This window comes from Nicotiana tomentosiformis, chromosome 7 (genome assembly GCF_000390325.3).
Source record: "Nicotiana tomentosiformis chromosome 7, ASM39032v3, whole genome shotgun sequence".
In the NCBI taxonomy this organism is placed as follows: Eukaryota; Viridiplantae; Streptophyta; class Magnoliopsida; order Solanales; family Solanaceae; genus Nicotiana; species Nicotiana tomentosiformis.
In genome coordinates this window covers 53,887,356-53,949,021 of record NC_090818.1, presented here as the reverse complement: position 1 = coordinate 53,949,021, position 61,666 = coordinate 53,887,356, and the positions used below count along the sequence as shown (strand labels likewise).

Genomic DNA, 61,666 nt, shown 5'->3' with positions numbered 1-61,666 from the left:
GTTCTGAACGGGATTGCGCCATGGAGACGGCTATGCTCAGAGATGAGTGGCTTGATGAGCGGATTTGGGAGTTAGAAAAAGAGGGTGCAGACCTTACTGATCGAGTTGTTGCCCTCGGGGCCGAGAAGGCACAATTATTGGCACAACCTTCCTCATCTTGTATTGTTTTTCCTGATATTCCTTGGGATCTGTATGAGGAATGGATTCAAGATGAGGCCCAGCTGGATATATTTAGGGATCTGATGAGGACGGGGGCTGTTTCGGAAGCCGACATAGAGAATGCTCGTGCTAAGGCACGTGAAGCTCGGTTTGCTTGTGGCTATGACCCCGCTACACCACATGCTGGTGATGCTGAGGAAGATGTGGAAGGGATTGAGCAGGATTCCTGGTACGAGGATGAGTATCCTGGCGCCGACGGCGATGGTGGAGAGACGGGTGGAGATGGTGTTGCTGAGTTAGGTAGCGCGTAGTTGCTTTTTCTTTCTTTTGCTTGTAATTCTTGTACATACTTTTGCTAGCATATGCTTTAGCCTTTGTAAGGGATATATTTGAAGTAAGAAATGTCGTTTTCGTTGTTTCATATCTAATTCTTTTCTTTCTGTTCGGGCTTGCATGCTTCTTTCTTTTGTTTTGTCGTTTTAATCATAAAAATTTAGGTTTGGTCATGGCCAGGGATCAGTAGGTGTTAATTCGAACGAGGTCGAATGTAACCTATATTTAGTTAATTCGAACGAGGTCGAATGTAAGTTAATTCGAATGAGGTCGAATGTGAGTTAATTCGAACGAGGTCGAATGTGATTTACTCAATTGTGGCCCGGGGCTGGGTAGATATTGAGGTGATGTTGTTTTGGCGAAGATATGGGAGAACTTCACACACGTGTTTTGCTCATATACTTGGGGAAATTTGCATGTTTTTCGGGCTGACATTCTAGTCCCAGTCTATCTAGTCCCTTTATTGGGTGACATGGAGACGTGTTAAGAGGTTGGTAAATGAACAAACTGGCCGGTGTCTCTTTCCCTCGTATTTTGACTTGGAAGAGTCCCCCTTGTCGCCTCGTTAAAAAACTCCTCGAGAAAACCCAATTGGGATAAAACTCAAGTGAGGGAAAAAGAGTGCGACTTGGAGGACGCTTTTTCTTAAAAGTTGAAGTACTTGAGGTGGGCGACGTTTCAGTTGTTTGGCAGTAGTTTTCCTTCCATTATTTCTAGTTGAAATGACCTTTTATTTGCTGCCGCCATGATTTTGTATGGGCCGCCCCAATTCGTCCCTAGTTTGCCTTCCCGTGGGTCTTTACTTGCTTGTGTTTTGGACTTGAGCACGTAGTCCCCGACTTTGAGTGGTCTGATCTTGGCCTTTTTGTTATAATAGTGTTCTGCCTGCTGTTTTTGGGCGAGCTCCTGCCTTCTGCTCTCATCGTTCCTTGGCCCGCTCTCATTGGAATATTGCAAACTAGGCTCTTCGACTTCGACCGGTATAACCGTATCACTCACAGACTAAAGAGTAGGGTGTCTCTCATGTGCTCGTCTTTGGAGTTATGTGATAGGACCAAAGCACTTCTGGTAATAGCTCCGACTATAATCCCTTGGCATTCTCAAGCTTTTTCTTCATGATGTTCAGTATTAATTTATTGGAGGATTTTGCTTGCTCGTTGCCCCGGGGGTGGTATAGTGTGGAGAGTATTCTTTTGATATGCCACTTCTCAAAAAATTCGGCGACCTTTTTTCCACTAAATTGTGGTCCGTTGTCGCAACTGATCTCTTTGGGGAGGCTGAAGCGGCACACAATATTTTTCCATATAAAGGCGATCACTTCCTGTTCGCGTATTTGGGCGAATGCTCCTACTTCTACCCATTTAGAGAAACAATGAGTTAAAACAAAAGGAAATCGTATGTTACCTCGCCCCGTAGAGAGGGGACCGATGATTCCTATTCCCCATTTGATGACCGAGTGGAGATGCTCGCCCGCTTGATAGATCATCGAGGCGTATTTTTGGCATTGTTCGCATTTTTTACGAAGTCTGCGGCCTCTTTTTTCATGGTAAGCTAGTAGTAACCTGTCCGTATAAGATATCTGAACAGAGCTCGATTGCCTGAGTGAGCTCCGCAGTGGCCTTCGTGGACTTCTTCTAGGACGCGTCGCGTATGATTCAGGCCTAAGCATTTCTCTAGGGGGCGCCATACATCCTTTTGTATAGGTCGTTGTGAATGATGTTGTACCTGGCCGCTTGCATCCGGAGCTTCTTGGCTTCCTTTTTATCATCTGGGAGTATATCGGCCTGCAAGTATGTAATAATACGGTTGCGCCAGTCCCAGGTTAGATTTATAGTCCTTACCTCAATTTGATCTATCGATGAGTGGAGGAGGGTGACCACGTTTCCTTTTTCGGTTATGCTTTTTAGTTGTTGCCGCTAATTTGGCGAGACCGTCTCCTTCGATGTTTTGTGCTCGAGGGATTTGGTCGAGCTGACACTCGTCGAACTCGGGCAGTAGTTTGCAGATCACGGCCTGGTACTTTTGTAACCTTTGCTCTTCGATCTGGAAAGTCCCTGTGACTTGGTTGATGACGAGTTGAGAGTCGGAGCGTAGGATGACCCGTCTCACCTCGTACTTGAGTGCTAGCCTTAACCTTGTAATCACGGCCTCATACTCGGCCTCGTTGTTAGTCATGTCCGGGCACCTTATGAACTGCGAACCACTTCGCCTGTCGGGACTTCGAGCACAAGTCCCAATTCGGCCTCTGACGTATTGGAAGCACCGTCGGTGTACAAAATCCATAGATCTTGTGTTCGTGGAGAAGCGTGGGTGGCTTCTTTATCGACTTCAGGCATTATTTTTGCACTGAAGTCGGCGACAAAGTCGGCAAGGACTTGTGATTTTATCGCCACCCGCGGTTGATATGTGATATCATGCTCGCTCAGTTTTATGGCCCACTTGGCTAACCTGCCTGATAGATCGGGCTTACGCAAAATACTCCGCAAGGGGAAAGTTGTGACTACCGAGATGGGGTGGCACTGAAAGTAGGGTCTAAGCTTTTGTGAAGCTACGACCAAGGCCAGGGCTAATTTTTTGAGGTAGGGATACCTCGTCTCGGCGTTGATTAAGGTTATGTTAATGTAATAGATGGGGGATTGCGTACCTTTATCTTCTCGGACCAGGACTGCACTCACCTATACTTCAGATACAGTGAGGTAGGCGAGAAGGCGTTCCCCCGGTTCTGCTTTGGAGAGCAACGACGGTGACGACAGATAAGCCTTTAATTCCTTCAGGGCTTGAACGCACTCGGAAGTCCATTGGAGGTCGTTATTTTTCCTGAGTATGCCGAAAAACTTATGGCATTTTTTGGATGATCGTGAGATGAATCTCGACTGGGTGGCGATGCGGTCGGTCAGCCTCTAAACCTATTTTTTGCTGGTTAGGTGCTCTGGTATTCCTTCTATGGCTTTGATTTGGTCGGGGTTGACCTCAATGCCCCTTTGCGATACTAGGAAGTTTAAGAATTTTCCTGAGATCACGTCGAATGCCCACTTTTCGGGATTCAGCTTCATTCCGTACCGCCTGAGTAGATCGAAGGCTTCTTTCAGGTGGTTGATGTGATCTTCTTTCCTTTTGGACTTGACCAAAATATCATCTATGTAGACTTCCAGGGTCTTGCCGAGTTGGTCTTTGAACATTTTGGTTACCAACCTTTGATATGTCGCCCCCGTATTTTTCAGTCCGAAGGGCATCACTCTGTATTAGTACGTTCCTCAGTTGGTGATGAAGGTGGTCTTCTCCTGGTCCTCCTCTTCCATGAGGATCTGATTGTACCCCGAGTAGGCATCCAAGAAGCTCAACAGTTCATACTCGACCGTTGCGTCAATGAGCTGGTCAATGTGAGGTAGCGGGAATGAATCTTTGGGGCATGCTTTGTTTAAATCCATAAAGTCTACGCACATCCGCCACTTTCCGTTCTTCTTTTTCACCATGACCACATTGGCAACCCATTGGGGGTATTTTGATTCCCTGATGAAGCCGTTTTCTAATAATTTTTCGACCTCCTCGCGGACTTTATCGTTTATTATCGAATTGAACTTTTGCCTAACCTGCCTTACCGGGGGGTAGAACGGGTCAACGTTCAACTTGTGTGTGGCGACCTCCTTCGGGATACCTGGCATGTCTGCATGGGAAAAAGCAAACAAATCTGCGTTGGCAGTTAAGAATTGACGAAATTTACCTGGTTCTTGGAGCTTGCGGCCGACGTAGGCTTTCTTGTTGTGGTTGTTATTATCAAATTGGACGGGGTCGAGGTCTTCTACGGGTGATCCCGTGGCGTCTATTATTTCGGGATCTCTGACGACGCCCGCTTTTTCATCCCAGCTCGACCTTGACCCTGTTAATTGCTATGCATCCTATTCTTTGCCCTTCATTTGTTGGGTATATGTACAATCCAAGGCGATGCGACAACATTCTTGAGATGTGTGTTGTTCTCCTCATATGCTGAATACTCCACATGGGGTTGGAAATTTGATAATTTGGTACAAGCTGGAGGGGATAGCCCTCATGGCGTGTATCCAAGGTCAACCTATTACGGTGTTATATGTCGTATCCTGGTCCATGATGTGGAATGTGGTTTCCAGAGTGACGCCTCCGGCCAGGACGGGGAGTGTGATTTCCCCGGACGTTCGTTCAACTGCATTGTTAAAACCTGTTAATGTGATGGAGCGCGGCACTATCTTATCCTCGAGTTTCATTTGTGCAAGCACTCGAGGATGGACAATGCACGCGCTGCTCCTATAGTCCACCATAATGCGTCTTACATCTGTATCCAATATTCGTAATGTAATAACAAGGTCATCGTAGTGAGGGAAAACCAAACCGTGGGTATCTGACTTATCGAAGATGATACTTTCTTCGAGTTTGTCGTACCGTTCATAAGTGATTGACCGTTTGAGCTTGTGGGTTGTGGTGAACTTTACGATGTTGATTGAAATGTCACCGCTGCCCTTGATGATCATTTGAATGGTGCGAGTCGGTGAGGGTAGTTTCGGTGGTCCCTGGTGTTGTTCATGTCCTCGGGCAAAGTTAGTCCTCCCTCAGTCCCTCAATAACTCTTTGAGGTGTCCTTGATGAAGCATGTTCATGACCTCCTGCCTTAGGGTGATGCAGTCCTCGGTTTTGTGACCTCACTCTTGGTGGAACTCGCAGAGGGTGTTTGATTTTCTAGTGCTTGGGTCTGACCTCATCTTTTGTGGCCACTTTACTTTTGGTCTGAGCTTCTCTAATGCGTAGACTATTTCTGAGGGTGACACATAAAAATTGTGAGCGAATAGTAAATGGGGCATACCTCTCTCATTCCGGTGAGTCCCTGTCCTTGGCCAAGATGGACCCTCTTCGTGGCGGGAGGGGGCATGATGGCGCTTTTGACATATGGTTGATGCCTTTCTCGGTTGGATCATGGAGCTGCGAAATCTCTCCTGGCATCATTTCTTCGATCCTTCCTAGTTTCGGCTTGTACCGAGGTCAATCGATGGGTTGGCCCATTCAAGTCGTCTTCGTCGGTACGGACCTCGGCACAGTAGGCGTTGTGTATTTCATCCCAAGTGGTTGGAGGATATTTCATAAGCCTACTTAATAGTTTTTTGGTCGCCCTTGAGCCATTTCTATTCAGCCCATTCTGGAAAGCTGCTACATCCATACCTTCCGATACATTCGGTAAGGTCTTCCTTACTCTATTGAATCGAGCGATGAATTCCCTCAATCCCTCTCCGGGTGATTGTTTGATGGTAAATATATCATTCACTCTTGCCTCCGCCTTCTTAGCCCCAGCACAGGCCGTTACGAACTTGTCGGCCATCTCTTCGAACGTTTCAATGAAGCGCGCGGGCAGTTGTGAATACCAAGTTAATGCTCATCCGGTAAGGGTCTCGCCAAACCTTTTCAACAAGATGGAGGAGACTTGTTCTTTGGCGAGATCATTGCTCTTTACCGCAGTGACATAGTGAGTTACATGATCTTCGGGGTAGGTCATACCGTCATACATTTTTAGCTAAGGCGGCATCTTGAAGGTCTTGGGTATGGCATGTGGGGCGGCTTCATCACTATAGGGTTGCTCAACGAACCGACCAGCGTCTTTTTTTGGCAAGAGTTTTGGGGCACCTGGTATTATGTCGACTCTTTCTTGGTGTTCTCTCATTTGATCCCGAAGCATTTTATTTTCATTTTCCATTTCTTCCATTTTACTCAGAATGGCCGTGAGGGTGTCGTTACCTGCATTATTAATATTGTGAGTGATACCTGTTACTGGAGGGGGAGGGCCGTGCTGCATGGCCGTTGTTGGTGCAATGCAAGTCCTTGCATTTTCTCTGACTGCCTCCTGAGTGGGCTTGTCGAGGATGCCGGTCAGCGTATTTGTCAGCCAAGCCTCGAGTAACTTCTTCACCGCTGGTGGCACCGCTTCCGTTGTGAATGTGGAAGCTTCTTTACCACGGGATGTTATGATACTGCTGTGAGGGAGGGGCAACCAACTTCGCCGGGGAGAGGTGTTAGGTGTTATGTCTTCACCTTCTTTTTCGGAAACTTCGTTGATGGTGTTTAAGAGGTTAGTAGTGACATCGGCCACTACCTTCATTCTTTCTTCTCCATTACCTGCTATGTCAGATCCGTGTGTACAAGGAAGTAGGAGCTCTTTTTTTTTATGGACTGTGCCAGTTATAGATCTAGAAGAAACTAAAAACTTAACTAGATAATCCCCACAAACGGTGCCAAATTGTTTGACCAAAAAATATAGACTTTTGATTAAACTAATTAATTTAGTATGACGAAGGGCTAAACCTAGTTAATGATAATAACTTCAGATCTATAATCGATTAACATAAATAGCGCAAGAACAATGTTGAGAGAAGATTAAATATGATGTACATTCAATGTACATAGGTCATTAATGATGGGGAATATCAAGCAATAAATAATCGATAAATGGCATTAAAATAAATAAGGAGAATGATTCACCCAATATTGAATGAGCTGGATGATTCCTCCTCCTGACAATGATGAATGATAGACAAATACTAGAATGTTGGGATCCTTCTCGGATCTAACGGAAAAAGTATGGAATAGTAGACAATCGAATCTCTTTAGAAAGGTAGTGATTGTCTTTTATCTAGAGAGAGAGTCTGCTTTTCAAAGAATGTTTTTCTCAGAGAATATTACATACCTCTCCCCTATCTCTTTTTCTATTTATATGGGGCATTCCCCGGTCAACCCTAAAAGTACAGACACCAAGAATATTCAATAGAATATTCTCTTGAATATTTTATTACAAAAAACTAGCTATTAGCACTGCCCTTGATACTCGACCTCGGCCGTTATTGACTACTCGGCTAACAACCCCGTTATCTACTAATCGACCTCGATCATATCGCTTTCCACGATACCACTTCAGGCTAAATCCTACTGAGGTAGATTTTGACCCGTACAATGATAATATAAAGATGGAATATACATTTGTTTTACGTTTAAGATGGTATTTCCGTGAGATTTACTTGAATCCTGTTTTTTACTATAATACGGGATTGTTGGATTACATGCATTTTAAGGAGTATGTGATTAAAAGGAGTTCTCATATGCAATCTTAGTTAATGCGTACAAGTTTAATTTTCACTAATCTAATGCTAACCCCATCATAAGCTTTTTGAACCTCTCTTTTTTCCTTTTATTTCCATATTATCATATTATTTAAAATATAATTGTAAGTAATTATTTATAATGAGTAAGCTTATTACTGGAAAGTAAACAAAATCGTTAATTACACCGATAAAGTAAAAGGTATTGACACTATAGAAGTGCACAATCGAAAAGGAAAATTGTGATTTGACTTTTCATTGCTTTGCCACGTCTTCATTGTCCCAAAGTCAGCAATTGACTAACAACGTGTTGGCCTCTTACCTCGACTAATTAGCACCCGATTAATTTTCTCTGAGCTGTGAAAGTTGAACTGAACAAGAAGATAACGAAAACCAACAGACATCCACTTGAAGCTTTCGCTATATTATGGCTGTCTTTTTCTAGAAAGTCTCCTCTAACTCCAAATCCAACAACATTCGACCAATTCTTACATTTTTTTTCGTGATACAAGTTAGAATTTGAGTGACCAGCAAAACCATTCTTTTCGTCCCAAATTCAACAAACTAAAATGATTTTTACATAGTACAATTAAACATATTCTTTTATCGTTTTGATAAAATGGGATCTTACGGTAAGTATCAACCTTTATTGTCTAATATTGTATCACTTAACATGTGATAATCTTACCGGTCCAGGTCGGTTGAATCGACCCTTGATAAGGTAAAAGTAACAACTAAATGAGGAGGAGGAATACAATTAAGATGACACATATACCTCTATACTTTCTTCTGAGCTTTTCCTTTAGGACGTTTTAATACAGTATATTTAACATCTTGCTGTACCATGACTGCAAGTTCTGTAAAGGACATTGTACAAGGAAAAAAAAACAGGAAAACTTTGTCACTACGACTGGAGGCGTATAAGCTGACATCTCCTTTTGTAGCGTAGTTAGCAGTTAAAAACTCTCATCGCATATCTGAATCTCCAACCTTCCAATATTCAACACAAAAAACTCCGCCTCTGCAACAAAACACCGGCAGATCTCAGACTTGGTACATGAAGCACTAATTGAAACCTTATACTATCGGAAAGAAAGCAAGACAGCACTAGTTACAAGAGCACGGAAAATAAGCTAATTATGCAGAAATATGGAAGGGAAGCCTCGGAGCAACAAGTTGCCTCCGTGTGACCTATAGATCACGGGTTCGAACCGCGGAAGAAGTCAATAATGCTTGTATTAGGGTAGTATGTCAACATCACACCCCTTGGGGGTGCGGCCCTTTCCCGGACCTTGCATGTACGCGGGATGCCTTGTGCACCAGACTCCCCCTTTTTTTAATGCAGAAATATGGATACCATAGTCATATTTGATACAGTTCACACGTTTTGTTACGACATTGAAAATGAGTCTTATAGAGATTATCAGATGAACTCCATAAAATGCCCTTTTAGCAGACCTTTACACCCTCCTCTCACCCGCCTTTTTTTCTCTTGTCCCATTCCACCATGATGGCAATGCCGCCAGCAGAAGACACTCTTGGAAGTCTAACTGCCCATCTACTTCCCAGGCCTTCGCGGGAAGGACATTAAAACATGAAAATGAACAACCTTAACAGTAAGAAGCAGACAGTGTGAATTGCCGTCATTTTAGATTTTCAATCGCATCACAGGGCAACAGTCTCCCACCCCCACTCCCTGGTCCTTTCACAAAACATGGGAAGAAAAATAAAACAAAATAGCAGACAGATGCAAACATTATCACATGACAGGATAATACATCACCTAAGCAAGTATATATATACTGATTGGCTGTCTATCTGACCAAATAATGATGACAAACGAGATGCTCAATATGTTAAGTGATGCTTACATGAAATCTCGACTCTTTTAGGTTCTCCAATAACTCTGCAATTTCAAGTTGCTTCAACACTGTAGCATGCAATACCTGTTGACAGTGAAACATAATAAGAGGACACTCCAGGCTCAAAGTTCTACAAGTCTCACTGATGAACCTTACCCTTTTTGTTTTATCTAGGTCAACCTCGACAGACTTGATCCTGTCCATTGATTGCAGAAGCATTTGGTCCTTCTCTGCTGGGATCTCAGCGGGCTTTTTGTTTATTTCTTCCAATAAATTTTCCAATCTATTAAGACGCTGCATGCATGGATGGGCCTCCCTTACTTTTTGAACTGCTTCATCATTAACAGACGAACTGGTCCCTTGCCTTTCTTCCAATGCATTAGTCGGGAAAACATTTGTCTGTTTCCTCCAGTACTCAAAGGGCAGACAACGAATAAATGCACAGAGTTTGAGTATGAAAGGAATCAGTTTCCTTTCCAAACAACGGAAACAACTGCTAAAAATCTTCTCTTGGATTCTTTCACACCAACGAATTGCCCAGGTACCTAAAAAGCACATGAATACTGGACATGAATCCCACAATATACGAATTTACCAATTTAGCATGAGTCTCAGCTTGGAAGAACTCAAAACTCAGTTGACTTGAATGCATAGAGTTTACATATATGTAGCAAAACACGTCATTGCAGAGTATGTGCACAAATGATGAAAACAAGCAGCAAAAGATGGATAAAATATAGGCTTTGTGGAGTCTTCAATAAGGTAAACCTACCAGGAGGATATAAGGTGGATATAAAGTCGCTGAAAATGAAAATAGGTGAGCACATCTACTGGCCAAGAAAGATTTTTAGCAGGCAAACTTAGCTTGTAAAACTTAAAACAAGAAGTCTCCCATTTCACAGTCCTTTCACATCCAAAAGGAAAAGGTTTTGAGCCATGACAAATCCCGCTTCTGAAATTCGCACATAAAGTCCCTCTTTCCTCTCTACCCTTTGGGTTTTCTTTTCCTTGGAGGGCGGAGAAGTGAGGCGAGGCAGCATAACTTCCTGTCTTCCTCTCAAGTTTATCATAACTTCAAACATGACCCAACTACGGAATTCCACTATCTCCCTTGCTAGTATTCACAATAATTTCCTTCTTTTTTTTTGGAACAGAGCTGAGGCTAATACTGTTCTCTAATTAATGCTATGATTTCTACTAGTTATACTCCAGAGAAAAACTTGTGTATGCCTACAACCATTACAATATTTTTCCAGTTGATTCGAAAATCTTAAAAATGCAGATTATCACATTTTAAAAGGAAAGTTCACATGAATAAAATTGAAAAGTGTCCTGGAATAAGTTCAGTGACTTGGTTAGCAAAATTCAGATAAAATAAGTCTGGTTCACAAATTGGAGGTCAGTCCCAAACGTTTACAACAAACTAAAAAGAAATTCCACCTTATATGTTGGAAAAGAAGAGATAATGTAATTGTCAAGGCATACAAATTACTTCTATTCTTCTTATTTTTAAAAACAAGTTGAAAAAGCCAAAGGACCCATGGTAAGCTCAAATTCTTCCAATAAAGGAACTTCACGCGATTTCTATAAGGGAAGATTTACAGTTATTAAGAAACATTGAGGGTTGTAAGAGAAATTAGCTCAAAGGATTAGCTGTTGGAAAAATTGAAATACAAATGAATTAGCCCTATTTCAGAAATTAGAGCCACAGCCAATTAATTGACTTAATTAGTGATCCCTCCAAAGATAAAAGGGGAGGTGAAAAACATAAATTTCACAGCATGACTGAAAATCACATACAAAAAGTAAAAGGGAATATAAGATGGCAACTGTTACCATTAAAACTAGAGGAGAAGTAATATATGAGGAAAATCTGAATCTGATTTTGAATGATGAAATGCAGTTAGCCCTAGGTTAACAATAAACCCTGAGGATCATATCATGAATCGAGAACTGAATTCAACCAATAGCACTTTACAATTCCATGGTGTCTTCATATACCAAGTCACATCGTACATACAAGGCAACTACTGTTTAAAGGTTCTTTTGATGGCATTGATGATTAACAAAGACAAATACCTTCAGAATTAGGTATATTAGTGGAACAAATCATTGGATTTCTCTCAGGAGATTGTCCTTGCCAATGTAGCAATCCATGCTCATCAGCAACACCTCGATCACCTAGGCTGAATTCATCATCACAGCTACAATAGGCTGTTGAATCTGATGACCTAGCCTATGACACCAATTATAACAAGTCAGAAAAAGGAGTGATATATAAATAAGTGCAACTGCACATGCACGTGTTGCAACTACGTACTAGTACAGGAGCATTACTGGAGCTTAAATGAAACAAACAAAAACTATATTATGTTTTGGAAAACTCACTTCTTCATCAACTGGGGCCAGCCTCAAAATTGAGCTACTACTTCCTCTAGTTGGTGAACACGAATCATCAGCATCTGATACTGAATCACTTGTGGATGTGTCGCTACTCCTCCCCTGACCACAAAATAAATTGTCATACAGGGAGAGGCATAAATGAGAAAAAGGAAGCATGTCAAAGTGAAAATTTACCTTTAAAGGGCGTATCTGAATATAGGATTCAATTTTCCTTTGGTCACCAATTTTTCTAGAGATTTCCTTCACTGTTGTTGCTTCTACGTTATATACAAGCTAGAAGCAGAGGAGAAAATAACAAAGGTTATTACAAATTAATTCTCCCCTCCAGGACTAGTTAAAGTATAATGAGAAGAAGAACATGTCATAAAAAGAAGAATATAACTGAACTGGCATAACACACCTTCATTACTTCAGGATCACTCCATGGACCCTTGTTAGACCTGAGGCATCCACCCTCGAAAGAACAGGTACAAGAGCCACCTAAGAAGTCGGGCAATTGACTTTTAAGAGAGACACACAGAGAGAGAAACAATCAGATAAATGTTTGGATAATTTTACTCTTCAAAGGCAAAACATAAAACAAAAGAAATAATGAACCTTTGGTCAATAACTTCAAATAGTTTATCCAAAGATTTGGGTTCCAGCACCTGCAAAAGTAAAGATTGGAACATAGAGATTCAGTCAATAGTAGTTAGAGAGAGTTCCCCCCCCCCCCCCCCCAAAAAAAAAGCCATGGTTTCCTCTACTACCTGTATCTTGGCAATAGTCTTTGCATCCAAAAATTTCTGAGCTGCTGGCCAGAGCATCTTTTTGAAGCCAGGGCCAGCATTGACAATGAACATTCGATGCAGTGTCTACACAAAAGATGTTGGATATTATTAAAGGCAGGCCACGACAACAGAGTCTGGATAAAATACTTGGACAATCTCATTTATAGGTGTTCACAGTTAACAGCTGATACCTCAGGATAATAGCTATTATCAATTTTTGCCATGGCCGCCAAAAGACTAGCAGCAGTCCTTGTGAAGTTTTTAATCCCCTGCATTGACAGCAGACCATATTAAATGTTGAAACTGAGTAATAACTAATACTAGTATTTATGATAAAAAAGATGAACTACAAAATTTTAAGAGGTGTGATAGAGAGAAGATTTCCTTAAGTAGGCATGTTAGGTTAACATGGAAATGGTGAACAAAAAATTGTATTGATGGGAAAATACTTGAATATCTTTACTGGTGCATGAGGGCACAATTAAAAGCAATTTGGAGAAAAGAAATCTGATACTCTTTGCTTTCGATCAAGTTGGGGAAATTGATGAAAGTAATTGATCCAGACCCAATTTGTAAACCACCCATGGAAGTGCTAGCTATTTGTATTACCACTCGAATTTTTCATGCATCCTTAATATGCCCTTGTAACAGAAAAAATGGATGTCTAGTTAATGTGATTAAATCTGTAAGTGTTCAAAATGGTTCACACAGTGTAAAATAGAAAGCCATACAAGTTAGAAACAACATCAATTTGGTAAATTAATCACCAATAGAACAAACGTACTAAGCCTTGCACATCCAAAATTGTAGTTGTTGTGCAGATCCTTTTCTTTGCGGCAATAGAACATGCAGGGAACTTCTCATGTAGTGCCCTTTCAAATTCTTGAACATGATATTTCAAGTAGCGATTAATCGTGGTGATCCGCATAAGTTTGTTGGGATGAGCTTGTCCGAGCCTTTCGATATAAACAGGCCTTCCCTCCCTGTCAACTCCATGATATCCTTGTGGGTAAAACTGCAATACTTCTTCCAACTCTTCAAAGTAAAAATCCTGCACGGTCACAAGTTCCAATAAGAATCCATCAATCAGTATGAACAATACTGAAATTAGCGCTGAGGTAAAGGTATCAAATACCTGCAATATTGTGTCTGCGCCATACTCTTTCCTCCAGTTAAGCATTTCTTCCCACATCGGAATAGTCTTCTCAACATTAAGATCTCTTGCCTTCAAAAATCTACACAGAATTAGTGTTAACAAAATTAGGTTAAACATCTGGCTGCAAGATATAAGGACAAAATATGCAGGTGCGGAAAAAAAACAGCTAAGCAACTGTAAGCAAAGTCTCAGAAGAAAATTAGCATGGAAACTTAAAAGATGTATAAGATCCAGCTTCACCCAATAATACTGCTTCTTTGCCCGCATTTCGAACGAAAACTGCCATTGTTAGATAGATGTTCATACACATAAAAATTTAGTCGAACAATTTTTCAGCAGAAACAGAAACACACCTCAACATCATATGGTAGTCATCATGTCTGGGTGGCAACAAATTCCGTTCAAGGAGCCTTTGACGCAATTCACAGACAGCATTCTCCTCTTTTGCGTCACGTACATCTGCTATTGAAACTGAAGGGAACCTGTAGTCAACTTTCCTTTTTCCTCTTTTCTTCAGAGAGTGAGTGAACTTGTTTGAAGCATTTAATGCCTTTTTCTTGAAAGCACCAATTCTGGAACGCCGTCTTTCATCCTCTGAAACCTCAAAGTCTGATCTTCTTTCTCTTATGTCATCATATGCATCCAACCATTCTAGAATACAAGATACCATCCAGAATATCCATAAGTGAGTATAAAGAAAACATACGAACTAGATCATCCATAGCAGTTCTTGCAGACAATAACTTATTAAATGGGAAGCACAAACCTGACATCCTTCCTTGTGACAAGCAGGAAGTAAACTGATGAAGGAAGCGTGGCCCTTAATGTTCAAAGCAATCTAAGCTGTTCCGCAGCAAAACCCATCCAAGCTCAAGTTGCACTACTTCATATGGAACAAGAAGAATGAATCAATACAAAATCTCAGTTTCTCTTTCCTTGATAAGCAATCAAAATCTCAACTTAGCACAGAGCAACAAGAAATGAAAAATGACACATTAACTAATGTCTGGAAGATAAGAAGAATATTATTTGATGACTGGAACAGGACAAGAACCGATAAATGAGAAAATGAAAATTCATTTCCTGTGAATTCTCTCCCTATTAATTAAATTGACTTCACAGAACTGAAATTCCATAATGAACGACACGCGCATTGTTCAAACACTACTACACCTCCCACGCCCACATCGTCAATCAATCAATCAACTAAGCCTCAATTGCTACCTAGCCCGGGTTTGCTGCATCACAAAACCCAAACCGCATTGGGTTACATGGACATTTCTCAAACTGATCAGTACATTCACTGAAATGCCAAGTTTTCATCCATCATAAATCATTTTAGGTACAAAAATTGCGAAAAGAGAAGTAATTTGAGATTATAAATCCTCAAGCTTGCTTACATACAGCACGGAAAATTGATGATCACATCGAAACTTAACCAAATGTTAAAAGCTAGTAAATTCAGCACAGATCTCACAACCCACATCAAGATTAAGACCAAATAATTACAAGAATCATTTGAAACATACAAACACATAATAAGTCATATCAACAAAAACCCACAAAAGAAGAAGAAAAAGAAACTAAGGTTACCTGAACCCTAATACAAGGGAAGCAAAATCAGCAAGTAACTGAGCTTTTGCACTGATTTTCTGGAATCCAAGGAATTAAAGGAAACCACAAAAAAACCAAAGCTTTAATTGCAAAACATCATAAATTTCAAGAAAAATATGTGCTCAGCTGTGAATTAATAATAATGGAGGAATGAACAAGAAAGATTTCACTATGATCTTTGTAAATGCATATATATATCATACTACTGTGTAAATATACTTAGATATACACATGGCTAATGGCTTGGCTTTTTCTCTCTCCTCTCTTTCTCTCTCTCTCACTCAACCAATTTTCTGAAAGCTTCCAGCGCCACTTTTTATATTCTGCTTTGCTTTTTCTTTTTTCCTTTAATCTTTACGTGTCGTTTATAAACATAAAAATCAAAATTAAGCACTTACAGAATCTTTTGTTTATGATAGAAAAAGGGGGAAAAGTGACAGCGTGCTTAGACTTTTATTTAAAATTAAAATTTTACAACTTTTCATCTTGTACTTTCTCCATACAATCAGAAAAGATGAAATATTAAATAGAATTTACATGTTTCAAAATTTCATGTTGGTAAATAAAAAATTTTAATTACCAAAAATAAATCTTTGACAAATAGGAGTCAAGTAAAAGATTGTCTGACATTTTTAATGGTAAATATGTAAATACAGTATAAGTGGGACAAAACTACCATACTAGATTTTATATGATTGGAAAAAAAGCTAGAATAGTTTACTTTAATTTGTGTAGTATCAATGTAACAAATAGTACTACTACTAAGTACTAATAATAAGGTGAAGTTAATTGAATATATTGGTGTTAATATTTACTTAGATAAATAGATTCGAAATTTTTTTTAAAAAAAAATTATTTGTCAAAGGTAAAAGTTATAGGAGTATATCCAGGTAAAGCAAAGAATGGTTACGTAAAGTGAGGGGGGAACAGTTCTTTTCTGTTGAGCTACTGCTGCCGCTATTTTCTGAATCTCCGCGTTACTTTTTTACAGTACTCTGTTTACCCTAAACTACTTCTATTGAGGAAAGAATATTAAATACTTTATTTGTTTTTTTTATTTTTCTTTTATTACCTATTTCTATTTAGGCGCTAATAATATTAACTACTTAGATGTTTTCCTTGTAATTGTAATTAATTATTGGATAAGTCTAGATTACGTTATCGGAGAACTTTGACTGTTGAGAAATGAAAGTAAGAAACTGTTATTTTAGGATTCGTGTATAATGGGGAAGTTCATTAATGCAGGAGTCTCTTAAATATATTCACATTCTTTGAGCGGTGAGTTTATATCCAAATTAATATACACGTATCTAATTTGGATAAGACTTCAGAGTTTAAGTTTCATGCCGGGTCGTTCTACTACGGAAGCTATCCACTTTATTACGGAATTGGTGAAACAGTACAGGGATAGGAAGAGGTATTTGCACATGGTGTTTATTGACCTAAATAAGACATATGACAAGGTCTCTAGCGCCGTTCTTTGGAGATACCTGGAGGTGAAAGGTGTGTCGGTAGCGTACATTAGAGCGATAAAGGATATGTATAATGGAGCTAAGACTCGGGCAAGGACTCCGGGAGGTGGCTCAGAGCTTGTTTCTGTGGTTATGGGATTACACCAAGGATCTGTGTTCAGCCTGTTCTTATTTGCCCTGGCGATGAACGCCCTAACACACTATATTTAAGGTAATGTGTCATGGTGTATGTTATTCGCTGATGATATAGTTCTGATTGATGAGACGCGAGGCGACGTTAATGAGAGACTAGAGATATGGAGGCAGGCCCTGGAGTCCAAAAGTTTCAAGTTGAGTAGGACTAAGATGGAATATTTGGAGTGTAAGTTCAGCGGCGTGACAGACACTACTAAAAAACAACAAATTTGCGACCATCAAATCGGTCAGAAATCGTGTTTTTCCGACGGATTTTCGATTGAAAAGTGTCAATCGGAAAACACGTGGTCGCAATATATTTGCGACAGAATCAGTCAAAAATTTGCGACGGATTCAGTCGCAAACTGAAAAATACGGGGACATTTGAAATTAGGCCACTTGCGACCGAATCAATCGTAAATTTAGCGACCGATTCAGTCGCTAACCAGAATTAAAAAATAAATATAAATTAAATATTTCGATTGATTCTGTCGGAAAATTTAAAAATAAAATTAATTTTTAATTAATTATTCCGACTGAAATAGTCGTAAATATTGATTATTAATTAATTAAAAATATCGGTATTTCTCCATTTGCAACTGATTCAGTCGCAAATCCTAATTAAATTTTATTTGAAATTTTCAATTTGTGATTGAATAAGTCGCAAATTTGGGTAATTCCTGGTGAAATTTGCGACTGATTCATTCGCAAATCTGGGCATTTTTAAGTAGAATTTTGTTGTATTTCTAATTACACCACCTGCCAAATAAAACAGTTAACCAAACACTTAACAACCAAACAAAAACCTAATATAACAATCCAAATCCAATATTTACTACAAAACAAACAGTAATATTTATAACAATTCAACCAACTAATCAAACAATCAACTATCAAACAATATTAATTACACATGTCTCTAACTTCAACTCTAAAATATTCAAATAGCCTATTCAGAATCAGATTCCTCCTCAGACTTCATTGCAGCTCTTTTCTTGCTTTACTTTTTTAACAATTTTTGGATCAAAGACTGAGTTGCTTTAAATTCTTGCGATATTTGATCCACTTTTTGACACATAGCTTTCATGTCTTCTTGGAAAACCAATGCCCAGTGAATAATGTTGCTGGTGGACGACTAGAGGATGGTTGTACTCCAATCCCGTAGACTCGACCTTTATTCATTATTTTCACGAGAAATAAAGAAAAGAAAGTAAAAGAAGTAAGAAAACAAACACGCAACTTTCAAACTAATATCAAAATAGATAATTGCATGATATTTATACCTTTATTCACACCACCAGTCGCATATGTCCAAACTTGCAGTCATATCCTCCGGGGACGACTGAGTTCCTTCAGGCTGAGTTTGTCGCCATGCATCAAGATCAATATGATACTTGTTCTGAAATAAAAATAATATATGTTATATAAATAAAATAAAGCAAGAGTGAAAAATAATATAGTATTGGTGTTGGGATCGTACAAATGTATCTGAAGCACGCGATTCGACCATCCTTCTCTTGTGCTGTCCTTCTTGTTGTTGTTGTTGTTGTGGGTCTCCGCAAAGACCTCAGCATAAGTCACATCACCCCCACGTTCCTTTTCCTGAAAATTAAGAAGTAATTATATATATGTTCAATTTGCATACTTGTAAAAATAAGAATATTTTACTCGAATAGATCAATGTTACTCGGATTAAGTTAATTCATAAGCCCAATGATAGAATTCATGCCCGATTGAGAAATAGAACTATCTGACTTAATCTAAAGTAATCGAACAACAACAGACAACTTGGAATGCACTGAGCCTTCATACAACGGACAACTAGCTTCCTTTAACTCTTTGAAGAACTTATTAGCCTCATCATTTGGTTCAGATTGAGCCTCTGGGAACATCTCAAAGGCATCCCTAGTCATGTCATTGAATCTAGAATTTTCAACATTATTCTCCATTACGAGACTACCTTCCTCACCACCCAAAGAATTATGAAAATCAACATCATTTATGCTATCAAGATTCTCTCCATGAGCAGTCCACATATAATAATTTTCCATAAATCCCTTTTTAAAGATGACATGTAACAACATCTTCTCCCAATAACTTAACACACTTGCATTTCACACAAGGACACCTAATCGTTCATTCAATACGAAAATCATCAAGTGTCCATGCCTTAGCAATAAATCCAGCAACCCCTTCTATATATTCATCCCTTAGCCCCACACGATTAGGATGATTCATATTATACATCCATGTACGATGCGCAAATGCCATCTACACAGGAAAAAAAAACTAGAAGTTGACATATTTATTTTATTTATACTACTTACTATGTTATATTCTCCCAAAGATTATCTAAATAGTTTAATTATATATTTTACTATAATACTTGGATGGTTTCATTATTAATATGTATATTGAACAATTGTAAGACAAAAAAGTCCTAAAACATAAAAATTAATCTAATTTATTTCAAATTAGCATATGATAGCGCTTTAATACTTAATTGATTGCATTTTCTTCATTTCGTTCCAATAATAAATAATATAATTAATACATAGATATGACATAGAGAATTTTCAAACGAAAAGCCGAAACAGAGAAGTATTAGCACTTAAGTTATTTCTTAACTAACATAACTTGAATGTATAAAAATTCTAACTCTTTAAAATATTGTTCAACTCTAACTATTATAACCTAAATTATACGAAGTATTAGTACTTAAGTTGTTTCTTTAGTTATTTTTTGTATAAATAAAAATTCCATACTTATAGAACATACCCAAATTATTCTAAATTTTTTTCTTAATTTACTATTGGGTACATACAAGTATACTAGCCATTTTTACAAGAACATCTAACTAAAACGAAAAAAATAGCTAATTAATCTAAATAAGTAAATTTTTAACAAGTCACTATATACATATTATATTGCAAAATTTATTGCTAACATATCTGTACTATATTGCAAATTATATAGCTAATTTGTACATACTATTTTGCTAAATTAATGCAAAAAAACCTTGGAAAACGACCAACAGATCTGCCGCCGAACTACCACCGGAGGGGAGATGAGTCGTCGGATTCCTGCACCAAAAACGAGTTAAACAACTGGGGGGAGGGGGGATGAGGGAGAGAGTGAGGGAGTGAGAGAGAGGAAAATCATACCTTATATGGTTAGATTAGAGGAGAAAATCAAGAAACAGAGGGGGTGGGGGCAAAAGATGAGAGGGGAGGAGAGGGAAAAAAGCTAGAGAAGAAAGAAAAAAAAATGGGTTAGGGCTGTATTACAAAAAAAGATTTGCGACTGAATCGGTCGCAAATTCGAAATTTGAATTTTCAAATTGCGACTGATTCGATTGCAAATCCCGTTGACCAGTCAGACCTCGTTTTTATTTTTTTTTAAAAATTTAATTTTTGCGGCTAATTCAGTCGCAAACCATAAAAAATATTTTCGCGGTATTTTCCGCATAATTGAGCGACTCAATCAGTCGCAATTTTGAGCCAAAAATTTAAAAAAATCACATGTATTTTTAATAAAGTTTCCGACTGAATCAGTCGAAAATAGAGACTGAATTAAATCGGTCGGAATTATTCAGTCATGAATTTGTTGTTTTTCAGTAGTGAGGGGAAGCGGACGTGAAAGTGAGGCTCGACTCACAAGTCATCCCCAAAAGAGAAAGTTTCAAGTACATAGGATCAATTATCCAGGGAGATGGGGAGATCGACGAAGATGTCACACACCATATTAGGTGGGGTGGATGAAATAGCGGTTAGCATCTGGAGTCCTGAGTGGCAAGAATATGCCATCAAAAACTTAAAGGTAAGTTCTACAGAGTGGTGGTTAGACCGACTATGTTGTATGGGGTTGAGTGTTGGCCAGTCAAGAATTCACATATCCAGAAGATGAAAGTAGCCAAAATAAGGATGTTGAGATGGATGTGCAGGCACACTAGACTGGATAAGATTAGGAATAAAGATATTTGGGAGAGGGTGGACGTTGCTCCCATGGATGACAAGATGTGGGGAGCGAGGCTTAGATGGTTCGGTCACTTGCGAAGGAGAAGCCTAGATGCCTCAGTTAGGAGGAGTGAGTGGTTGGCTTTGGCATGTACGAGAAGAGGTAGAGGGCGGCATAAGAAGTATTGGGGTGATGTGATCAGGTAGGACATGACGTTACTTCAGATTTATGAGGACATAACTTTTGATAGGAACGTGAGGTCGAGCATTAGGGTTGTAGGCTAGGTGGTAGTTGAGCTTTTTTTCCTATTTGTACCGGATAGCCGGATAGAGTTTTGTCTTGGACTACTAGCGGTTTATGTTGTGTTCACACTATTTTTTTTTGCATAGTATTGTGTTATTACCCTTTCACTTATTTGATGTCTCTTACGATGCTGATATTATTTTTCTAGTTTCTTTTGTTGTTACGGATCTATTCTTTTGTTCTTTTATAATATTATTGCATCCTTTGTTGAGCCGAGGGTCTCCTGAAAACAACCTCTCTACCTTTCTGGGATATGGGTAAAATATGCGTACACTCTATGCTCTCTAGACCCTACTAGTGGATTTTAATGGGTTATGTTGTTGTTATTGTTGTTGGAGAGTTTAAGTTTATGCATTTTTAATATAAAGAATTTCCATTTAAGTCAACTTAGCTATGTTTGTACATCAACGGTGGATGAGTAAGCTAAATGTAAAGTGTGTAAAGTAAATTATTAGAACTAAGTAATGCGTAAGTGTAATCTACCTTCACATTCTTCTAGTAAGATTCACAATTTTTTTTAATTTCGTTCTCAGAAAGATTAGTAATAATACCCCAGGCCTCGGAAATGATTTATCTCAGACTAGGTTAACGGCTTATTATGGGAACCTATGAGGAATATGGCAACAAATTTGTTACATTTCTTAAGTGACTATTTTTTTTATCTTTGTTTTGGTAAAATCTAGTAACGTAGATCCAGTAAAAAAATTGTTATGTGTGGAATGGAATAGAGATAAAAGTACAAATAAGAAGAGTGAGAGAGAAAATGATCGGTCAAAGATATACTTATATCTAAAACTATTTGTATTTTTATTTGAATTAAGAAAAATATCTCAATTTTATCTTCCATTAAATTTTTAGATCATTCATATCCATATTTTTAGCAAATTGTCTCATATTTATTTTTATATTTCCGATATTCCAAGATAGACAAGATGTCCAACATTTTTTAGAGTACGATTTAAAATTATTTCTCTGTTATACTTTAGGATGGGCCTCGTTAGAGTCAAAAGCAAATAAGAAATAGTTTTAAATATCCCGTGTAGTAAAATGGTATTTTTAACCGTTTCGATCAAGTGATGGAAGTTTTGTTGTTCTACTTCACTCCGTGGTATGATGACGTTTGATTTTACTTGAATGAAGCGGACAAAAATCCAATATTGTATTTGTACTATGTAATCGTGGTGGTTTTGTCCACTGCTGTATGTATACAATATTCGTGACACAGCTACTTTTTTTTCTTTTTAGTATGTTTCAAAATAAATGACATATTTTTAAATTTAAAAATAATTTAATTTTAAACTCTTCATTTTACCATTAATGAAAAGTTTTTATAAGCACACAAATATCATGACTCCATAAAGCTTTTACCCCTTAAACTTTTAATACTACATATTTTAAAAATCTTCTTTTTTCCCTTAAATTCTGTACCGAGTCAAACTATTTCATCTAAATTGAAATAGACGGTGTAATAGTATACTCAACAAAATAGCTAGGGAGCAGCAGATAGAGAAATAGGGTGAATTAATGATGTTGGTGGGCTAAAACCTAGTGTTTTTTTCCTAGTTGGAGGAGCTGGAATTTCCATTGAAGATGTCTTCCTTGGTAACATTAGTTGGTTGTTTGGCACATCTCATAATAGACAAAAGCTTTTATTGTAACTTCCAACACAAATGCCATATAACCTCCAAAAATTCCACGAGGAAATAATTATCTAATACTTTTGGGGTCATTTGCGTCGCGGAAAAAGGTCTAGTGAAAAAAAGAGAGGATAATTAATCCCAAGTAATATTTCACATTCAATGCGATGACCAAATACTGAATAAAATTAATCTCAAATCTTATTTCGGAATTAGAATTTTACTCCTGATAATCAGAGACATATCTAGAATAGACACTCATAGTTTTCGCGCGTACCATGTATTTATGCTCCAAAATTATTAAATATGTACAAATAATAAATTTTGAACTTGAATTCATTAAATTAGATGAGATGTGGTAAAATTGTGAATCTGAAATCATAAAGTTTAAATTCTGGATCTGCTCGTGGTCATAAACAAATGAAGTCATTGACTTTTTGGTAACTAGTGGAGGTGCAAAAGAATGTTCTTTCACTAGTTGCTTATAGTAGAAAACAACTAAAATCACCCTTTAACATGAGCACTTGACATTGTTGACCATCCCTAAGCTCCACGCCAAAGCGTAAGATGATGTATATATAGTTAGAGGAATTGGGTCAGCTGATAGTCACCTACTTCCAACCGATTAATAGAAAGTATTAGTCACATATAAAACAAGTGAAAAATAAATATTGATTTCTCGAAGTGAAAGACTCAAAAAAAATGTTGTCACTATATATCTAGTTTGCTTTTTTTCCTTTCCTTTTTGAGTGGCACACTTTTTACTGTAGCAAAATCAAAGGCAAATCACGCCAAACCAGTAGTAAATAGCTTAACCAACAAAATGCACATCGTCTTTGCCCAAGGGGAACGCTTTCCTTTTGTTTATAGTTTCATTTTCAACCGCGCCTTTTGGATGAAAATGCGCTTTTACTATCAAGATATTGTGTATATTTCTACCATTTGCAAAATGAGAACATCATATATAGTTTCTTTTTTTGGTTTAACAATTATTAAGATGCGAAATCTCGTAAATAATTGATCACTTAAAAAGTAAAGTCATTATCTAAGTTGCGGTGATTGTGACATTTATAAAGTTTACAGCTGATCTAAAGAGAATAATGCATCTTATTCAATATGGCTCACATATCTATGCTACAACCAAAGAGAATGACAAAATAAACGGAGAAAGCAAATGTTATATTAATTCTAGAAGCACAAACATAAATGTAATCTGAAATTATAGTGGTCCTCAACATTTAACAAAACAATTATAGATTGGCCTCTGCATAAAACAATCCTTTTAATTTGTGGATAAAAGGAAAATAAATATACCTTAGGCATAGTTGGGATGACATGTAATCACAAAATGATATTAGTGGCACACTCATTAACAGCCAAGTGGTGAATAAAAGAGCATAACGAAAAGGCAAAAGTCAATTAATGGGGGTCAAATCTTCAATAGTGTCATAACCATATCCATCCATTGCGTAAAAGTCACAAATTAAAGTCACTACTAATTCTCATTTTGTGAAAAAGCAAAACTCCAATAACTTACAAGTTCAAAAACAGACGATTATTTAGGGGGGGAAAGGTTCAATAATGTACTTGGAATGTCACTAAAGTAATGAGACATAATAGAAGACAACAACATGTGAGAATCTGAAACCTTTTCTGAAATAGTAGCCACAAAAAAATCCCTAGAAGATTTGTTACCCCATCTTCCCAAAATCTTAACACCAGCTTTAGCCCCCCAAAAGATCCTACGAAATCTAACCAAACAAAGAAATACATTCCTTTAGATATACCAAAGAAGTAAAAAGCTACAGTACTGACAATGATAACAACCAATTACACTCATTAATCAATAATAACAACAATTACTACTTATTAGTCTCAGCAAATTAGAATAACTTGTATAAATTCTTAATGGATAACGTGTGCAAGTTTAATGAGGTAACAAAGAAAACTGGAGCATTAAGTTAGCGTTTGGAGATAAATTTGATTGAAACTTGAAAAAAGAGTTTGTGAAGTTGTGTAGGAAAATAATTTTTTTATAGTTGAAATTGTGTTTGGACATGCATTTTATTTGAAGAAAAGTTGAAGTTTTGTGAGTGAATTTTTTTTTTTCAAAAACTGCCCTAAACCAGTTATTGGGAACTTAAATTTTTAAAAGTTTTTTATCCCAAAACATGATCATATTTCATAGACAAATAATATTTTAAAAAAAAATTGAAAAAATGAAGGGTAATGGAGCTAAGATTCTTTTGATGGATTATTTTTGTACACCGGATATAGTGTGGAAGGAAGAGTCTGTAATTAGTGCAGTAGTGCTTTGAACCAAATCAATTTTGTTCCTATGTACTGAGATGAGGTTCAAGGATCAAGGCAAAGAGGTTAAATGGGAAAGAAGTCAGAGCTCTCAGCTCAGAGGGGGAAATGGAATTGGGAGATAATAATAATAATAATAATGCAAATTAAAGGGAGAGAAGGCGTCGGTAGACAAGTCACAATCAAAACAATACAGAAAAAGACAGGGTAATAGCAAGACTATAGGCCTACTATAAAACTGAAAAGAGAACAACCCTATCTGTCTTCTTACAGTTTCTCATCACCATCAAAACTGGTGCACTGTTCCCTTCTTTTAATCTGTTTCTCATTTTTGTTTACTAAGTATGACTTTTTCTTAATTTATTTAATCCTTAATTTAGGTCAAAGATAAACATGAAACACTTTGATGAAAGATATTACTCCCTCTGTCTATCTAGGCAGAATTTTCACCAGAAATTTACAAAAAACAAAACGCGTAAAGAAGTAAAAGTATTCAGCATTTAATATATATATGTGGATAAATTTTTAAAATCTTATATACAATATATAACTTTGGCGTGATTGTTGAAAAACTAATTCAAAATTGTAGTAGGAAACCTTAGTTATTTAAGATTTTATTTATTTAATTCATGTCTAAATAAGATTTGTAGTCAGAATTAATATAGGAATATGCTTTCCTGTTTCTAATTGAAATATGTTTCGTATTATTATAAATATGGTTATTAATAGCTTATTTTATGTGTGGAGATGTATGGAGGAAATAAAGAATTGTAGGGATCATTCAGAAATTTATAATAAAATATTTTCTTTCATATTGGTATCAGAGTTTCTACGGTCTTTGGAGAGAATCAAGTAATTTTCGCTGTTGGCGGGCGGCGCTAGCCAATGTGTGCCGCCCGCCGGGCCAAAAAATATGTTGGCAAAATCATAGATAGTTGTCAATAAAATTAAATTATTCGATGTAAAGTTTTAAGACATATTCAAGAATAAAACAAGTTTAAAGAGGTGCAAACAAATATGACAAACGATGAAGAAACTATTTTCTAAAAGTTAGAGAGATGTTTAAAAAAGTTGAAAGTTGATTAGTGTTTCAACAAAATTGAGTGTTGTTGACAAAGTGCATCAACGGGTGTTGAAGACAGGTGTTTCAATAAAATTGGGTGTTGATGACAAAGTGTATCAACGTGAGTTGGAGACAAGTGCTTCAACAGAATTGAGTGTTGGTGACAAAGTGCATTAATATGAGTTGGAGACACGTGCTTCAACAAAATTGGGTGTTGGTGACAAAGTGCATCAACGAGGGTTGGAGACATATGCTTCAATAAAAGTAGAATTTGGAGAAAAGTGCTCCAAGATAACAATACAAACAAGTCACATGTATACAACTTTGAATTACGGGAGAATGTTGGAAAACTAATTCAAAGTTGTAGTAGGAAACCTTAGTTTTTTAGGATTTGATTTGTTTAATTCATGTCTAAATAGGATTTATAGTCAGAATTAATATAGGAATAGGCTTTCCCATTTCTAATTAAAATATATTTCGTATTATTATAAATAGGGGTATTAGTAACTTATTTTGTGTGTGAAGACGTGTGAAGGAAATAAAGAATCGTAGGGATCGTTTAGAGATTTATAATAAAAATATTTTCCTTCGAACCTTGTTCCGTTGTACTAGCTCGTCCCTTTCCTCCATTCAATTTCATGTGTCCTTGGTTGAAAAAGAAAAAAATATTATGATAAAATAAGTCTAAAATTTTATGTAACTATAAAACATCATAGGATAAATGAGAATTTGAAAAAAAAAAATAGAAATATGTAGATAATTTCTAGATATACTAACAAAAGAAAATGTCTGATGAATTGGGATCGAGGAAGTAATCAAATTTATTGGTGTACTTCATGTTACGATCATTTGAGTCGAGTAACTGTTTGACCCAAAATTTAGATTTAGATTTAGATAATTAGATTTAATAATACAATAGAGTTAATCTTAGTCAATATTAATACCCAATAAATATTAACCAATTTTGTGACAAGATAATACATGTATCGTCTAAGTAGCAATAAATGAAGACAATATGATTGTATTCAATGATGCTAAAACGAAGGAGGTAGCATTGAATAACAATGAATGATATTTAAGTAAATAAAAGCATATGAGCCACCCGAAAATGGTGAGATTCTTTGGTGTTCATTCTGACAATAATGAATAATTGATGAGCCTTTGAATATTCGGATTCTCTTTGGATCGTGGGAAAAAGTTAGACAAGAATCTCAAGAAAAAAGTATATTTTGTATGTGTATAATAAAGCAAGAGTCTTCAGAAAATATCAATGTGTTGTCTTACAAATGAGTGTTCCATGTCCCCTATAACTATGTCTCTTTCTATTTATAAGGGGACATGTGCCACAAAAACCCTAATAACACAGATCCAGAGAATATTCGCTGGAATATCCTTTTTAAAGTCTTATCCTAAAACTAGCCGTTATTACTCTGTTTAAGGAGGGTGCTCGTCCTTGACCTTGATCTCTATTGACTCCTCGACCCGACCCTTCATCTCTTGTTAAATCTCTTCAACCTTGAATGTGCCTTTTGTCGAAGTCGTACCGATGACACGTGGCAGCCATCGCAAGCCATCCTAATGCTGATATGGCCCAAATATAACTAAGATAACTCTTGGTACATACAGTAACAACTTGAAAAATAAGCCCGAACACTTGAAGTTCTAAGTTAAAAAAGAAACTCGTGATCTTCATCTTCGTTAGAGCGCAATTAAGGGTCATTTTGGCCCATATCAATAGTAGTAACTGTGCTACCAACAGTTAGGGTTAGTGTATAATTTGGTAAATACTGAATTACCGTATCAAAATCGAAAATTTTAGTATTCAATATTTTGATATTCGGTATGGTCTTTGGTTTAAGACTTAAAAAAAATTGGTATTAGGTATGTTATTTGATATTTTAAAATAAAATACCGATAACGTATAGAAATATATATTATATTACATAATATGCATATTATTAATTATAACATAAATACAAAAAAAATCTAAAATTTTACTTTTTTTTATTCTTTAGGTTTATCAATAAACTAAGCAAGTAACAAGACATTTCTAATGATCAAATTTATTCATTTATGTATAGCTTTCTCTATATGATTTGATATTTGCTGGTTTTGGACAACTTTTGCCAACAAACGTTTCTATTTTTATACTTTTGGGTACCTTAATTAAGAATATTACAGTCTATGGCTTTATGCGCTAGTTAGTATTCAAACTGAATAAACCGAAATCGAAAGGAGAAAAACCGAACCATACCGAATTTAATTAGGCACAGTATTGATATAGCATTTTAAGAAATTGAATACTAAAAATATCGTACCGTACTGACGAACAACCCTACCAACATAATCATAGGCGGAGCTAGGATTTGAAGTTTGTGGGTTCTAAACTTGACACCGAACCCATAGCATATTTTAGTTATTGGGTTCGCAATTATATATTAATACAAATTTAATAGATTTTCTAATACAAATACATGATCTACACAAAAGCGAGTGAGTTCGGTTGAACCCCTAAAGGATACCCTACCTCTGCCAACATTGATTGTCAGCATGAATTATTTATTGAAAAGCTAAGAGGTCGTTTGGTAGCTGGTTAAGAGAAAAGTTATTCATATATTGGGGGCAACATAACTTATATAATGTTTGGTAACCATTAGTTATTTTGTACAAAATTCGCATTGGTTGTCATTTTATAATTTTACATAAATAACACATGTATAAGTTATGAGTCAATCTGTGTATTATTTTATGCGGGGGAGAAGATGGAATAACTAATACATATATTAGTAATACATTGATAAAATATTAAAATGATAAATTTACCCCTATTATTTTACACATAAAGGCTTCCTTCTATAGATTGATTTGTATCAAACCTTTTGGAGAACAAGCATGGAGATACCGATGACTCACTGCTAGGCTCCTCTTCTCGATCTATTAGAGACAAAATCAGTAAATAAGTATTTTACTTTAAAATTTATATAATGTATATCAATTTGTAATACAACAGAACAAATATTCAAAAAAATAAAATCTTCGCCTAACTAATCCATGCATAACTAATCCCTATATTACTTATTCCTCCATAACTAATACCTGCATAACCAATACATATATAATTAATACCTGCATAATCCTAACCGGCAACCAAACGATCCCGAAGTATATATAACACTGTCGGTGGGAGAAATGAGTATGTGAAAATCAATCATACATGTGATGAGGTTTAACACGCATAAGCTAGAATTTTGTGAGGATTATTTTCCTTCTTTACTTTTTTTTTCCCTTTTAAGCTATACTATGTTTTTTATTCTTTTAAAAAATCATAAAAGAGTATTTTAAAGACACCCATATGAGAATTTATTAAATACGACGACAAATCACAGATCTTTGGAGCTATCTCTTTCAATTGGTGGCCCAAGGTACTACGGTACGAGGGGTTAAATAGTTTAGGGAGTAATCTGTCACGTCACTGTTATTACATTTGGAATTCTTTAAGAGATGCTTTTTCTTCTGACACCATACAAAAAGGAGTGTGGTAATTTTTTCGAAAACAATTCCCCATTTTACTGTACAGTTAAACCTTTTATAATATTCAAAATGAATTTTTTCTATTTTGAAACTTATTTACCCTAAATATTAAAATTTTTAACTTAATTACAAGTTAATATATAATTTATCATTTATATACAAAATAATACATTAAACTCCAATTTTGCCCATTTTTTCTCCTCTCTTCTTACTTCCCCATTCGTTGACCTACATAGTTGATCCAAATTATTTCCTTCAGTACCAATACATTAGAGTAATATGATATGAACACACAATTAAACAACTTGTAACATAAATGATCACTAATTATCTTAATTTTGAGAAAATTTGACGAAGATACGACGTGATTTTTGTTAAACTTTCATATTGAAAATCGAAGAAAAAAACATAATCAAATTATATATTTTGTATGTCAGGTGTTGAAACGGTATACTACAACTAATATAATTGTATACAAGTTGTATATAAATTTATGTGAAATGTAGTTTTTGACCGAATTTTATAGAAAAAAAAATTATATTCAAGTTGTCGATAAATTATATAATTTGAGAGAATTTGTATATATTTTGTAAAAAACTTCAGTTGTAAATAGAAAAAATATAGATAACCCGGATAAATAAGTTTGAAATTTCGTATATATAGGAAAAAGTTTCATTCAAAATTCACTCGTCTAACTAATTTAAATTTGCAACCGATACACCCAAAAACTAACCCAAATCAATTATTTGAATTACTTTTCTTTAATTTTTTTTAAAAAACTGAATAAATAATGTTTAAAAAAATTGAAAAAAAGTAGCCAACGGGAGCTAAGTAAAATTTCCAAATAGCTTAATAGTCAAAGTAATATATTATTTGAAAAATGATACTGCTCCACTATAAGCTCATTCTGTTGTCCTTTTTTTGGCCAGCATTTTGTTGTCCAGTGATGTACCTTTTCAACTGGGGTAGAACATGCCACTCCTTAGACCTGAGTCCTGAGTCCTGACCAACATCACATGCCTTGTTTCTTTCTGATTAACCAGCTTTTGCATCGATATTCTTCCTACTTTTACTCCCAAAGTCACTTTCTTAATCCTTCTTTTACCAAAAATTACTATCTGATTTCTTCAAGGTTTTGAACAAGTTATTTTTATTTTATCAACAATTAGATGGACCAGATTTTTCTACTAATTTGACTTCCCACCAACATACAATCACTTAACTTTGGTTTTTGTATTTGTATTAATATAATATCAAATGCGGACTTAGGGTGTTTCCTACCTTAAAATATTGTAGTGAAGTTCACAACCGACAAGGTGAAGACAATTGTTTTCATTTCTCTCTGTTCTCCCTTTTGGTAAAATAATACTATTTAAACTCATCTTTCTAGAGACAAAAGATTACTTTTAACAATTGATCTTCTCAACCATAATCATTTAACAAAAGCGCCTCACTTTTATTAGCTATTTTTTACATTAGAGAGAACAAATTAATTCTTTGAGCTACAGAGAAGTTTTTATAGAAAAAATTACAAACCAAGAATCGAACTTTAAAGAGAGGTATTTGTCTAAAGTTGGAAGGACAGGAAAAGACATTTGGAAAAAAACAAAATGTATATTGGTGAGTTGTTAAAAAATGGTTTTACTCTACTACAAACACAGTTTGCTCGTAAAGGGACGTCTCAACTAGTTCTTTCTGCCTCCTTTTTACCCAAGGGCTATCGCCCGTATATCCTTGTATTGTTACTCATATAGTAGCTGTCTATGCAAGCAAATATGACAAAACTCTGATAGAGAAGATGGAGAGGACCACAGACCTTTTTCAATGCATCTAACTACATATGTACTTATTCCTTTTGCTTTGTGCTAAACTGGGAAAGAAGCTAAGTTTTTTAAATATGTTTTATACATAGGAATGTAAGAAATACAAAGCTGAAAATGACGTTTCTTTTGTGGTCCAATCATAGGATGGTGTGATCCCTTTCATCTTCTGCTGAATACAACCAGAAGTTTCTTGTTCTACATGCCAACTTTCCTCTTACCATGTGTAGCTGTAACATTTCCCCTTCTTTACTCTTTTTCTGTCTAAATAGACATTTCTTGGAAGGCATAAACAAAAACTACCATCTAGACTGTCAATTTAACCATTCATACAAATACTTCCAGAGAACCTAAAATCCAGAGACCACTATCAATAGCATCTTATGAAACGGCCCAAGCCCAAATCAAAGGGTAGAGTCTGATGAGAATATTTTGGGCCATAAATTCCTGATACCACGTTAAAAGAGTTAATACGTACAAATTTACCACAGCATTTGTAGCCCAAAAGAAACATGTCCATATGATAAGAAATATCTGATTTTACCAGATGATAAATATTTAACCAGTCAAACAAAAGAGGACACAATGTCAGATAACAAAAGACACTAATATCAGAAAATTGTGCTCCATGCCTATTTTTATTTACTACTATAGCATAAAGGTCCGATGTATCATGGAAGTAGAGCCAAATGTGTTCATCCCATGGCATATTTCTGGGTCCAAGATCTAGCAGTACTCTCATACTTCACTCTATCAGTCTTGTACATGTGAGCAATCTCTGGCACTAAAGGATCATCTGGATTTGGATCAGTAAGCAAGGAGCAAATGGAAAGCAGCACCTGCAATTTCCCAGTATAATCATCGCCAAAATGTATGCATAAGGCGGAAGCTTTAGAAAGCCAAGAGGTGTGCGATACATTACCTTGGATACAGTAAGGGCAGGGCTCCATTGTTCTTTTAGGATGTCCAGACAAATACTACCATTACTGTTGATGTTTGGATGGAATACTTTGGTTTTAAAGGCAACCTACAAAATGGACAAGCCAAAATAAAGTAACGTAGAATCCAATCACTGGAACCAGGTGCCTTGAAACAAATAAAGAATGACGATATGCGCAAGTGAACTGGCTTTTTGCTGGTATTTACTAGTAACACGATAGACCTAACAAATACGATATCGCATTTACATTCGCTTATTTAGACACTCCAAGGATACTAAGGGAATCAGTTTTCCAATTTAATGGAAATTTTGTATAAATCAGTTTTAAAGCAAGGACCACAAGAAGCATGTCAAGGGCAAATAAAAGAACGGGCTTATTGAACAAGGCTTGGGTTATCCTATTTTTCTAGCTATGGTTACTGCTTCTCTTTACATGCATTCTTCTCTTTACATGCTTTTTTTGAGTCGAGGGTCTACCGGAAACAACCTCTCTACTTTCACTAGGTAGGGGTAAGGTTTGCGTACGCTACCCTCCCAAACCCCACTTGTGGGCTGATTGCGTACGCTATGGGTATGTTGCTGCTTATTGAACAAGGCCAAGGATACCTAGTCTCGAACAACCCTAGGGCCTAGGCTTCTTGAAGCCCTCACTTCTGCATTAGTCTAATACTTACCAGCGTACTACTCTATCTCAAAGTTTGTGGATGGATATCTAGACCGATCATAGTCCAAGGTCATTTCCCACTGCTAACTGGGATATGTATGGTGAGAACTATATGTACAGGAGGCTACAAAAGAAAAGTAAAATGTTCTCTATTTATATTTATAGGGAACATGGGTAAAGCTTCCTTTGTTACCATCTTGCCAAACATTCTACAGAATTTAAATTTGGGAAGTTGCTAATAGGAGAAAGAAAAATTCTACAGAAAAAAAGAAGACATAATACACGAAAGAGCCAAATCTTTCCACATAATATTTTGTCAGATTTTAAAACTACCTTTGGGGGCTTGAATGGATAATCTGGGGGAAAATGGATAGACACAAGGAAAACACCCCCAGAAAATGGGCTGTCAGATGGACCCATAATTGTAGCTTGCCAGTGGAACATATCCTCACCAACAGGACCTGCAAAGAAAGGTTGCAAACCAACTTTTTTAGTCTAAGATGATACCTAGGTTAATGTTATCCAATTTTCACAAATTCCAGAGTGAGTGCACAAAGATTACCAAGAAATTAACAGAGCCAAAAAATTGTCACCTGTTACTCGGCCCGTACGTCCCCAACCCCCAGCACAAAACAAGAAAAAAAATAGAAAGATAAAAGGAAAGCGAGAAGAAGAAGATGATAAAGTGACCAGAAAGTAATGACTATGCATCTGAGGCTAGGGGAAAAAGATATCAGATTATTTCCGAGCACTCTGATAAATGTATTCCAACACATCAAAAAAAGACAAGTTCTTAAGGAACAAGTGCAGAGGGGATAAATGACTTAGTTTGGACAGTAATAGCTCAACCAAAACATAGATTTCTTCTTTGGCTGCTCAGACATTTCAATATTCATGTTGATTCTGCTGAATGCTGCCTATGTACTGCACAGACGGCAAAAACATCCCTCCATCTGTTTCAGAATGTGCTTGGACTAAGCAGCTACTAAATGAGCTATCTAGCTGGTTGGGCATGCAACTTCAAGCTGGGGAAGTGCAGACGATTATGGAAAGGGAACTGGAAAATTTTCAAGTATCAGAGTGTACATATTGAGGTAGTTTTGGCACAGATTAAGAAGGAAATTGTAGGAAGGTTAGATCTTCTTAAGCAGAGCAGGAAAGCTAGAAGTTGTAATAGACTGATCCAAAGACTTCTTTGTAATTAGTTTTTATGATGGAGGCCCAAGTTCTCTTCACAACAATCTTCCTGGAAGGGCTGTGAGCTTAGGTGCTCTTTAGGTGTATTTGTTGCTTATGTTTGTTGGTATGGTAATATTCACAGTTACCCAAAATAAAAAGTGCAGAGGGGATATCAATAACATGGTAATAAAGAGAGATTAAGCAGCACAAGTCACATTAACATATACCTGCACTGCAAGAAGCAGGAGGGTCTTTCTGCAAGTCCTTCAGTTCCTTCTGAATCCTCTTTGAAGCCATTACGAATTTCAGATCGACTTCACTGCAAAAGAAATCTAAACGAATCACTATAATGCCAAAGGAAGGTCAAATCAGTAACGTATATAACAAGACATTAGCAAAATATTATCGAAAATGATCACACTTCCAAACTTCTTTTACAGAAGTTGCAATTATATATATATATATATTATCGAAAATGATCACACTTCCAAACTTCTTTCACAGAAGTTGCAATTATATATATACTAAACAGAATAGGTGGTTTCCTTCCCAGTGCAGCTCCTGGAAGTGCAAAGGCAATCAGGCAATAACTGGTACATAATATTGGCAACCTCAGGCAAAACGACGGACAATGAAGTTCCAAACCTAAGTGACAACACTCTCCCTCCCCAATAAAAGAATTTAACCATGATTAACGGCCAAAATATTACTACAATTGACGCCAATAACAACAGAAACCGTCACATCATACTGTATCAGACGAATAAAAAACAAAACTTTGACTTGAAACAGGAGATAAAATAAATTACCATAATCAATGGCATTAAAAATAAACCCAATAACACCAAAAACAAGGCCAACCATTACATCCTAATTTGTATCACACATAAAGATCAAAACTTTGTCTTGAAACACGAAATTTGTGAAATTACAACATCTTCCTCAGAATTACACCTACAATAAGCTTTTATCTAAAAGGCATTACACTTTACACCCATGAATTAAACAACCGACAAAGCATGCATGTCAATTCCTCATAGTTTTCGATGACAGTGTTCCAAAAAGGTCAAAAAAATCCTAAAGCATTATTTGCACCTTCTGCAAGTGAACTTCAAACTAGCTCTTACTCACAAAATTCTAGAATTTAACAATAAAAACTAAAAACAAGTCCAATTTTGTCCAGGATCCTAAAAGTTCAGAATTAAAACCGCTCTTTTTTCTGTTTTGTGATGAATAAAGGAGAACCCCTAAAAATATAAATTTTTCTAACAGGACTATTTAAAACAAAACAAAAAAACACATCAATTCAACTCTCCTTATAAAAGTAGATGGTATCAGCTTGTACGAATCATCTCATAATCATGCCCTTTTATCCGTGAAATCTAACAAAGCGGTAAAATAGAACAGTGAGTAACTAATATTTTGTACACATGAAAAAGACCCCAAAAAGAAAATAGAACGTCGGCAAACATCCAAGAAATATCCACAAAATTGCAGCAAAAAGAAAAAGAACAAAACAGAAGAAATAGACCATGTAAGCACAAATAAATTAAAACAACATCGTATAACATAAGGATAAACAAGTAACAGCGGTGAAACAAAGAGAGATTGATCGATTCGAAAACGCTAATAAATCGGTAGGGTTAAAGATTGTGAAGGGTTACGAACCTTAGTGGGAGGGAGAAGAGTTGGTACGAGATTGCAAATAAAACTAGGACCTGAATATAAGCATGGAATTTTGAAGGAAAGTTAATTAATGTAGAAAAAGGTCTACTTTCTCTTTTTATATTTGGAAAAGGAAGAGTCTCCGTTAGGCGGTGGACACCTCATGCCATGCACGTGTTAATACGATGTTTTCTTGCATTTTCGTTTTCCCCTTAATTTGGATTAGTTTTTCTTTATCTTGGATTAGAAAAACTGAAAATAAAATCTCGAATCCGCTTTTCAAATCAAAATAAGTTATTTAAAACTACTCTTTTTCCAAAATATGTATTTTTGGCTCAACAATTTCAATGGTACATTGGTTTTTAAGGAATATAAAAAATATACAAAAATACATTCGTAATATGACTTAATTAAGAATAGTCATAACAGAAAGAATAAATAAAAATCATTGTTACAAATCATAAGCCGCATATGCTTAATGTGATTTATAGGTTACATTCATAAATACGATTTATAAATTGCATTTGTGGATGATGTATGAGCGAAAAACTTCATGTCATGCGTTTGACCTGGTCAACGGAGATACAAGCCTTCAAAGGCTGCACAGTATTGGCATTATGACGTATCAAAAGGTCGAGGTCACGTAAAGAAGAAAAATCGACGTCGAGGTCGAGGTGACTTAATGGGAGACGAGGACAAGGACGAGCATTTGTCCTCGACGTGCAGTAACAGCTAGTTTAGAGGTTTACATTCCCTAGAGGATATTCTAGTGATATTACTTTCTGTTGTACTATCTAGGGTTTTGTGGCTCATCTATCCTTATAAATAGAAAGAGATGTAATTCTAGGAAGGGGATTTGAACATTTTTGTAAAGAACAACATTGACATTCTCTGTCAAGTTTCTCTCTTTATTGAATACATACGAAGTTTACCTATACACCATTTTCTCTCTATCTTTTTCTCTCGATCCAAGAAGAATCTGTATATTCAATTGCTTCGCATCATCCATCATTATCAGAAGGCTTAGTGAAAAATCTCACCCTTGTAGGGTGACTCTTTGTTCCATTTATTACTTAAATGTCATTTATTATCATTTATTGTTATCTTTCACATTTCTAAGCCATTATTGCTCCATTATTGCTTTAAGATTGTCATACCTAACAACATACGTTCAATATTCTTCATCAAAATATTAGATCTGCTACTTGGATATTAATATTGACTTAGATTAACCCTTTTATCTATAAATCTAATTGTATAAAAACTAAAATCTAAGTATTGGGTTATACAGTTTGGCGCCGTCTGTGGGGATTTCTTAGTCAAGCTTTTAGTTTTCATCCATATATATAACCCTCATGACTTCCTAACCTAATGTGCTGTAAAGTTATCCTTTCTTTCTGTGTACACAAGGATTCCATGGCAGGTAATCAAGGAAACAGAATCAGAGCAACATACAATATCCCGCTCAACCTCATGAGTGTCATCGACGAGGGGTATGAAACCCAAGATGAGGAGGTAACTCCCACATCATCCCCCAGATTATGGAAGTCGACACAACTAAACTAAATGGAAAGGAGGTTTCCAAGTCCATGGGAGAGGAAGAACCACCCGGTATGAAAAAGCTCATTAAAGCCTGGCTAACCGACACTTTGGTCAGCGTAATGAGCAAGCAAGCCCATGCACGACCCTGGAAACCACAAGATCCATGCAACACATCGTAGGAACGAAGGTAACACTCATATAATTGTTGATAGTGAAGGTGACATCATCCTCGTCGCCGTGTTGAAAAGAATGGAGTAAATGAAAAATGAGAACAGGGCGCTCAAGGAACAAATGAGGGAGCACCATGAATGGGTAGACAAGATACCAGGTGCCCCCAAATTATTACAAAAAAAAAACGCCGGCAGATTTGTGGAACAACCATACAGGGAGGAAGCGATTCCTCATGCCATACCAAAAACTTTCAAGATTCCCCCGTACCTCTAAATCTACGACGGGACGATTGATCCCGTAAAAGGCAACAACCTCACCAAAGAGCAAGTGCCCTCCATCTTGTTGAAAAATTTTGGCGAAACCCTCATAGGAGGGACGTTGACATGGTATTCGCAGCTGCTAGCCTATTCCATAAAAACGTTTGAAGATATGTAAGACAAGTTCGTGACGGCGCACGCTGGGGCCAAGAAAGCCGATACGAGGGTGAATGATATCTTCGCCATCAGACAAACCCCATGAGAAGGACTGAGGGATTTCCTAGCCTGATTCAACAGGGTGAGGATGACCTTACCAAATATCTCTGAAGGAATGTCCGTAGCAGCTTTTCAAAATGGGCTAAATAGAGAAGGCTCAAAGGCGACCAAAAAGCTATTGAGTCGATTGATGAAGTACCCACCGGCTACCTAGGATGAGACCACAATGCTTACTATACCGAGGTCAGGGCAGATAACAAAGACCTCAATGGGCCAACCCGGCTACTCGCCTCAGTACAATCTGAACCCAGGAGAGAACACATGGACACTGCAAGGAGAGACCCTCTGGTACCGCGATCAAGCAGAGATCGACATCAACCTTACATCAGGGCACCCGTCTAGGCCAAGATCAGACATCCACAGAAACGATCGAGGTATGCCTCCCACTATCTTCTCATAACTTTTGTGTATCTCTTACAGAGGTGGTCTGCGCACTTGAGAAGCTCGTAACAAAAGTGAAGTGGCCACCAAAGATGAGGTCTGACCCAAGCACCAAGAAGTCTAACATATGTGATTTCCACCAAGACCGTGGACACAAAATGGAAGACTGCCATGCTCTAAGATTAGAGGTAGCTAACCTGCTGTAGCAAGAACACCTATAAGAGTTACTCAGCGACAAAGGCAGGAACACCTTGGCAAGAGGACACGAACACCTAGGCCCACCAAAGTCGCCTTCACCCGCTCGCACTATCAACATGATTATTGGTGGCAGTGACGACGCCTAAATCAACAATATCAAGTTCACCGCTACTCACAAACTCAAGAGATCAATCACACACAAACGGTATGATGGCCTCGAAGAAAGTATCATCTTCAACGAGTCAGATGTCGACAATTTGACTTTCCCTCACAATGATGCTTTGTCATTGCTTTACGAATTCTTGATACTAATGTTAGGAGAATTATGGTAGACGACGGAAGTAGAGCGTGCATCATCCATCCTCTAGTCCTCGTACAGATGTGACTTGAGGATAAGATATTATCACTGCATTTCAATAATCGGTCTTAACAATGCAGTTGAAAGAACTTCAAGCGAGATCACAAATATGTGAGGATTTTGACTACTTATTAGCACATTTTTGCTTTTGTTTTAGTCCAAAAGTATTGATTTGTGTTCCTGAAACTAATAAAAGTGTGCAAATTGCAGCAATATTGGAAATTTGGTCTCCCATGATGAATTCTGACTCAAAAAAGGAGTGTTCCGAATCACAAGGCAAAAAGGGACGCAGAACTAAAGAAGTGCGGTCCGCAGAAGGATTTTTGCAGCTGTAGAAGAAAGTGCGGACCGTAGAATTCCATCTGCTACCGCAGATCAAGTGAAAAAGCGCAGCAGGAATTTGGCCAATGTACGGCCACATAACAAGGTCTGCACTAACAAATGATTCAAAGTTCAAAGAGCGTGTAAAAGACCAAGTCCCGAAGCCTTGCTGAGGTGCAGCCGCGGAAGATGTTTCTCAGCCGCAATCCAGAATTGTGCGGCTGCAGAATCCAAGATCTTGCAACTGAAGAAATCTGTGGGGGGGGGGGAGGGAGGGGGGGCATTTTTGTCAGTGAATTTTGGGCCAATATAAATAGACAAGTTTCACATTTTTAGGTCAAGTTTTGAAGTTTGAGCTGTCGTAGCCATTACATTTTGCCATTTTAGGAAGTTTGTGGCTGTTTTAGTGTTTAAACATTATATTTTATCATTTTAATCATAGATTATGAGTTTAAGTAGCATTTCTTCTTTATTTTCTTCAATTTTCACTATGAGTAGCTAGATTTTTACTAGGGTTGTGACCCAACCCTAGTGTTTAAACCTTATGGGTACTTAATTTAATGCTTGTTTATGATTGAGTGTTGATTATTTAGCTTAGTTTATGCTTCAATTTTAGAATTAATGGTTATATTTATTCATGTCTTTTTGACTTAGTCTCTACTTGAGAAAGAGGGACCAAGTCTAGGATAACTTTGACTAACAAGAAATTGGGCTAATTGAGGGTTTGATTAGCCTAATTAAAGGGTTCAAACTAGAGATGGTGAGAACCCGACTTGAGCTCATATCAACTATTTTGTTTGATACCCATTTGGACTTGAGAAAGCCAAATTGGGCAAGATCACTCTTTGACCGAGAGGTATTGAATGAGTAATGTAGAGTTGAGAGCTATAATACATCCCAATCAATAAAAAAAGTATTAATATATTTTACCCATTAGGCAAAATACCTAGGTTATGGTCACATCCCTAGGCCTTTAAATTATTTGGAAAAATACCAAAAACACTGATTCGCTTCTAGTTTCTTTTCTTAGCTTATAATTGCTAGAGTAAAATTAGAATTAGAAATCAAAACCTTTTGTGGAAGTGTAATTTAGCTATTCATTTCGCTTTCGTCAAGTGTATACTCCTAATACCCCTAGTAAGTGCCTGTGGAAATCGACCCCGACTCTTGTTGGGTACTATTCTTCCAATAATTGTTTCCACTTACTATTGAGTACGGATTGGACGTAGATCAATTGGGGTTGTTGTCGGGGAGTTAAAAATGGTGTTAGTTATATATTTGGGTTTGTTTTTAGAATATATTCTTTTCCTTCCGTGTTACTAACTTGTGTGAGAACTCTTAGGCACAACCATGGCAAACAATGAGCTCGGCAATTTGCCCTTGGGGGATTTGGATACGGAGGACGAGCAAGTAGAGGAGGTACCTTATGAACCACATGCCAATCGGAGAGGCCGGGTACCTCATGACAATGTGCCCGTTCCACCCCCACCTCCACCACGAGCGGCTCCACACCGGATATTGCCCAACGAAGGTTATGCTAGTGCAATAGTCCCTCTCCGTATTAGGGTGGGCAACTTCCAAATCACCAATGTGATGCTCACTTTGCTTAAGCAATGAGGTTTCTTCACCGGTGCTCCAACAAAAAATGCTTATAAATATTTGAAGGGGTTTGTGGATAGTTGTTGGGGGAGCAAGCAAAAAAATATCTCTGATGATGCATTGAGGCTAAGGCTTTTTCCCTTCTCTCTATGGGAGAAAGCTTTAGATTGGTTGGAACGATTGTCGAACCATTCAATTCATACTTAGAATGAGTTGGCGGAAAAGTTCATTGCTAAGTTCTTCTCTCCTGGACACATGGCTACACTTCGAGATGAGATCTTGGCATTCAAGCAAGAGTCGAATGAACCACTACACGAGATATGGGGACATTATAGAACTACAGTCAAGGAATGTCCCAACAACAATATGACGAAAAACATGATTCAACAAACCTTCTATCGTGGGATTAACATGGCCAACCAATGTGTGGTGAATCAACTAGCCGATGGGAACTTTATGACTATGCCTTATACAGAGGCGTGTGAGATTTGGGATGAGATGGCAAACACATCGTCAGCTTGGCAATCCCGGGCCATGTTCCACAAGGTGACCCGAATATGATCCACTTTCACAAAGAATTGCAAGACCATGGGCAAGCCATTGCCGAATTGACAACCACCATGTCTCAACTACCAAAGGCCCAACTAAATCAAGTGCAAACTCTGAAGCAAGTCAATGCTATGGAAGGAGTGAACATGATGGTGAACAAGAGGAGGACCAAGGGTCCACAAGTGCAAAATCGAGTGGAGAACTATGTGCAAGAAGATGGTAGCAAGATGATTCCTATAATGAACAAGAATAAGATGTGCAATATGTGAATAATTTTCAAAGGCAAAGAAACAATTTCCAATGTCCAAGCCAACAACAATGGCGACCTCAAAACAATCAAGGCAATTGGAATTCTAACAATCAAGGAAATTGGAGTTGAGGCAACAATCAAGGGAATTGTCATACAACAACAATCAAGGAAATTGGAGTGGAAACAACTAAGGAAATTGGGGAGGTAACAATCAAGGCAACTGGGGGGTAGGGTTTTCAAAGGCCCTCAATGTACCAACAACCAAGTAACCCACCTTCTTATCCTTCCCATGGTTCGAGTTCTTCAAACAATGAGATGGGGCATATTGAAAATATGTTCAAGCAAATAATGGAAAAGAATGCCTATTCGGATACCCATCTTGCCTCACACAATACATCATTCCGCAACCTAGAAGTTCAAATGGGGCAAATCTCTCAAGCCTTAAATTTTCGTCCTAAGGGGCACTACCAAGTGACACGGTGGTAAACCCAAAGGATGGTAACAACACGGGGCAAGCCATAGCGGTCATCACAAGAAGTAGAAGAGGCAGGAATGCACCCACCTCAAGTGGAAGACAACTTGTTGATGATGATCAAATGATGCAAGAAGAAGAGATCCCGAACAATGTGGTGCAACCTAATGATGAAGTTCAGATTGATATTGATGATAGTGTGGAAGAGACTCAAGAGGAGGTGAACCCATCTGGGGAACACATTATTGACATACCGGAGCCGGTAATACAAAAGTTTAAGGCTTCATTGCCTAAGCCTCCACCTCTATACCCTCAAAGACTTGCCAAGCAAAATGGTGAGAATCAATTTAAGAAGTTCATTCAAATGATGAAGAGTCTCTCAATCAATGTGCCATTAGTTGAAGCTTTGGAACAAATGCCCGGTTATGCAAAGTTTATGAAGGATCTTGTGACAAAGAAGCGGTCAATGAATTTTGAGACCATCAAAGTCACTCATCAAGTGAGTGCAATTGTGCATTCAACGGATCCTACGTTGGAGGATCCTGGTGCTTTCACGATTCCTTATACAATTAGAATTGCCGAGTTTGCTAAAGCTCTTTGTGATCTTGGGAAAGTATTAATTTGATGCCCTATTCGATTTTCAACACTTTGCGAATTGGGAAACCAAGACCCACCTCTATGAGATTGCAAATTGCCAACCGTACCATGAAGAGGCCCTTGGGAGTGATTAAAGATGTTTTGGTTCGTGTTGATAAATTTATTCTTCCGGTAGATTTTGTCATTCTAGATTGTGAGGTTGATTATGAAGTGCCAATTATTCTTGGGAGACCTTTCCTTGATACGGGTAAGACTCTTTATGATGTTGAATCCAGAGAACTCACTTTTCGGGTTGGTGATAAAAGAGTGGTATTCCATGTGTGTAATTTCATGCGGCAATCAAATAGCAATGAAGTGTGTTCTTTTATGGACTTGGTGACCGATGTTATTGTTGATGAAACAAGTGATACAATCAATGTTGGTGATATGTTGGAGGCCGTCTTGCTCAACTTTGATGATGACGAGATGGATGGCTTCATGGAATGTGTGAATTCTTTGTAAGGAATGGGGTCGTACAACTATGCACCTCGGAAATTGTCCTTGGATCTTGAAAATAGGACAACTCCTCCGACAAAGCCTTCTATTGAAGAGCCTCCTACCTTGGAGTTGAAGCCACTGGCTCCACATCTTTGGTATGAATTTCTTGGTCCTTTTTCTACTTTACATGTTATTCTTTCCTCTTGTTTGACTAACGTGCAGGTAGATTCCACATTGGCAGTGCTACAAAAGAGGAAGAAGGCTATTGGGTAGATCTTGGCGGATATTCGGGGGATAACCCTCGCTTTTTGCATGCATAAGATCAAGTTGGAGGATGGAGTCAAACCATCTATTGAACATCAAAGGACACTCAATGAGGCTATGCAAGAAGTTGCCAAGAAGGAGATTATCTAGTGGTTAGATGTCGGGGTTTTCTAGTGTCTACCCCATCTCTGATAGTTCGTGGACTTCTCTAGTTCAATGTGTCCCAAAAAAGGGGGAATGACGGTGGTCACCAATGATAAGAATGAGATGATTGCTACTAGAACGATGACCGATTGGAGGGTGTGCATGGACTATCACAAGCTCAAAAAAGTTACATGGAATGATCACTTTCCACTTTCTTTCTTAGATCAAATGCTCGATAGATTGGCCGTGCTTTCTATTTCTTTCTTGATGGGTACTTGGGCTACAACCAAATTCTCATTGCTCAAGAAGATCAAGAGAAAACAACCTTTACATTTCCCTATGGTACTTTTGCTTTCAAGCGAATGCCATTTGGGTTGTGCAATGCACCGATGACTTTTCAAAGGTGTATGGTGGCTATTTTTATGGACATGGTGGAAGACTACCTTGAAGTTTTCATGGATGACTTCTCGGTGGTTGGAGATTCTTAGAATGATTGTCTTGCAAATTTGGACAAAGTGTTGGCTAGATGTGAAAAAACAAATTTGGTGCTCAATTGGGAGAAATACCATTTCATGGTCGAGGAAGGTATTGTCCTAGGCCACAAAATCTCAAGGAATGAAATTGAAGTTGACAAGGCAAATATTGAGGTGATCTCTAAGCTTCCACCTCCAACTTCGGTGAAGGGTGTGCAGAGTTTCGTAGGCCACGCGGGTTTTTACCGTCACTTCATCAAAGACTTCTCCAAGGTGGTGAACCCGTTGTGCAAGCTTCTTGAGAAGGATGCTAAGTTTAACTTCAATGATGATTGTATGAGAGATTTTGAATTGTTGAACTTTAAGTTGATAACTACTCTAATCATCACCGCTCCAAATTGGAGTGTGCCTTTTGAACTCATGCGTGATGCAAGTGACGTAGCGGTTGGGGCTGTTTTGCGAAAACACATCAACAAAATTTTTCATCCGGTCTACTATGCTAGTAAGACCATGAATAGTGCCAAAGTCAACTATACCATTACGGAGAAAGAGCTCCTTGCCATTGTGTTTGCAATTGAGAAGTTCCGCCCGTACTTGATGAGTGCAAAAGTCATTGTCCACACGGATCATGCGACGATTCATTATCTTGTGAGAAAAAAGGACTCCAAAGCTCGGTTGATGATATGGGTGCTCTTGTTGCAAGAGTTTGATATTGACATCCAAGGTAGAAAAGGTAGTGTAAACCAAATGGCAGATCACTTGTCTCGTTTGGAGGAGGAGGGGAGGCCGCACGATGGCCTTGAAATCAATGACTCCTTCCCCGATGAGCAACTCTTGGCTATTTCAATGAAAGAGATGCCATGGTTCGCGAATTTAGCAAATTTTCTTGTGTGTGGAATCATTCCGGATGAGTTCTCTTCAAGCCAAAGATGAACCATACCTTTTCTAGATTATTACGGATGTGGTGATTGGAAGATGCGTACCGGAAGAAGAGCAAGGTGAAATTCTTGGGGCTTGTCATTCTTCGCCATATGGTGGTCTCATGGAGCAAGAACGGTGGCCAAAGTGCTTTGTTGCGATTTCTATTGGCCTCTTCTTTACAAAGATGCTAGTGAGTTAGTGAAAAGATGTGATGAATATCAACATGCCGGTGGAATCTCAAAGAAAAATAAAATTCCTCTCACAACCATTTTGGAGATTGATATTTTCTATGTGTGGGGTATTGACTTCATGGGCCCTTTTGTGAGTTCTTGTGGAAACACCTACATATTGGTCGCGGTGGATTATGTGTCCAAATGGGTTAAGGTCGTTGCTTTACCCAACAATGAGGCGAGAAGTGTGTTGTCTTTCTTGAAAAAGAATATTTTCACAAGGTTTGGTACTCCACGTGCAATTATAAGCGATGAGGGGTCACATTTTTGCAACAAGGCTTTCGACATTTTACTTAGCAAGTATGGTGTTACTCATAAAGTCACGACTCCCTATCACCCACAAGCTAGTGGGCAAGTGGAAGTCTCCAACCGGGAGATAAAGAGTATCTTATCCAAAACGGTGAATGCTAATCAGACGGATTGGTCCAAGAAGCTTGATGATGCATTATGGGCTTATCGGACGACTTACAAAACACCTATCGAAATGTCGTCATACTGGTTAGTGTTCGGGAAAGCTTGTCATCTTCCGGTGGAACTAGAGAACAAGTCCATGTGGGCTCCAAAGAAGTTGAATCTTGATTGGGATGTAGCCGCTAACTTCAGGGTTGCACACTTGAATGAATTGGATGAGTTCTGATACCATGCTTATGCAAGTCCATCCTTGTACAAAGAAAAGATGAAATATCTTCATGATAAATACATTTGGAACAAAGAGTTCAAGGTGAGCGATCTTGTGTTGTTGTTTAACTCAAGGTTGAGGATGTTTCCCGAGAACCTAAAATCCAAATTGAGTGGTCCTTTTGAAATTGTGGGTGTGACACCTTTTGGTGCATTAGACTTGAAAAACAAAAAAAATGAAATATTCCGAGTCAATGGTCACCGGGTGAAGCACTACTTGGGAAAGTTTGGAGACAGCCACGCGGTGGCGGTCATTCATTTCACTTGAGGGTATTCTGCATCGTGCCGCGACGTTAAATGAGGCGCTTCTTGGGAGGCAACCCATGTTTCTTTTCCTTTTTCTTTTGTAGTTAGGTATTATTTTTTGTTCTAACTTGATTTAAAGTGTGCTACAGGGGTGAGTGTTATTTACAAGAATTGTACACAAAAATATGGCTAAGTGTTCGAGAGAGTGTGAACCGCACTTTATTTGTGCGGACCACACATTTTCATATGCCATAGCAGATGAGCATTGCGGCCGCACATTTATCTTGCGGACAATATAATTAAAATGTCAAAAATACCAACTCTCTGAAGTTTAAGCTTGTTAGTGCGAAGGTCGATCTGCGACCGCACGTAAAATGTGCGGCCGCACCCAAAAATGTGCGGACCGCAGATTGGTTTCTAAAGAATAATTGCCCAGGTTAAAAAGTGCGGACCGCACTCGTCTCTATTCCCTTCTCCTTTTGAATGATATGAATAGAACAGTAGGGCTCATTTTACTCTTTTCCCACTTTGAACAAACACTGTTGCCCTGCTAAATTTTCTTGGAGATTTTAACTATTCACACATGACACACGTAGTCACCTAGATTACTCACTCAGTGCATTCATTCAATGTAGTATGTTTCAATTTCATATTAATTTTTTAAATTAGTTTAATTTGTAGATTTGTTAGTTCTTTTTAGGCCATCCGTAATTAGAGTTCCATTGTGTGTCCATGCGGGGTAGATCTGAACTGGGTTAACTTGATACATGCTCTACGGGGACTGGTTTAGTGAAATTTCATGCTTTTACAATGTTGCCATGCCTATTTGCGCAAGAAATTGAAAAAATCTTAGAATAAAAAAAGTGTCTGTTCGTAATTTTTTGAATTCTGCAGCCGCACTTGAATTGTGCGGTCCACATATTTGCATTTTTAGACACTTATGTGAGGCACGAATCTGCGGCCGTAGGTCAAATTGTGCGGACCATTGATTTCCTCTTGCGGCCGCAGATTAGGCCTTTCTCTATCCTCATAGAGTCTTCACTTTTGAGACTCTAAGGTGCGGCCGCAAGTCAAATTGTGCAGACTGCAAATTTTATCTTGCGACCGCAGATTGACCATTTCTCTGACATCAGAGAGTTCACATTTTTGGGGACTAAGAAGTGCGACCACAAACTCAAATGTGCAGACCGCACTTCCCATCTGCGGGTGCAAGACAAATTATGCAGAACGCAGATCCCTTATCCTACAGGAATGACTCAACTGTACAACCCCACTATCAAAAGGGAGAGGTGAATCTTCTCGGGGTCTAGGCAAAACTGCCTTGCCCCTTGGCCAGCCCAAGACAATGAGAAAGAAAATAATAACCGGTAGAGGGAGAGGTGCAAACCTCTCCGAGTTTAGCTCCTACATCCCGTCTAGGGAAGTGTCAAAGGGTAACTCAGCCTCTGTTCAAGAGGAGCAGACGACCACACAGTCGAGGCCGCAGGGGAGATACCAGCTCAGGGACGAGCCATCTTTATCTCACAAAACCTTCGAGGGGTCATAGAGTGCTAGCCAGGCTTCTGAGCCATCAACTACATGAGTCCCGGATGCCCCTGTTATACATGACATTCCCGATGAGGGTAGATGGGGAGATGCTACAGCTACATGCCTTGAAAGATCAAAAAAGAAATAGGTTTGGGAGGATCGCTTTGTCAGCCTAGCCGCCTTCACCAGTTTTTGTTTGTGGTGGCCAGTGAGGTCTCTAACTCTTGAACGACAATTTCTGTTGAAGGACTTGGAGAAATATAACCCAACTATACTGAGACAGTTTTGGGCACGAAAGGGGTGGATGTGGTTCACCGAGAGGGTAGAGGATGCCAAAGAATACCTCGTCCGTGAATTTTATGCCAATTATTCTCATATCAAGAAAGGGACGAAGGTGACCAAAGTGCGCAACCTCACTTTGAGGATGTTGAGCCGAAATAATATCTGGAGAAATGCGCACTTAAGGATGAAGTTCGACCTTGGTTGGCTGATATTCTAGAACCACCAGGGCCACCACCACCATGGATCGCTTCTGGGGTTCCTATCCACTGGAAGACTCTGAGTTTTGAGGCGAAGGGGTGGCAAACCTTTGTCTGCAGCAGACTGAATCCGATCCAGAATGAGACTCACCTTCCTATACCTCAGGAAGTAATTGTGGCTTCCATCATGGCCGATTACCCAATCAATATGGGTGTTGTGATGTCAACCAACATTTTTGTGATTGCACGGTAGGACAATTCGGCCTACCCTTACCCCAACACTATCACATAGTACCTCACCGATGCAAAGGTAGAACCGAGGGATTTTGACACCAAGGCAAATACAAAGAAGCCCTTCGATTGGTATTCACTGATGGATACGAGCAACCTAAAGAAGAAAGTTCAGCCTTCCACCACCATAGGCCTGTCTCATGAGCCAACTGTGGTAGCTTCTGAGGCAACTGATCTTCCACCCACTTCTGCTGAACCTTACACCAGTGCCATTGCTATGCCTCCACCATCATCTTCAGCTCCTACCACATCCCCTAGAGTTGCGATAATGCCAGTGTCAGTGCCCACAATTCCCCTATCTGCTCTGCGAGTCTCCCAGACATTGGCGAGTCTCAACAACTAGATGCAGACAAGTACTTCTAAGCTATCTGACGTGTCTAGTATTGTTGCAGTGCAGTCCATTTCTCAGGCACCACAGTCACCTTCTAACATTGATGAGATACTGAAGATGTTTTGGAGAACCAGAAGATGATCACAAATACCTTGGTACAACACGTGTGAGAGATTGAGGAGTTGGGAAAGGAAGTAAAGAAGATGAGTAAGTCCCAGTCTAGAAAAAAATTAGTGGACAAGCTCTGGAGGGAGGTGACTAGACTTGCAACGGCTGGCAACCTTCCCTTTGACATGCTTCTTGACCCGCACTAGTCCTCCTCAGATCCTTCAGCACCATCTGTACCGGTAGCACTAGCTGGCCAGTCTGACGAGCCAGACCTTGCTGTCGACACTGCTGAGGTAGTACGTGATATGTTCGACAACCCAGCCATACCTAGATTTGATGATGATGAGATTCAATTGGCTTATCATGAGGGAGATGACATTGCTTGCGACACCGAGATGTCCAAGGATCCATAGGGAGTTTTCTTCACCCTTTCCTCTTTTACTCTTATTTTTCTAAGCATTGGGGACAATGCTCATTTTTATTGGGGGGGGGGTGGAGTTTATTTGACACATTGGTACACTTTGATACATTTGGTCTATAATAATTTGATGATACGTTTTCTCTTCTTATTTGTATTTATTAACTTCTCTCTCTTCTCTTATGTATATTTATCTCTCTTTAGTAGTTTTTGCTTAGCTCTTGTTTTGTTAAGTAGATTCTTTTTATGCTTTAGTAGATAATAAGCCTTTGATTTTCTTAACGCCACGGTTCTTTCTAAAGATAGTTGTTGTGTGAACCGGGTGACTCGTTCCAACGATGGATGGCGTGACAACCTTCTTAAGGGAATGAATTATTTTTTGTGTTTAGGTAATAATAGTAGTAGTAATGAATAAAAAGACCTAATCAAGTCATGCTCAAAGAGTCAATCATGCTTCAATTGGTACCAACATACTTAAATACGTGCTTAGGGTTAGAGACAAGGTTTTTGAAAGAAATAGCTCTAGTTAGTGACTTTGTGACTCTTGAGTTGACTTTGGCAGTCATCGAGTGGTTTAATTGGACCATAGTGATATTTAAACTTGAATGTGATCGTTGTAGGATCTCGACTCTATCCTCTTTTACAGTCTAGTTGCGTGAGGGGTGAGATGAATTGTTTCTAGTCCAAGTATCCATGCAAAGGGTTTAGAACTTGCCCCGAATGTGTTTCAAGGCGAAATCTTAAGTTTTTCTTGGTTTGAGAAATGATTGTAGGCTTTCCTTGGCCCGTTTGAGCTTTCTATTGCCAACCAATGTCGTTATCCCTAGTCAACCCCTTTGAGCCTCTAGCCTTTCTCATTTGATAACCATGTTATAAGCCTCTACCCATTTTATCATGACCTTCTCTTGGCACCCGAACTTTCTTTAACACTCTTGTGAAACAAGTGGCTTAAAGCGTAAGTTTGGGGGAGAGATGAGGAATTTGAAAAAGGTATTAAGGCACAAAAAGAGAAAAAGAAATGATCTCTATGAAAGAGAAGGAAAGAAAAGAACAAAAAGAAAAATGCAAAACGTGAATAAATGGAAGGGTTGATGGATTCAAAAAGAGGTAATGATCCATAGTATGAGCAATCAAAAAGGAGAAAAAGAATGAAATGAATAAGAAAGAGTGATGTTAAGTCTCTCTAGTTCCCAATGAAAAGAAAATTCTTCTAAGAATTGATAATTGTGAGCCGAGAAATGGAAGTGTGGAGTGCTTAAGGAAAGGTGTAACCACTTACCCATATGGTATCATACCCTAATCCAAAAGCCTTCATTACAACCCGAAAGAAGTCCTACTTGATTTTAAACCGAGTGTGCTTACATTAGTGACGATCTACATGAGGGGCAAGCCTATGGTACTTGAAGCCGTACTTGTGACATTCTCTTGTGAGAGACGAGTGAACCTTTCATGAACCCTAAGATTGAGTGCTAATTTCTTAAGTAAGCTTGGCAAGTGGAAAGTATATGAGGAAGAGTTTGGGGTCCACCATGACCTACATGATATAACAAGAGTCCTTGATGAGTAAAGTCAATTCTTCACGCTCAAATGTCACATTAGAACTATACGTGCATGAATATTTGACTTGTCACCTTGTTGATAATGCATGAATAATGTGGGTAATTGTTGATCCCAACTGATATGTGAATGACTCACATTTGACTCGCTGAAATGACCCTTAACTCTAGGTGGTGGGAACTAATTTATTTGCTTGCAGACAAGAAAATACTTAAGTTTGGGGGAATTGATAAGTGGGAATTTTGACTACTTATTAACACCTTTTAGCTTTTGTTTTAGTCAGAAAGTATTGATTTATGTTCCCGAAACCAATGAAAGTGTGCAAATTGCAGGAATGTTGGAAGTTTGGCCTCCCATGATGAATTCCGACTCAAAAAGGAGTGTTCTGAATCACAAGACAAAAAAGGGCAAAGAACTAAAGAATTGCGGCCCACAGAAGAAAGTACGGACCGCAAAATTCAATCTGCGACCGCAGATCAAGTGAAAGAGCCCAGCAGGAATTTGTACAATGTGCGGACTGCACATGAATTGTGTAGCCGCGAAAAAAGGTCTGCACTGACAAATGATTCAAAGTTTAGAGAGCGTGCAAAAGACCAAGTCCTGAAGCCTTGCTGAAGTGCGGACCGCACAAGAATTGTGCGGCCGCAGAAGATGCTTCGCAGCCGTAATCTAGAATTGTGCAGCTGCAAAATCCAAGATCTTCCAACTGAAGAAATCTGCGGACCGCACATGGAATTGTGCGGCGTAGAACCTCCCGGGGGCATTTTTGTGAGTGAATTTTGGACCACTATAAATAGACGAGTTTTACATTTTTAGGTCAAGTTTCAAAATTTGAGATGTTGTAGCCGTTACATTTTGCCATTTTAGGAAGTTTGGGACTATTTTAGTTTTTAAACATTATATTTTATAATTTTAATCTTAGATTATGAGTTTAAGTAGCATTTCTTCTTTATTTGTTTCAATTCCCACTATGTGTAGCTAGACTTTTACTAGGGTTGTGACCCTACCCTAGTGTGTAAACTTTATGGGTACTTAATTTAATGCTTGTTTATGATTTAGTGTTGATTATTTAGCTTAGTTTATGATTCAATTTTAGAATTAATGGTTATATTTATTCTTGCCTTTTTCACTTAGTCTCTACTTGAGAAAGAGGGACATAGTTTATGATAACTTGGCTAACAAGGAATTGGGCTAATTGAAGGTTTGATTAGCCTAATTAAAGGGTTCAAACTAGAGATAGTGAGAACCCGACTTGAGTTCATATCAACTATTTTGTTTGATACCCATTTGGACTTGAGAAAGCCAAATTGGGCAAAATCACTCTTTGACCGAGAGGTATTGAGTGTGTAACATAGAGTTGAGAGCTATAATACACCCCAATCAACAAAATAAGTATTAACGTATTTTACCCATTAAGCGAACACCTAGGTTATAGTCACATCCCTAGGCTTTTTAATTATTTGGAAAAACACCAAAAACACTGATTCGCTTCTAGTTTCTTTTCTTAGCTTATAATTGCTAGAGTAAAATTAGAATTAGAAATCAAAACCTTTTGTGGAAGTGAAATTTAGCTATTTCTTTCGCTTTCGTCAATTGTATACTCCTAACACCCCTAGTAACTGCCTGTGGAAATCGACCCCGACTCTTGATGGGTACTATTTTTTCAACGACCGTTTCTACTCACTATTGAGTGCAAATTGGACGTGGATTATTCACACTTCCTATCTTCGCCGGGGGAGTAACGATGGAGACCACTTTCCATATCATGGATCAGGACACCCCATACAACGCCATCGGAGGTCGACCATGGATACACCCCATGAGGGCAGTCCCCTCCAGCTTGTACCAAGTGATCAAATTCCCAACCCCTGGGGAATACTCAGCATATGAGGGGAACAACGCACATCCCGAGAATGCTATCAGATCTCCTTAGACGGTATTACAACCCAACAAAAGAAAGAAAAGTAAAAAGAAGCATAGCAATCAGCAGTGTCGATTCCCCCGCAGGTCGAAGCCAAAGACAACATCATGGACCCATAAATGGTCGAAGTTGCAGGATCGACCATAGAGGACCTTGATCCCGTCCAGTTAGATCATGATGACCCTAGCGAAAAGGCCTACATCGGCTGCAAACTCCAAAACCCAGGTAAGTTTAGTCAATTGTTAATAGCTAACGCAAATTTGTTTGTCTTTAGCCATGCAGATATGCCTGGCGACCTCAAAGAGATAGCCACGCGCAAGCTAAATGTCGACCCCTACTACCCACACTAAGGTAGGTCCGTCAAAAGTTCAACCCTACTATCAACGAGGCTATCCACAATGAGGTAGAAAAACTATTGGCCAATGGCTCTATTAGGGAGTCGAAGTACCCCAAGTGGATAGCCAACATGGTAATGGTCAAAAAGAAGAACGGGAAGTTGAGGATGTGCGTGGACTTTACCGATCATGAACAAAGCTTTCCCAAAGGATTCATTCCCATTGCAACACATCGACCAGCTCATCAATGCGACAACAGGACACGAGTTGCTAAGTTTTATGGACGCTTACTCAGGATACAATCAGATACTCATGGAGGAAGATGACCAAGAGAAAAATACGTTCATCACTCACAAGGGAACGTACTGCTAAATGGTCATGTCATTCTGGTTGAAGAACACGGGAGCTACCTATCAAAGGCTGGTGACAACGATGTTCAAAAACCATCTTGACAAAACCATGGAGGTATACATCGATGACATGTTGGTTAAGTCCTTGAGGGACGAGGATCACATCAACCACTTAAAAGAATCATTCGAAATATTAAGTAAGTATGGGATGAAGCTGAACCCCGAGAAATGCGCATTTGGCGTAACTTCGGGTAAGTTTTTGGGCTTCCTGGTATCACAGGGCGGGATCAAATTCAACCCAGATCAGATTAAGGCTATCGACAGGATATCAGAACATCTAGTTATTGATACCCAATTTATCTCTCATATTTCTTAAAAATGCATATATACTTTCAAAATGGCATATTTGCATAATCTTTTAGTTTACAAGCTTATACAAGCATTTTCTATAATTTTTCATAATTCTTAAAGCTCTAAATCAATTTCTTTCTATATTTTATTATATAAATATATAATAATTATCCTTTAAATTATTTTTGTAATGATTTAATCATCCAAACTTATTATTTACACCAATATGTACGTTTTATAATACTTTACTTTATTTTTCTATAATTGCATTTGCATTTTTAGGCTAATTGCACTTTTTTGCAATAATAGCCGGTATTCATGTATAATTACATTATTTGTGCCAAAATAGCTTTTTATATTTTCATAATGTTAAGTTATTATTTTCAATCATTTATACTGCACAAATAATATTTTTTGTTATTTATTAATTACTTTTATAAATTATATTTTGATAAATTTTGGATATTTAAACAACTTCCCAATTTTTAAACCAATTTCGGACCAAATGAATAGCCCAAACACTCAAATACCTAACCCAATTACACCAGCCCAAAGCCAAACGGCCCCTTAACCCAATACCCGGTCGCGACCCACTTAATAACCCGCCCCGTTCAATTTTGGTCGTTGATCTTAAATGATCAACGGTTCGTAATTAACCTACCCTTTCCTTATATCCCCAATACCCCAAACCCTAGAGACAAAAATCCCCACCCACCGCCTCTGTATCCTCATGCACTCTCATCTCTCAAACCTAAACCCTAACCGTCTTCACTCAAATCTCGGTCCCAATTCGATATTACATGGAAACCATCCATGATTCCTTTCCTTTATCGCATATGCGGAGTTACTTACCATCTTTTGAACGCTACAAGTACTGGCTATTTGATTATTTATGGAAGCTAAGTCATTGTGTTCGTTTGATTCCGATTATGTATCATCTTCATATTTCTGACTTGATACTTTAACTATCTGACTCCTTGGCTTTAATTCAGCGAGATTTTGGCCATTTTTCGTTCCTCATCTAAACTAGGGTTTACCCGTTTTCCCTCCTAAATTGATCTGAATCGATTTTGCATGCTTTCTTTCCTTATTTTGGGTTTTTATTTACTTTGTTTCCTTGTTTATTCGTCTAATTTTGCTACTATATAAACCCCCTTCCCCTTTGAAGGAGACGGGAATCGATATACTTTCACTAAAAAATGGAGCTTTGTTTCCCTCATCCTCTTGTTCTGTACTTCATTTTGGCCAGCTGAAAGCCAAGGCCACTGAGATTCTGTTATTCGAACTTTACCTTGGTGCGAGCATTGCCCAGAGTTCTTTTTAAGCTCTTGGGAACTTTGATGCATTGAGATTCTGGGTTCTTGTGGAATTTTTGTTCTTTGTTGTTGTCCGTTTAACTGGTAAGTCGCTTGATCTTTTGCAATTCATTTTTATATGTCTCTGATTTGCATGTGTTCTCGCTTCTGAAATCTATGGCTTAATGTGTTTCTGGGCTACTTTTATGCATAACCCTTTTAACTTTACACTCGTTTTAAATCTCTCTAGCATTTAACTCCTCCTAATATTACTAGTTCTGAGATTGTCTATGTCTAACTTGGATATTCTGAACCTTCCCAAGATCGTTTAGCTAGTGTATTACTTTCTGAATGTTCATGAATATGCTTACCTGCTTTGTCCTGAATCTCTGTAATGAATACCTCACATCTGTAGTAACCTGTGTTAAGACCTTCACTGTTAACTATGACTTGTTTCTCTGCTATTGTGTCACTAAACATGCTCACTTGATCTCATACCCCTTTAATGATGGTTTTAAATTATAGAACAGTTATATCAACTTATTTTCCCTACTATGTTTGAACTGTTTTAAGATGAATCCCTGGCATAGCTTAGATTTTCCCTAGTTAAGTAGTCTACTGGTCAATACTTGAATGCCTACATTTGCCATTTGACATGAGTTTATTTTCACTCTGTTCTGAACCTCTGCAATGATTATCTTGCATATATAATGTGTTTTAATCTGTGTTAAGATTTTTTCTATCAATTATGACCTTGCTTCCCTGCTAATATGTCCTCCAGCATGTCTTTGGCTCACTTAATTCCTTGTTCCTTCAGTGATTACTTGACTTGTTACAATGTGTGTTCCCCTATCATGTCTGAATGTTGTCTTGTTCCCTAATGAGAGTTAAAATGTCTCTCTTATGACACTAGGATGCATACTTAGCACAATTTGGACCTTTTCGGTGTCAATTTGTTAGTATTATGCACTTGTGCATGATAATCTTTGTCAATCTTGCAAACTTGTTTTTCCCCCTAACTCTTTCAATATGTGGCCGTCTATATGTTCTTTTACTAAGTGTTGAACTTGCTTCTAATTCCCTGCTGAACCTATGTTTAATTTTTGTGACCTGCTTGATTAGTTGCTTTGTGTTCTCATCCTTGCTATGTCCACTTTAAGTTATAAGTGTATTCCCTCAATTCTTGTCCCTCAACCATTGTCCACTCTCCCTCATTTGTTATTTATGCCATCTCTAACCTCTCATTCTTGGACGGCTGAAAGCCAAGGCCACTAAAGCTTTTCTCTATTAACCTCTCTAGTGTGAGCACTACTCGGGGTCCATTTTGAGACCCTTTTGAACTCTGACACACTAGGGCCTGAGGTTCTTTGGCCATTTTCCTCACTACTCAGTTCTGTCCTTCTTTCTACCCATTGAATGTGCAAATTGACTTGTGTAAATGATTGTTCCCTGGAGCCTATGATCAAAACATGGCTGTTGGGTTTGGTTCGAGTTCTCCTATGGTTTTTGGGCTATGTTGAGATCAGGGTGGAGAAAGAGCTTAGTTGAAGGCTTGTCAGTGCTGGGTATCGTTTGGGCCTGTGTTGGGCCTACTGTTATTGCTTGTACTACTTTGTAATTTATTTATTATTGGGCCTGTAATAATTCTGTAATAACAATTGGGGTGATAGTGGAATTGGGAAATGGGTATCTTCTAATACTTGCATGAAAAAGGGTAAAAAGCATGTTTATAGGATTTGTGTGATCTATTTGCTATCCGACCTGTTATATGTGAATCTCTTTGTGCACTATTAGAAATCATGTCATTAGGGAATCACAAACTCGCATAATTAGTATGTTGTCAATGCATGAGTATTCTATCTATTCTTGTGTTTACTGCTATGTGTTGCTAGACAACATGGCTATAGGAAATAATTGCTAATTACTGCTCCTTAATCTGTTCAATAGATATCATGCCCATAGGATTTTAACTAATTAATTCGCTATTGCAATCTCCTCGAAAGCATGCCTATAAGAGCTAATTGTATGAGAATCAGTTCCAATCGCCAAGCTTTAGAAATCATGCCTATAGGATATCACTACTCGCTTTTCAAATGATGTTTATCCACGCGACTATTAGGAAGCGTAATAATTTTGAGCACTTCTAATGAGTTTCACTGTTCCTTATTGTATAAATCACCTAGAAATCATGCCTATAGATTTGTCCACTGATAATCTGTAATAAGCCACTTAACAGCATCTGGCACTTACCAACTGGTAATTTAGAAATCTTAGGTCTAAAGTGGCTTGCGCATCTGAATCAGATCATCTAGAAACCATGCCAATAGAGTTTATCAACTGCAATCCCTTCAATTCTAAAAACTACCTAATATATAAAATCTGTTTGCGTGCATTTGTTTGCCTAATTGTGGAGGCTAATGTGAGCCTTTAATTGGATTTAATTGCAGTCCTATTTGTTTTGACTTGTCGCTTAGTTTTAGCATTTTTGAGCAGCCTAAGTCAAGTCTAGAACCACCCAAAAAATAGAGGTCCAAATTCCTCCTGGACCTTAGGCATGGGACGGGTAGTGCACGCATAAGGCACAATTTAGAATCAACTAGTGCGCTTTAGGTAATAACTTAAAGATAGTAATCGGGTAGCAGGAGATGATAGTCTGTGCCCGCTGAATAATAGGAGTAACACCCCATATCGAGGGAGTTACGAAGTATTATTTATGTTGCACGGGGTGATCTTTTAGGCTAAAAAACTTAGGACCCCCCATTTATCTTTGAATCAAGTGTTTGTATTTACTTAAGGCCTTTGATAATCAAACTTCCCAAACTTCTTGTTTTCTCTGTCTTTGTTTATCTGACTAATTTATATAATTCAAGTTCGGTCGGGACCCACAGTTGTGGACCTCGAAGAGTGCCTAACACCTTCTCTTCGAGGTAATTTCGAGCCCTTACCCGATCTTTGGTGATGCAAACTAGTCAAACCCAAGTCATATGCAAATAGGTGCCCTAACGCACCTTAAACCACTAGGTGATGACTCTCCTCTTTTAATACCTCATTTAAAAGAGTTGTCACACGTCGAGGCCCGCTTCCACGAGAAATCGGGAGGCGACAGCATGACGACTCTGCTAGGATATTTAGGCTCTTATCATAGCAAACTTGGTTTATATGAATTAGTCTTCTCTGATAAACGTGTTTCCTTGTTCTCTTATTATTTTGTTGCTACATGAATATCCCGCTCTTGTTTCCCTTTTTGTTGTTGCATGCACACCCTTTCCCTTATTCTCCCTCTATTTGAATCCATATTAATATGCAAATCCCTTCCCTTATTTTCCCTTATTTTGCTCAAATTGGCTCTAACACGCAGTTCATTTTTTTAGTCGTACTTATTTGCTCCAAGTCACCTTCTAAATTGCTACACCATATTTCTCCCTACCCTTACTCCCTTGCTTACTTTTTATGATTTCTACATTGCACGAACTAACTTCTTCTTGTTCCTTTCTTTTCATGTCTTTTACATTTCATTTTAATACTGCATTTACTGTTTTCATCATGCAAAATATTTGACAACGTGTTATTTGTATTTGCATAAAGCATGCTCCACATCATATTCTACTCGTGCCCAATTAATACCATAGCGGCGCTTGATGAGTGTCTGCGCTCTTCCGAAATCACCCTTTAAATTTGGAAAGGCTTATTTGCGATAAAACTAGTCGATCAACGGTGCAGTCAACAGTTCTGTGCCTTTCCCTATCAAGTTGTCCACTTGAGGGTACCGGTCTAGACTCTTCTAGAAACCCCACTCTAATATTAACTATGCATGCATCATGTCCAAACCTAGTATGGGTTAGAACGTTGTTCGCGTGATAACCCGCTAAGGCAAGCCTTGTCCAAAATCCGCCGGGATTTCCGTAATCCCAATGGATGCCATCATGATATGTGCATTATTTGGAGGAAACATGCTCGTATGCCGATCATTAATGTGTAAATAGGCAAATCCTGAGGGGGGAAGGGCTAACTTTATTTGTTTTGTAGAAATGAGGTACGAAGTCCCCAGGTTCATTATGGTTCAAAATATCCCATCTCTGCTGCTCGATTGGTGGAAAAACCTCTCACAAAGTGACAAAAACTATGTAAAAAGAGTCCTCGGGAATTTACCCTTTTTATTAGACATTCAACCAAACAATGTATTAATTGAGGCCGCCACCATGTTTTGGGATGAGAAGAGAGCCGTCTTCCGTTTTGGCGACATAGAAATGACTCCTCATTTAGAGGAAATAAGAGGCTTCGCTGGACTCCCATGGGATATCCCTAGTTTGTTGGTACCGGAAAACCGTACTTCCCGAGGTTTCTTGAAAATGATGGATTTTAAGAAAAATGATGAGTTACTCTGTCTGAAGAAGTCTTATATACCATTTGAGTTCCTTATGAGCGTTATGGGCACATCAAGTCATATCGCCTTTACCATGATGAACTTGCCATTACTTTTTTCGGTTGGACACACAGCCGTGTTTTCGTATTTATCATCTGTTTTCTTCGAATGCTGATATTTTCGATGAAGGGAGAAAAGCTCCATACTCGCCTAGCTATGGTCGCTAGGACTTTAACAGAGGGAATTGAGGGGCAAACTTACACCATTATCCCTATGATCTTGGCGGAGATGTCCCAGGCTTTAGACCGTTGCAAAAAAGGGTATGTGCACTTCGAGGGTTGCAATCTGTTGCTGCAGGTATGGTTGTTAGAACACTTTCAGAGAGGTGAATACCGTCAAGAACTTCCGCGACGACCATGGAATGACCACATAGCTTTTTATCATCCGAAGAGAATGACTTTCATCCCAAACAGGTTTGCGCAACCGGGAAATGCTGTGAGCTGGGTATGTTTCTTCAGCAATATGACTGATGAAAGAGTGCATTGGGTGTTCGAATGGTTCCCTAGCAGCGAGTTCATCATCAGGTCAAGTGAGACTCCTCATCTAGTGCTAATCGGGTTGAGAGGAATCTATCCTTGTGCTCATATAAGGGTTATGAGGCAAGCTGGGAGAAAGTAGGTTATACCTCGGGTTTCCAATATGGTCCAGTATAAAGCAAACTTCAAGGGGAATACCATTCCATTCAAGTTCGAGGCACAACATATGTGGCATCAAAATATCATTCTGGAGAAAGATACCATCGAGCCAGATCGGTATCACGCCGGCCATGTGTTCTTCTATCCATCATGGTTGGTAGATGATATAGCGGGAGATGTCAAGCCAGGGGTTAATCTGAAGAATAGGGTCATAGACGACGTTGTTGAAGCACAAGTCAAATATAGGATGTTGCACAAAAAGGTTTTCGAGTCTGAAGCCAGGCATTTGGAACAACATAAAGTGGACATGGAAGCAATCAACGAGTGGAAAGGAATCGCTACTAAATCAACAGAGAGGTTGGAATATTTGGAGCAGGGGTTGATGGATCTTGAGGGGAAGATGAGGAAAAGGATCTCAGACTGTCAGAATACAGAGGGCAACGAAGGAGGGCATCTAGCAAAAGCTTATCTGCTGTTGGACATGCGCGACCTGGGGAACCTGATTGATGGAGCTAAGAAGGCCAAGCATGGAGAAGGTCCCTCTAGGACCAAATAGATTAGGAAATAATGTTTTATCTGCCTTCTAGACTAGTTTTAGACTTTGATTGTAATAAGGCAAATGCCATTAGTAACTCTTTATAGTTATTGTCGTTTTAGTAGAGGTTTGGTTCATTTATCACATTAATGAAACGACGCAATTATTGGCATCAATTTTCTCCAAGTCTATATGTTGCTTAGGCCTACCTCAGGCAAAATAAGGTCCCCAAAATTAGGACACGAATTTATAATAGTGTAAATATCCTCTTAATAACCCTTACTGACTTGGTTACCTTTTTGTTTTTCTTTTGTTTATTCCCATTCCCCAAAGGTTGGTTCGTGCTTACTGGCATCATCCGCATATTATACTAGATCCAAAGGTCCTCCACCTCCTCCTCCATCAAGTTATCCTAAAGGCACAAGCAAAGGGAAAGAAATAATGGACGATTTAAGCGGTATCTGAAAGAACAATGTAGAGAACCTTGAAACCTCGGACGATCGGAATACTCCAGCACAGAACGAATTGGTCCTACGTCTGGAACAGAAAATATTGGAGCTACAAGGGGAACTCGAGCAGGTCTGG

The 61,666-nt window shown here is 38.2% G+C and overlaps 2 protein-coding genes across 3 annotated transcripts; both read right to left on the bottom strand.

The window, feature by feature from the left end:
* Positions 1 to 8,353: 8,353 nt before the first annotated feature.
* On the bottom strand, positions 8,354 to 15,700 carry LOC104112098 (phosphatidylinositol/phosphatidylcholine transfer protein SFH13). 2 transcript variants are annotated; one of them, XM_009621935.4, is made up of 15 exons: positions 15,386 to 15,700; positions 14,559 to 14,672; positions 14,146 to 14,443; positions 13,772 to 13,871; positions 13,421 to 13,687; positions 12,828 to 12,905; positions 12,616 to 12,720; positions 12,464 to 12,513; positions 12,267 to 12,366; positions 12,041 to 12,139; positions 11,852 to 11,965; positions 11,543 to 11,699; positions 9,620 to 10,008; positions 9,473 to 9,547; positions 8,354 to 8,622 (listed from the first exon to the last, which is right to left on the bottom strand). In XM_009621935.4, the coding sequence occupies exons 2-15, from the start codon at positions 14,563 to 14,565 to the stop codon at positions 8,602 to 8,604; spliced, it is 1,860 nt and encodes a 619-aa protein (XP_009620230.1). In that variant the 5' UTR covers positions 14,566 to 14,672; positions 15,386 to 15,700; the 3' UTR covers positions 8,354 to 8,601. The 2 variants fall into 2 exon arrangements, with proteins under 2 accessions (XP_009620230.1, XP_009620229.1); XM_009621934.4 differs by having other exon boundaries at positions 14,559 to 14,675; positions 15,386 to 15,693.
* A 16,494-nt stretch (positions 15,701 to 32,194) lies between these two features.
* On the bottom strand, positions 32,195 to 36,258 carry LOC104112099 (ubiquitin-conjugating enzyme E2 28). The gene is made up of 5 exons (XM_009621936.4): positions 36,125 to 36,258; positions 34,684 to 34,775; positions 33,611 to 33,738; positions 32,596 to 32,700; positions 32,195 to 32,512 (listed from the first exon to the last, which is right to left on the bottom strand). Exons 2-5 carry the CDS (start codon positions 34,751 to 34,753, stop codon positions 32,369 to 32,371), a joined length of 447 nt encoding a protein of 148 aa, XP_009620231.1. The 5' UTR covers positions 34,754 to 34,775; positions 36,125 to 36,258; the 3' UTR covers positions 32,195 to 32,368.
* Between the last annotated feature and the right edge of the window lie 25,408 nt (positions 36,259 to 61,666).

Coding starts and splice junctions, on each gene's coding strand:
- LOC104112098 (XM_009621935.4), bottom strand. Junction 12,721..12,827: donor ATAATAGCTATTATCCTGAG/GTATCAGCTGTT, acceptor TCTTTTGTGTAG/ACACTGCATCGAATGTTCAT. Junction 12,514..12,615: donor AGACTATTGCCAAGATACAG/GTAGTAGAGGAA, acceptor TTACTTTTGCAG/GTGCTGGAACCCAAATCTTT.
- LOC104112099 (XM_009621936.4), bottom strand. CDS start 34,753: ATGGCTTCAAAGAGGATTCAGAAGGAACTGAAGGACTTGCAGAAAGAC. Junction 33,739..34,683: donor TCCTGCTTCTTGCAGTGCAG/GTATATGTTAAT, acceptor CTTTCTTTGCAG/GTCCTGTTGGTGAGGATATG. Junction 32,513..32,595: donor CTGCCCTTACTGTATCCAAG/GTAATGTATCGC, acceptor GGGAAATTGCAG/GTGCTGCTTTCCATTTGCTC.